General features: G+C 59.1%; 1 protein-coding gene and 2 long non-coding RNA genes across 6 annotated transcripts; 2 read left to right on the forward strand and 1 right to left on the reverse strand.

Annotated features, from left to right (window-relative positions):
- Positions 1–6,115: 6,115 nt before the first annotated feature.
- Positions 6,116–25,990, forward strand: LOC109493142. The gene is made up of 2 exons (XR_002147207.3): positions 6,116–7,155; positions 25,532–25,990. It is a non-coding gene; the product is annotated as an uncharacterized LOC109493142 (long non-coding RNA).
- LOC109493140 lies at positions 10,314–18,284 on the reverse strand. Of its 4 annotated transcripts, XR_002737158.2 has the most exons (5): positions 15,363–18,284; positions 14,667–14,838; positions 12,736–12,836; positions 12,262–12,499; positions 10,314–10,738 (listed from the first exon to the last, which is right to left on the reverse strand). XR_002737158.2 is itself a non-coding variant. In XM_019814443.3 (4 exons), the coding sequence occupies exons 1-4, from the start codon at positions 15,492–15,494 to the stop codon at positions 10,733–10,735; spliced, it is 411 nt and encodes a 136-aa protein (XP_019670002.1). In that variant the 5' UTR covers positions 15,495–16,098; the 3' UTR covers positions 10,314–10,732. The 4 variants fall into 4 exon arrangements, 3 of the variants coding, with proteins under 3 accessions (XP_019670002.1, XP_044897667.1, XP_019669999.2); XM_019814443.3 differs by lacking the exon at positions 12,262–12,499 and having other exon boundaries at positions 15,363–16,098; XM_045041732.1 differs by having other exon boundaries at positions 10,314–12,499; positions 15,363–16,096.
- Positions 25,991–29,700: 3,710 nt separating the features above from the next.
- On the forward strand, positions 29,701–39,254 carry LOC123381290. The gene is made up of 3 exons (XR_006588128.1): positions 29,701–31,253; positions 32,362–32,554; positions 33,684–39,254. It is a non-coding gene; the product is annotated as an uncharacterized LOC123381290 (long non-coding RNA).
- Positions 39,255–68,694: the final 29,440 nt, after the last annotated feature.

The raw sequence follows: 68,694 nt of genomic DNA on the forward strand, positions 1-68,694 counted from the left end.
GCTCACTGTGTAGGCAAGAGGAGAGACCAAGAGGTCATCGGAGCCGGGCAGTCAGGGAAGACTGCGTGGAGGAGGTGGCATTGGGATTAGCAGCCAGGGAAAGAGAGAATGTCCACTAACCGAGTATCTACTTATTTCGGGCACTGTGTATTGGCAGCCGCCAGTCTCATAGCTTCTCTGTGATGAAGGGATGCCCGCGAGGAAACGGCCTCAGAGAGGCGGAATGATTTGCTGATGTCACACAGCATCTTAGGGGTAGAGGCTCAACTCCGAACTGTGAGGAACCCGGTGAGCCGATCAGTATTATGGACGGCACTTCGCCAGGACACTGAGAGATGCCAGGGAGGGGACCCCCACCCCAGAGAGACCATAGCCTCTACTGCAGCCAATGGCTCAGAATCTAGCAGAGCCCTCCCAAGAGTTTTGCATCGTCCGTCTCTTCTAGAAGAGGAAACTGGTTCAGAGAGGTGAAGCCACTTTCCCAGGGTCGCATAGCTCGAGGAGCAGAGCCGGGGCTCAGACCTCGGCCCATGGGGCTCCAGGGGCTCTGAGTGCACTGGGGATCCCAGGAAGGCTTCATGGAGGAAGAGGGCTAGATTTCACCAATAAGGGAGTGGAGGGAAAGGCCAGGCAAAGGTGGCCTGGGTTCCAAAGAATCCGATGTTCATTGTGTCTTTCTTATGTACGCCATTCTGAACCCTTCGCACTTTGGTGTTATTTAGTTTTTATTACCCCTCACGCTCACGAATCCCCGTAATCTCTACAACCATGTGACGTTGGTGCTAGTTTTGACCCTATTTTATGGAAAGGGAAACTGAGGCAGGTTGTTGGTTAATCTCTCTGTTCTTTTCGCGCATTTCTCTCTTTCCCCATTCTGCAGGCAGCCCGGTGACCGGGGCAAGATTTCTATGCAATTCCAGGTGAGTGAGGCTTTGCTTTAGCCACCTAACCCCACTGACGGATCCTATCATGCAACTGTTCTCTTCTCCTCACGTCGTGGCCCCCACAGTGCACGTCTATGGCCTTCTCGCCCAGGCTCTCTCCTTCTGGAAGGAAATTCTCCCCTCCCCTGTCCCACTGGGGAACCACCCCTTCCTTGTTCTTCATCTATGTGGTTTGAGGGAGTGAAACTCCGCCCCATCACCACCGCCATTGGCTAGGGGGTGGTCATGTGACCTAGTCACGTGGCCCAGGCTGAGCCAATGAGAACCTTTCCTGGGACTTTTGCTGGAACCACTTGGAAAAAAACCTCTCTTTTCCCACTGAGTTGTTACACCAGTGGGATGTAATTGAACCCGCGGGAGAAAGAGACCCGCCTGGAGGAAAGTAGCACCAAGAAGGAGGGACCGATGACATTATTTGTGCCCCTGAGCCCAGCCATGTCTGAAATCTACCTGGGACTTTTCAGTTGCACGAAACAAGAAATCGGAGCGTTGGCCTTCTATCTCCGGCTAGTTAATTGTCCTGACTCACACAGCCTCCTTTCTAAGATTCCCCACCCACCCCCCCTCCCCAGCCCGGGTCATTTCTGGTCTCAGCAGACTTTGCGGAGACTTGGGAGCAAGGAAGGGGTTTTATAGACCATGCCGCTCAGACTCTGCCCCTTTCCTGTTTTCCAGTCCCCTTCCTCCCCTCCCCAAACTATATCTCCTGAACTTCCTACGCAGCCCTCCCCCCCCCCCAAAGTTTGGGCTCCCATCACCTTTCTGAGCCCTCGTCATTGTGTCTTACTGAGACAATGGCTGTCCACTCTTTCCCCGCACCCTGGCCTCATAGAAGAACGGGCTCTGGGCTTCGGCAACGTCCGCTTTCCCCTTCCCCTCTGTGAAGAGGCTAAAGGCACCAGAAGGTCTAAGTTCAAGTCCCAGCCCAGCCCCTCTCTCCGGCAGCCGTGTGGCCTTGGGCAGGTGACTTAACCCTCTCTGTGCCTCAGAACCTGGCCTGGAAAATGGGAATGCAGACGATGCCTTTTTCTCAGGTTTGCCGTGAGGATTCATTGAGTTGACTCTGTGCTGAGCGAAAACACTCAGAGGCGAGCCTGGTGCATAGGGATGGCTCCGAAGCATTTCGGTTATTAAGAGGAGGCAATGCAGGAATTCATATCCCCGCTGGAATGGATTCCGCTCCCTCCCGGAGAAGGCAGAAGCAGTGACCATCCCTTCGACCCACTGCGTCGGGGGTTTCTTCTGCCCAAACAGGAGAGCCCTGAGAGGAGACGGGCTGGGGGAGGGTGGCGAAGGGGAACCCACGGCATGGGGGGGGGGAGGCTCTGGACTTGAGTCCTGGGAATGAGGCGTTGTTACTGGTCTTTGAGTAGGGAGAGGAGGTGTCTCACATGTGCTGTCTGGGGTGTATGCAGTGGCGCCGCATTCTTGCCATAACCGATAACCGAGGGGCTCCGGCCCTCCCGCCCCCGAGCTGGTAATAAAGGATCAGTGGCTCCTCTGCGAGCTGAGAGCGCCTAGCAGCCTAACAGCTGAGACGTGCAGAAGAAAAAAGGAGTCAATCAAGCTAACAGCCCTTCCCGGCTGCCCCGCGGTGATCGTGCTTTGTGCTGAGCTGGGGAAAATACCGGCCCTTAAGTGTTCTCGCTCTCTGGGGAGCAGCGGTGAGGGGAGCGCGACAACCCACAACGGCCGGGTCAGCCTTGAGACAGGGTGAGACGCTGTGCGCCGCGGAGAGGGGAGGTCTGTTCCGCGCCAGCCCCGCGCCCTTCCCTGCCTGAAGTGACCACATACTCACGTTCACGGAGACGGCGTGCTCTTTGTGTATGCTGGGCTCAGTTTACCCCCCCCCCCCGGGACAGATGGGGAAACTGAGGCTCGGCACGGGAGAGCGGCCCCCTCAAGGTCATATGCCTGGAAAGTTCCAAACGGGGACCAAAGTCCACGTAATGTTTGCTGGGCTGGCGGCCTCGCGGGTCTGCGAGGGATAGTGGGGTAGGGAAGCTGGCCTGGGAAGCAAGTTAGGGAAGGCTGGGGCTTTGCAGTCAGATAAGGGTGCCCGCAGGCTGGGACTGGGCGAGCCCTCCTCTGACACCCTTCACCTTCACCTGGAGGGAGAGAGATGGGACAGAAACCCTTCAGAGGGACCGCGACCGCAGCTGACGTCCCGAGAGCAACTTCCGGGGAGACCCGGAGCCAGAACCACCCACTGGGTCCCTCCCGGGTACCCCGACCCACAGAAACTGAGATAATACTTAATTTTCATTTAAAGCTGCAAAGTTTGGGGGCGTCTCGTTACGCGGCAACAGGCAACTGCCACATGGGCCATGGTGGGTGGAGAGTGTCTGTTTGAGAGTGCGCAGATCTTGCCTGGAAACCTGCCAAGAGTCGAACACGTTGTGGCCCCTGGTGGCCACCGGCTACCGATCCCTGGTTAGGGGCCTGGTCCTCTCGAACCAATCAGAACACACGCCCTGGGGCTGGCTCTCCGGGCCTGGAGGATCCCGAAGGACCAGGAAAGAGGGTGTATACACAAGCCCTTCCTCCTGACCTTCAAAGCCTCCCACGGTTTAACCCCCGTGCATCCTTTGATGTCAACAACGACCGTTTATTGAGCACTAACTGTATGCCTGGGTTTTCACCCCCGGGGGAGCTCTGGCTCCATGGTTTTCTCATATCGACTCGCCCTCGCCCTGGTCTTTGCACGAGCTGGTCCCACCACTTGGCGTGTCTTTTCTGCCCCCGATGCCAGTTAAAGTCCCATCCATCCTTCCCCTCAGTCTCTACCTCATCTCAGAAGCCTTCCAAGCCGCCCCCCCCAACAGAGAGTCCCCGACAGGCGGAGTGATTTAATCACCATCACTGCCCCCGGTGACTCATCACATGCACTTGTTGGTTTGTTTACAGCCGGTCTCTCCTCTGCCAGCCCCGTTAGAACGAAAACTCGAAGAGGGCACGGATAGGGTGCGTGTTGTCACCCCTGTATTGCTCAGAGGGGGTCTGGCCACTTGGGTTCAGATCCTGCTCCTCTGGTTATTGGCTGCGTGACCTTGGGCAAGCCGCTGAACCTCCCCGTGCCTCAGTTTCCCCATCTGCAAGATAGAGATGGTAATGCCAGTTCCCTCAAAGGGGCCGTGATGCTTCCGCGAAACTCGCGTATCCCAGTGCTCGGCATTCGCTGTGTTCTCACAAATGAATTAACGAGTTAGAGCCCCTCTCCTCCACTGTTGGAGGGCCACTCCCTTTGCTGTGGCCTTGGGCTCATGAGGGACGCGTCCTCGCTCTCTCTGGCAGCCACCCTGGCTTTGATGCAGAGGGTGAGCTCGAGTCTCGTGGGCTGGCCAACCTCGACCACGAGGCCGATCGCTGGCTCCTGAGCCCCCGAGTCCCCGGCAAGGGCCAGCCCTTCTCGAATGGGCGCTGCTTTCCAGACAAGGCGTGGGGCAGGAGCGTCCTTCCTCGGGCAGCCCCGCACGGCAGGCTTTCCGCCACCCGAGGGTGCACCTGTGCCCGCGCCCGGGGAGCGCGAAAGCAGGCCAGGCTCAAAAGAAATCAGACCCCAGGGGCGCCTGGGTGGCGCAGTCGGTTAAGCGTCCGACTTTGGCTCAGGTCATGATCTCTCGGTCCATGAGTTTGAGCCCCGCGTCGGGCTCTGGGTTGACAGCTCAGAGCCTGGAGCCTGTTTCCGATTCTGTGTCTCCCTCTCTCTCTGCCCCTCCCCCGTTCATGCTCTGTCTCTCTCTGTCCCAAAAATAAATAAACGTTGGAAAAAAAAAAAAAAAGAAATCAGACCCCGGTTTCCCTTGGCTTCTCCTTTCCACCCTGGCTGCCCCGGGGAATCAGTCGCTCTCGGGACGGGACTCTGGCTCCTTAGCAATAACGATAGAAATAACAATGACGTGGTCACTTGCAGGGAACTCCCCACAGGCCAGGCTCTGTGCGGAACAGACGGGGTTCCAGAACAGGCGCAGCGGCCCTGCGAGCGGGCTGTAGCATCGTCCCCACATCGTGATGAGGATGGTGAGGCCCCGGCCCTGAGGGGACTCGAGGGAACCCAGGCCTGGAGTCTGAGGAGTGGGAGACATTTTTGAGGGCTGTGCCGTGGGCTCGAGTGACTGCGACTGAAAACAGTAAGACCCCGGGCTTGGGGTCAGGCTGGCCTGGGTGAATCTGGCTCCTCCCCCACCAGGCAAATTCTTTTTTTTTTTTTTTTTTTTTAATGTTATTTATCTTTGAGAGACAGAGACAGAGCGTGAGCGGGCGAGGGTCAGAGAGGGAGACGCAGAATCCGAAGCGGGCTCCAGGCTCCGAGCTGTCAGCACAGAGCCCGACGCGGGGCTCGAACCCACGAACCGCGAGATCATGGCCTGAGCCGAAGTCGGAGGCTCGACCGACTGAGCCCCCCAGGCGCCGACCCCTCCCCACGCCCCAGGCAAATTCTTAAGGCCCCAGCACCTCGGTGTCCTTCTCAGTAAGACGCAGGGAGATGTGGCCGCCCTTCCAGGCCGTTAAGAGCACTGCAGGAAGGATAGATACGGAGCCCACGGTATACATGCTGTACCCAGCATCCACCTGGCAGAGAGCGGATGCTTAGAAAATGATAGCTGGGAAGACAGCAGGAGGATGAGATACCAGCAAATCCTTGGAAGGCAGGCCTCTCCCTGTCCCTCACTTTTGACAAGGTACAGACTTTGAAGGACCAGTTACTTTCCCGTGGGAAAAGGAAAGAGGAAGAGGGAAAAGGAAAACATCAGGTATGAGTTTGGGTTGCGGATAAGAGAAAGCCTAAGCCAGCGTTGCAAATGGAGTCGCATTTTCCCATATAAAAAGACGTCTGGGAGGCGGGAGAGTTGGTTCCAAAGCTCAGGTCTTCCCAGGTCACCGCCTGTGCTTCTCACAGCCTTTCCCTCAGATCACAAGGCGGCTGCCATGACTCCAGGCATCACATGCACACTCAAGGGAGGAGAAAAGGGCGCAGGGGACATCAGCTACCTTTGATTTTTTTTTTTTTTTTTTTTTTTTAATCAAGAGAAGCAGAACTTTTGCCACAACCTCCCGGTTGCCTTCTGCCTGCGTTTCATTGGCCAGAACTGCCAGGCGAGCCCGGGAAAGCAGAAAAGGCTGGGGGAGAAAAGGCTGGGAACAGGTGATGGGTCAGTCACAGTGTCTGTCACAGAGAGCCCACTCGTGGCCAATATTTTTGGCTTCGGGACGATCCCACAATACTCAAGAGAGTCAAGAGCACCCGCCCGAGTTCAGACCCCCCCTCAGCCATTTCCCAGGTGCTTGTGGTAGTGACTCGACTGCTCTGTGCCTCGGGTTCCTTATCGGTGGAGGTGGCAGTCACTGCAGCCTGTCCCTTGGTGGGTCGTTATCTGAGTGTGATGTTCACGCACGCGATGTCCTCCGACCGGGCCCGGCGCACACAGAGCTGTCTCCGGCTGTTAGCGGCAGCTTTCCCCACTGTCTCGCCTCCCAGTGCCCCTCGTGGCTGAAAACGGACACAGGCCACCCGCCCCGGCTTTTATGGGACGCGTGACGGACGATCCCGACCTAGCAGGACGGCGGTGACCCGGCTCAGCCCGCGAGGCCCAGCGTGGCATCTCAGGCTTGCCCTGCGGATTCCCTCACGTCAACACGCAGCTCAGCCCTTTCTCCACCCACAAACCGGGCAACTTCCTCCTCCTCTATGGAGGGCACGGGGCTGCGCAGAATCTTCCTGAAAAGAATGGACAAGGTGTTCCGGAACCTGGTGCTAACAAAACTGCTCGGGAAGCATCTCTCCCCTGTGGGAAGTCAACCCGCTCCCGATGGCGAGAAAGTCCCCCTGCTGCAGCCTGGCCCTCCCGGTGGCCAGGAGGCCGGCGGTCCTCCGACGGAGGACGTTTCGGCCGCCCGCCGGGGGTCCTGGTCCGCTACGTGCTCGGAGGCAGCCTGGAGTGTGGTCATGGGCAGGAGGCACGTGCTGGGAGGCATTTGGGAGCTGGCCGACTGCCGTCCCGGGGAAGGAAGTGGGCGGCCGGCTGTCTCCTGACCTGCCGGGTTCCTCTTTATGAGCTTTCAAAAACAAAGGCTGTGTTTGGAGAAGACAGTACAGTATTCACAGGTACCTGAGGAAGATGCTGGAATGTTTGGCTCAGGGAAGCCGGACAAGGCCCAAGGCCTGGAGCCTGTTGTGCAGATTTGCTTGGAACAATCCGGTTTTCACGGGGTGAGTCACTCTCGGGAGGCCGAGGGCCCTTCCTCACCCCCTTTGTGTCAGCTGAGGAAAGCATTCGATACCCGCCGTGGACCGAGGCCTGGGTTCTGTTCCTCCGCTCCCGGGACACTCCTAGTTGGCCTTTGTTTGGAGGTGTGGACGAACCGTGGTGTTCCTCGGGCTGCTCTGTGAGTTACCGGGCACGACGACGGGGATGAGTCGCGGGGCTTTGAAGGGTTGACACTCTGGGGCCCTTAGATGTGCAGCCGACCGGTAGGACGAATGTTCCACCCCCAGAGCCTTTTTCGGAACCGGGGACGTTTCAGACCACGGCGCTGGGGCCCGCATTTCCCCTCCTGACAAGCTCGGATGTGGAGTCTGTGGGTGACAGGGCAGCTCAGACCTCCTGCCCAATAAGCCCAGATCTCACTGGCTTCCCCCAGAGTGCCTGCCGTGTGTCACATGCGAACTACAGTGCGCATCCCAACGAATTACGTCCTAAGGATTCAAGGGGGTCACCCGTGGGCCGTTTGGACCCAGACGGGCACAGTGATCGTTCCGGGCTGCATGTCGAGGGCGGTGGAACACGACATGGGCTCACGAGCAGTGGAGTGACCTCTGTGTGCTTGGCATGAAATTATCTTCTAAGCAAGCGGTGATACGAAAAAAGCAAGTCGTGGAACAGTACGGAACGGAAAAGGGGGTGGGGGAGGGAAGAAAAAAGAGTGAAAAACGAAATCAAGAGCTTTTCTGTTGAGAGGGGGCGCTGGCATAGCGGTCACAGGTGACGGTCAGAGCCAGACCGTCTGAGTTCGGCCCTGTTCTACCACTGGCTAGCCCTGTCCCTCTCTGAGCCTCAGTTTCTCTGTCTGTAAAAGGGGTGTGATGACAGTGACACCCTCAGGGGATCGCTGGGGGCCCTATGGCAGCATCTGTCAGACAGACGAATCTGGCCCTTCCGAAGGGTGCCCAGCACCCCTGCCTGTGGCTGTCTGTCACCTCTGCACTGGGGGCTGGAATCGGGAAGGCGAGGATCTGCTTCCCATCACAGTCTAGAGATTTTGGAGCTTCTTAGTGTCAGCGCATGTGGGTTACATGTATACATTTTAATAATAATAATAATAATTAATAATAAAGAAAATTAGTAATGCTATTGTAAAGGGTTAATACGCAGGGCGTGTCCCTACCCACCGAGGGGCCGTCCTGCAGCTTGGGGGGCGGGCGGGGGACTGACACAGGGACCTGGTGGAGGCAGGCCACCGGCCGCTGGACGTCTATCAGCGTTGGGTGGGGAGACACGCTTTCTCCCGAGGGGCCCCTCTCACGTTACCTGATGGCTCTAGGACAGAAGCGATGAGCTGAGATTAAAGGCTCTGTTGACGCACAAAGGAATAGTTTTATCTGGAAAATTCCACGGCATGGTGAGGCTTGCCAGGCCTCTAATGCAGGGGCCTGGGGATTCCCGAGCGTTCCCGAAGAGCCCAGAGGGGTGGGCAGGAAAGCGGCCTGTTCAGTCATGTAGTTAATTTTTACTGAGCGCCTGCTATGAGCCAGGCCCCGGTCCGGGCACCGGCAGCCAATAGGTATGCGATTGAATGTGACAATTCCAGCCAGTTGTGAATTCCATGAAGACAGTCACAGGTTTGACGGGATCGAATGTGACTGAGTGTCGGGCCTGGCGGGGGTGGGTCCACTTCTAGCCGTGGGGTCAGGCCGTCCTCTCCGCGGAGGCAACGTCTGCACGGAGATGCGCATAAGACAAGGGAGTGAGCTGGAGTCTCTATGGGAACAGCATTCCAGCAGAGGGCACAGCAAGGCCCCGAGGCTTTGGTGGGCTTGGCATGTTCTGGAAGGAGCAAGGAGGTCCGTGTAGCTGGAACCTGATGGTTTGGGATCGGGGTGGGGCGGCTGGGGGGAGGGGGGGAAGCAAACTTGCTTGGAAATGGGGACCGTGCAGATGTAACCGAGTTAAGATGAGGTCGTTAGGGTGGGCGTTAATCCAGTAGGACTGGTGTCCTTACAAGCAGGGGAGGTGGGGCGCCTGGGTGGCGCAGTCGGTGAAGCGTCCGACTCTTGATCTCGGCTCAGGTCACGATCCCACGGTTTGGGAGTTCGAGCCCCTCATCGGGCTCTGTGCTGACGGTGCGGAGCCTGCTTGGGGTTCTCTGTCTCCCTCTGTCTCTGTCCCTCCCCCACTCACCCTCTCTGTCTCTCTCTCAAGATAAATAAACTTAAAAAATAAAGAAGGGGCCACCTGGGGCCACCCCAGTCTGGAAGAGGTAAGGAAGGACCCTCCCCTGCAGCCTCGGAGGGAGCATGGCCTTGCCCACACCTTGACTTTAGACTTCGGACCTCCCGAACTGGGCTCTAAGCCACCCAGCTTGGCGGGGTGGGGGTGGGGTGGGGGAGGGGTTGTTAACTCAGCCCGAGGATGTGAACACACGACGTCCAGCAGGTGAGGGCACCAAGGGCCTCGAGGGGGGCCATGACCTGCCACAGCCACACAGCTGGTCAAGGTCACCGTCAGGGCTTGAGCTCGGCCACACCTTCCCCTGTCTGCAGGGCAAGGGCTTGTCACAGAGTCCTGGGGACCTTGTCAAGTGCGGGCTCTGGTTCAGGAGCGCGGCGGTGGGGTTTGAGCCTGGCTCCCCGCCGCTGGTCTAGGGACCGTGCATCAAGTAGCAAAGTACTTGAGGCCGACTTAACGGTGACCCGGCCGCCATCCACTTCTGTCTCACTCACAGACTATTGTTTTGTTCAGTGTTCATCCCTCAGGGACAGTGACTCAGCCCAGCACAGGGGTGAATCCCAATTAATGTAGCCAGGAGTCAGCAAACTGATTTTCCGTGGAGTCAGACAGTGAATCTTCTGGGCTTTGCGGACCAGATGCAACCGCTCAGCTCTGTCGTTGTAGCGCGAACTCAGTCATATGTGAAAAAAATGGGTGTGTGGGCGCCTGGGTGGCTCAGTCAGTTAAGCCTCTGAGTTCACTTCTGGCCACGATCTCGCGGTTCGTGGGTTCGAGCCCCGCGTCGGGCTCTGTGCCGACAGCTCGGAGCCCGGAACCTGCTTCGGATTCTGCGTCTCCCTCTCTCTCCGCCCCTCCCCCGCTCACGCTCTGTCTCTCTTTCTCTTAAAAATAAATAAACGTTAAAAAAAAATGGTGTGGCTGCGTACCAATAAATCTTTATTTACACAGGCGGACTTGGGGCCAGATTTGCTGACCCTTGGTCTGAGCCAGTCAATGGCTGTCCTGTGCCCCTCGCGTGTGACCCAACTGAAACCAGTGAGGTGTGAAAGGGGCTCCAGTGGGGGGTTATGGGGAATCTTGGTTTGCTCTTGAAAAAGAGAGAAACACGAGGAAGATATGGCTGGCTCATCTTGGGCTGCAGTTTGTCCTGGTGGGATGTGATGACTGGATCTGCTGCAGCCATTTTGGGGCATGAGGGGAGTGATCCGTACTGAGGGTGACAGAGGACATACAGGGAGAGACCCTGGTCCGGACGCCACCACTGGGCTGCCGAACCAGCCTGCTCAGAAGTTCCTCCACCGCAGGACTTCTTATGGAAAACATAAACCTTCATCATTATCAGGGCTGTTGGAATTGAGGTTTTTCTGTTATTTGCTGCCCAAGACATCCCGACTGACACAACCTCCCCCGAGTTCCCTCCCCGAGTTAACACCCTCTTCTTTAGGCCCTGCAGGCAGCGACTGAATCAGGAGTCAGACAGGTTTGCTGTGAGGTCCTAGCAGGTAAAGTCTCAAGAGCTATAGGGCAGTGATCACCCAGTCGGGTTCCGCCCACACATCCTGGGTGTCAGGGCTCCGACCCACCTCTTCCGGGTGCCTGGCCCCTGACTGCCGGCACTTTCCTCAAGCTTCTGCCTCGGCACCGCCTGCCGGAAGTGCTTTGGCCCCAGGCCAGAAAGCCTGACCTGCCTGGGGGTTGTCATCACTCAGGGACAGCCCTTAGGTGGCAGCTGACAGTGCGTGGGTCCGGGGCCCCCTGCCTCGGCAAGAACCCTGGGGCGTAGCTCACACTCCAGAGCCCTCCACAATCAGGGGTTGGGGCCAGGGGACTGGAGGTGGTACCTCCGGTGACCCTCCTTCCCCCTGCTGGCTTCCCCTGGAGCAGCTGTCCACACGTCCTCAGCTCAGAATCTGTTGCCGGGGGAAACTGAGGTAAGCCCCCAGGCCTTACTCTGCCCGTTCCTGCTCTAAGTGCTTTGTGCGCATGAACGGAGCTGATCCTCCCAAGGCCTCTCTGAAGCGGGCGCTATTATCCCATATCGCAGAAGGGGAAACTGAAGACCAGAGGGGCCGAGTTACTTGCCCAGGGTCACACAGCTTATCTCACTCCTGAGTTCGTGTCTCCACCGCTGTCCTGCCCTAGGCAATGGAGTTCTACGGGCTAGAAATCCCGGGTTTGAACACTAACCGTGACCCCGGACGAGTAATTTTGCCCCTGTGGACCTCAGTCTTTCATCTATTGAATGGGCTGCGTGAAAATTAAGTGATTGACAGCCGGTATTAGTTATTATTCAGAGACGGGTGTCTCCGAGCTGGCTTCGCCCTGCTGGGGTTGAGTGGGTGAGGGGTTCTCAGGACCGCCGGGGGACCCCTGTGGGAGAAGGGCGAGGTGGCCGGCCGGGCCCCGCCCCGCCAGGAGCAGGTGGGGCCTGAACCCAGCTCCCTCACGGTCTAGCTGGGCGGCCTTGGGCACCTTACTTGATCTCTCTGGGCCTCCGTTTCAGGATCTAAAATAAATAACCGTAATGCAACCCGCCCAACGGGACCCGCCACAGAGGGCTGCTTGTGGGGACCACCTGTCTGCCGGGGGGCTCTGCGGGGATGGGTCCTGAAGAGCAGCTCTGACTTACTGAACCCCGCACGCGGATCCTGTTCTAAGCACTTTGGGGACAAGCCCTGAATCCTCCCCGGTCCTCAGCGTCCCTCTATCATGTTTGCTCCCGACGTACAAATAGGGAAACTGAGGCACAAGGAGATTAAGCCACCCACCCCGGCACGGCCTCGGCTTCCCAGGGTCCTCTGTTGCATGGAAGGGGGGCCCTCAGATACCAGCCAGCGCACACGAGCAGGCATTTATTGGGTACCTACTGAATGCAGGCGCGGTTCTGGCCGCCGGGGCGAGTGGGGATGCTTGAGGCAGGGCTGGGACCCTCGGAAAGAGGCATTCAGACGGCCCAGGGGCCCCGAGGTCTCTGCCTCCTCCGGGATTTCTCGATTCTGGCTCAGAGGGGGGTCGAGTGAGCCCCACAACCTTTCTCCCTCTGAAGCAGAAGCTCTAGCAGCCCCCGTGTTCTGGCCTCCAGCTGTGCCTTCTGCCTCGTGGCTTCTTTTGGGCGCATATTAGGTCGAATCAACCCCAGATCTGCGTCCCCCGCCCCCACCTCCCTCCCCACTCCGGGAACATCTCCCCTCCCGGCCTCCTTCCCAGGGACGCGTGGATCCCCAGGGTGGCGCGAGGGAGAGGCTCACGTCCCAGGGCCGCCCTCGGGGTCCCTGCTGGGCCCTGCTGGGGGGTGGCCGGTGTCTGTGCCCAGGGAACCCCGAGGCCCCAGGGGCTGGAACCTTGGGCAAGGTCCTCCTCTCTGAGCCTCGGTTTCCTTGTCTGTAGAACGGGGCTGGTGACACCTGCACCGCTGAGAAACCCCCCATCCTGTTTTGTGGATCTGAAATAAGGTAGAGAAGGCGCTTTATAAACCAGAACCCTGTCCTTGTGACTCATCGCTGCCCTATCTTCCCAGCTCACCCAGTGTGGGGTGGCCGAAAAACCCGTGAGTGGGAAACTCTCCTTCTCCTCCTCCTCTCTCCCTCCCCACTCCCCTCCATTCTTTCCATTCCCTCCCCCTCCCCCTCCCTCCCCCTCCCTCCCTCCCTTCCAGCCCCCTCCCTCTCCCTCTCTCCCCTGTCCCTCCCCCTCCCTCCCCCCTCCCTCTCTCCCCTGTCCCTCCTCCTCCCTCCCCCTTCCCTCTCTCCTCTGTCCCTCTCCCTCCCTCCCCCCTCCTCTCCTCTCCCTCCCCCTCCCTCTCTCCACCTTCATTCCCTCCCCCTCCCTCCTCCCCTCTCCTCTGTCTCTCCCCCTCCCTCCCCCCTCCTCTCCTCTCCCTCCTGTCTCCCTCTCTCCACCTTCATTCCTTCCCCCTCCCTCCCCCTCCCTCTCTCCCTGTCCCTCCCCCTCCCTCCCCCCTCTCTCTCTCCTCTGTCCCTCCCCCTCCCTCCCCCTCCCTCCCCCTTCCCTCTCTCCTCTGTCCCTCTCCCTCCCTCCCCCCTCCTCTCCTCTCCCTCCTGTCTCCCTCTCTCCACCTTCATTCCCTCCCCCTCCCTCCCCCTCCCTCCTGTCTCCCTCTCTCCACCTTCATTCCCTCCCCCTCCCTCCCCCCTCCCTCTCTCCTCTGTCTCTCCCCCTCCCTCCCCCTCCCTCCCCCTCCCTCTCTCCCCTGTCCCTCCTCCTCCCTCCCCCTTTCCTCTCTCCTCTGTCCCCCTCCCCCTCCCTCCCCCTCCTCTCCCTCCCCCTCCCTCTCTCCCCTGTCCCTCCCCCTCCCTCTCCCCTCCTCTCCTTTCCCTCCTGTCTCCCTCTCTCCACCTTCATTCCCTCCCCCTCCCTCCCTCCCCCCTCCTCTCCTCTCCCTCCTGTCTCCCTCTCTCCACCTTCATTCCTTCCCCCTCCCTCCCCCTCCCTCTCTCCCCGTCCCTCCCCCTCCCTCCCCCCTCCCTCTCTCCCCTGTCCCTCCCCCTCCCTCCCCCTCCCTCCCCCTTCCCTCTCTCCTCTGTCCCTCTCCCTCCCTCCCCCCTCCTCTCCTCTCCCTCCTGTCTCCCTCTCTCCACCTTCATTCCCTCCCCCTCCCTCCCCCTCCCTCCCCCTCCCTCCTGTCTCCCTCCCTCCCCCCTCCTTCCCTCCCCCTCCCTCCCCTTCCCTCCCCGCCTTCCTCTTCACTCTCTTCCTTAGGCTTTTACAGAAAAGAAATCCTGAGCTCGGAGCAGCGTTCCCGTCGTCGCCGCGTCGTGGGCGGTGGGGACCCTGGAAGACAGGCTCAACCCTCCCAGCTGCAGGCAGGCGCGAGGAGGGAGCACTGTTCTCTGTAATGTCACGGTCATACTCAGCACTTTTCATGTTCAAAGTGCTTCCTTGGCACGAAATAATTAATTCTCGCCACGCTCCCGTGTGAGGGAATAAATAAATGTCACTTGTACGGGGTGACTAAGCCCGGGGGACATCGAGGCCGACAGCCTCAGGATGCGCGGAGGGGCCGACTGGGGACGGTGCGCAGAGGCTCCGCCAGCCCCGGGCCCCAGGCTCAGGTGACCCCGGCCCCTCCTGGGCCTCCACCTTCCCGACTGTGAAATGGGAATCATCCCGGCGCTCAGGTCCCAGACTCACTGGGACCAGCCCGAATACAGCCTCCCAAACACAGGTGGGGGTGGGGCCCCCACCCCCACAACGCCTGGGGTCTCCCTCCCCACACTCGTCCCCTCTTCCCCCCTGCCCCTGCCCAGCTCACCTGTGCCAGCCCAGGGGCCTGGACTCCCCGGGGTGTTGGACACACCAAGCCTGTCCACCTCGGGTCTTTCCGGGCCGGTCCCTTCCCCTGGGGGCCTCAGTGCTGGCTCTTTACTCCAACCGGGTCTCTCTCCGTGCCCCTTCCTCTGAGAAGCCTTCCCCGATTGCCCCATCTAGAAAGATCAAATGGATAAGAACGCCACCGTCCCTCCCTCAGCCTTGTTTTCCTTGTGGCATCACGGCAGGTGTGCGCTGTCGCTCATCTGAGGACTGTGGGCTCTGTGAGGGCAGGGACCACATCCTTTCCGTCACCCCCCTGCCCCCAGTGCCTGGCACACGAGGTGTTTAACAGATGGCTGACTGCTGTGTCCCCAGGGCCCAGAGCGGCTCCCGGCACACAGTGGGTGCCCAAGAAACGCTTGTTTGATCATGGTTGCCCTCAGCTGACGCACAGTGGATGTCTAATGTCTACTTGTCTTGTTCTGTGGCTGTAACCCCAAGGGCTACGACAGTGCCTGGCACACAGTAGGTGCTCAGCAAATACTTGTTTTGTTCGTTGTTCTATCTCCAGTGCCGAGCAGTTAGTAGGCACCCGGTGTTGAGTGAATGAGAGAACGAACGAGTGCTTGGATCAAGAGCTGTTCTCCCCCCCCCCCCCGCCCCAAACCCTGGAATCTTCCAGAACAGAGGCGCCTACCTTAGGAGGCGAGAGGCGGGGCCGCAGAAGGGGCCGCAGCAGCTGGGCCCGGCGGGCCTGCCTCTGCCCGGCTGTCCGCGCGTCCGGTCGCCTCTCCCCGGGGCGCAGCCCCCAGCCTGCCAGGCAGCACATGGCCCTAACACGCTCTGCCAGCTTTGAGGAGGCTCGCCCGGGCACCCGGTCTGGCCACGCCGCGAGGAGGAGGGGACCGCAGATGGCCGGCCATCTGGCTGCACAGGAGGCTGTCTGGGCCGGCGCCCCCACACAGGCCCACGCTGTACTTCCTCTTCCTCTCTGTTCGGTGGGGCCGCGGGGGTGGGGCCCTGGCCCGTCCCCACGCTTCTGGGTCTCACCTGGGCACCGCGGGACGCGTCGGCTCTGCGTCCGGCCCCGGAGGGTCCCGGAGGCCCTGGGCCGGCGGGCGGCAAGAGGAGCGCGAGCAGGGCGTCGAGGGCTGGGCCCGGGGGGTTTCCCATCCCCCGCCCTAGACGAGGCCAGACGGCCGGCCGGCCGAGTTTTCCTCCTCCCCGTGGTCGACCGAGACCGGAAGGAGCCGGTGTCAGCCCTCCGGGCCCCACCGCCGCAGCCGTGGAGCAGAGAGTGAGGCCCCGGGGACGCAGGACAGGAGCGCGTCCGTGGGTGTGCACGTGTGTGCGTGCGTGTGCCTCTGGGTGTCTGTGGGTGTGTGGGGGGACAGGGAAGTCCTAGACGTCCCGGTTCGCAGGCAGGAGCTCCGTACTTTTCTGTCTGCGACTGTGTTCACGGTCCGTGGCAACGTTTCTGCGGACGTCCGTGTGCGAGGACACACGCCCTGGTGTTTGTGTGTGCCCCCTGCACCGTCCCGGGGACGTGTGTGCAGAGCTGGTGCGTGGGTGCAGGCCTCGGTGTGGGAGCGTGTGCGTGCACGGCCCCCACGGAGGTCCATGTGCACTCGTGCGCGGGCCCGCAGACGGTACGCCTGGTATACCCTCGTGTGTGTGTGTGTGTGTGTGTGTTTGTGCTCCGGGACGCGCGTGTGTGCGGGCAGGTGTGCGCGCGAGTGGTGAGCGCGTGTGGATGGCCGCATCAGAGCGTCGACGTTCGGGCCAGGGGACTTGGATCCACACCCCAGAGGAAACATCGAAAAAAAAAAAAGAAGGAAACATTCGAACTGGGTCTTGAAGGATGAGTAGAAGTTCGACGCGCAGAGGAAGTTTAGGAGAACTTATCCAGGCAGATGGCACAGCGTTGAAGAAGTCACCGATTCCGGCCCCGGGGGCAGGCTGCCGTCTTCTCTTCCGCAAATGGTGCGGGGACCCTCCCTGCTCGTCTCTCACACCCTTTCTGAAGTCTCACACCAGTCTCCACTTGGGACGGCGGCTTCCCCTTCTTCGAGACCTGGCCCTCGGGCCAGCCCCTTGGCTTCTGTGCGTCCATTTTCCTCGCCCTCCTGAGGCTGCTGGGAGCTATTCTACGGCTCCTCCCTGCCCCTCATCATACAGATGGGGAAGGTGACGCCCAACGAGGCACAGAGGCCTGCTTGAAGGCGCACAGTAGGGCTCGGGACAGCACGGTTTCCCTCGGTGAGAGGCACCCCACCATGTGGGTCTCCGTTTTGCAAAGTTTGGCTCGGACCCCGAGGTGGAACCCAGCGCGTCCTTCGACCCACGTGCTGTAGAAGCAGTACTCGAATGTCGCTAACTGAACACGCTCGTTGGGGACCGTGTGCCTGGCTCAGGGGACCCGGCAGCGACCCAAGCAGAAGCAGGTCTTTTGGGAAGCATCGGTCGGCACCTGCCCTGTCCAGTACGGCAGCCACCGGCCTTGCGGGTCCTCGTCAGAGGGAGGCGGGAGGGTCAGAGTCGGGGAAGGCTCGACGAGGAGGCGGAGGGCACAGCGATGTGGGGCCACGAGCCGAGGAATGCAGGCGGCCTCTCGAAGCTGAAGAGGCAAGAAAAGGTCCTCGTCCAGAGCCTCCAGGAGGGACACAGCCCCGCAGACGCCGTGCTGTCGGACCAGTGAGGCCCGTTTCAGACTTCGGACCTCCAGAACCGTAAGATTAATTCGCGCTGTGTTAAGCCGGTATGTGTGTGATCGTTGTGCAGCAGTGGGAGGAAACTCTTACCTGCGGCTCTTTAAGTTGAAATGTAATTAAATTTCAAGTTCGGTTCTTTATCACAGCAGCCCAAGAACACAGCGTTCCAAGGACTCAGTAGTGTTGTTTTTTGGGGGGGGCTGGGGGGCGGGGAGACACTATTGAACACAGCAGAGGCCCTCTGCAACTTTCCAGGACCCTGGTGGGTACCGATCTGTGTTTCCCAGGAGGCGTGCTGGGTAATTAGGACTTAAGCGGGAGGTCGGGGTTCAAACCCCAGCTTCACCGCCACTTGGCTGTGTGACCTTTGGAAGGTTGCTTAACCTGTCTGGGTCCCACGTGGGGATGATGACAGCACCTACCTCACCCTCGTAGGGCTGTTGAGCGTTACAGGAACCTTCTGGAATTGCCTGCAACACGCAGCGAGCCCTGCTGGGGCGTTTGCGATCGTCCTCATTTAGGATCTTTCCCAAATGGTTACAGAGACCTGGGCCGGATGCAGACACAGCAGCAAATGATCCTCGACAGCAAGAAAGTCAGTCCCTTTCTTCTTTCCATTCTCCTGCCTGCTTCGAGGAGAAGGTCTCTGCGGGGTGCTGAGGTGTCTCGGATGTGTCTGGGTTAGCTACCTTTGCCAAAGAACGGGAGAGAGTTACCATCTTGAAAACCATCAGGCAGCAGGATGGTGATCGCCTTTGCTCATGTTCATGGTCACCTTCTGTTTAGAGCAAGTGCTGTTGGGGTTCTGGTTGTGGGGCGATCTACGCTTTCTTTTCTTTCCTTTTTTAATTTTGATGTTTATTTATTTTTGAGAGAGTGCGAGAGACAGACAGAGCATGAGCAGGGGAGGGGCAGAGAGAGAGAGGGAGACACAAATTCCGAAGCAGGCTCCAGGCTCCGAGCTGTCGGCACAGTGCCCGACGCGGGGCTCGAACCCACAAACCGCGAGATCATGACCCGAGCTGAAGTCGGACGCTTAACCAGCGCAGCCACCCAGGCGCCCCTCTACGCTCTCTAAGTTCGTTTATTTGCCTAAAGAGAGAGCAAGTGGTTGACATTTTGCAGCATTGAGCAAATCCCAGGTCTGGCACAAGGGAGCAGGACCTGTTCCCCAGGGTGCACAGAGTGGGTGGGCGGAGCCATGTGCTGATGCCCCAAGGCCCCCGGAGGGCAGCCCCCGCTTTGAGGTCCAGGGCGGAATGTTTCCTCGTCTGCATCAATGATTTGATTATCTGGATTATCTTCTGATCCGTGTAGACTCCCCCCGGGGACAATTCACATCCAACACCATCTCCCTTCTTTTGAGGAGACCCCCCCCGCCGGGGTAACTGGACCAAATCGGCAGCAGGAAGCCCCAGGAGCCTGGAGTTAGGAGACCCAGGGCTGAAGGGGGCCGAGAAATGGGGGACCCCACCGTGACTCAGCCTCCTAATCTCAGCGAAAGGAGATTCTCTGGCCAGGTTGATGCGAAGCACTTAGCAAGTTCACCATCACAGATTTAATTTGCTCCCTCCCTTCAGAAGGTGACAAGTTCCATTCACAAGTCAGCGAGAGTGGGCAGGACCTGAGCCTCTAGGAGGGCAAGTCGGTCCCCACAGCACCTCATCCTGGGAAATTCATAGCAAGTGCCCAGTGGCATGGCTGGGCCAGCTTCTGCCAGCGGTGGGGGTCACTCGGGGACTCAGGCGTGGCCCCCTGCCTCTCTCTGTCTCTCTCGGACAGACTAGCATCGCCCAGGCCTGGGAGCGCCTGGTAGTGTCGTGTAGTCAGGCCACGGTGGCCCCTGTGGCACCCTCTTGCCCTCAATCCCCCCACTAGCCCCCTCTTCCAAGTGTCTGTGGCTGTGTGACGAATCGCCCCGCACTTAGTGGCACAACCGAACAGGCATGACTGTACTGTTATGTCACAGTTCTGGTGCTGACTGGGCTCAGCTAGGGTCTCCGCCAGGGTCTCCCGGGCAGGCGGCGGGGACCCAGGTCAGCTCCGTTCTTGGCTGAGCTCCTACGGTCGATGCCGGCTGTCGGCGGGGACCTCAGCCAGGGCCGTGGCCTCCACGGGTGGCTCGGGCTTCCTGACAACATGGGGTCTCCACGGAACAGCATCCCACGAAGGTCAGGAAGGAGCCGTGTCACCCTCTGTGATGTAGCCTCAGAAATCACACACTGTCACTTGCGCCTTACCCACGACGCGGGCCAAGGGAGGGACCTAGACCCCACCTCTCGATGGCTGGAGAGACGAGCACGTGGAGTCGTGTAGAGAGCTTGTGAAATGGGCGAGCCGGGGGCCCCCTTGAAGAACACACGGCCGCCCCCACCTTTCCTGCCATACTTCCAGCCCCGGGTCCTTGCTGGCCTCCGATTCCGGGGACCTTCCCCAGGCACCTGCCGAAGGCCAGCTGTTTTCACGGACATCAGCACCTCCCCTGCCCACACCTCCCCTTTGGGGTGGATCTGGAACGTTCCCACTCTGCAGAAGTGGGATCTGAGAGTCAGAACGTCTGAGGCACCTGCCCCAGCTCCCACAGCCGCTCGGCGGGTTTGGGGGAACATCAGATCCCAGGGGTGCTTCCTCCGGCCGCAGCCTTGCACACCCTGGGAGACCACGCCTCCCTCACTACAGACCACGTGGTCTGGGTTCGACTACTTCTGCCCTCTGGCCCGGAGATGGGCATCTGGCTACCACCAGGCCAGTCTGAATTTTCCAAGCCTGTGGCCTCAGTGATTGATTCAGGGAACGGTAGGTGACCCGACTTGGTCCAGTCAGAGGTAATCCCGGAAGGGTGGCAGGAACAGTTGGGAAGAGAGAATTGGGGATGGCTAACCACAGAATTCAGCCGGCTCTGTTGGGATGCCTTTTCCATCTTGAGGGCCAGGCCTGCCCGAAAATGAAGCCAACAGAAACAGAAACAACCATGAGACAGAAAGAAAAGGCACTGGAGGTTAGTGCTTGAGCCCCTGGATCCAGCCATACCTGAGGCTGGCCTATCTTTGGACTTTGTTGTTATAAAAGCCAATGGCTTTTTGTTTTTTTCTTTTTTTAAAATGTATTCACTTATTTTGAAAGAGAGAGAGAGAGAGCACGGGAGGGGCAGAGAGAGAGAGAGAGAGAGAGAGAGAGAGAGAGATGCAATCCCAAGCAGACTCTGCACTGTTAGCATGGAACCCAGTGCAGGGTTTGAACTCATAACCAAGAGATCATGACCTGGGCCAAAATCAAGAGTCAGATGCTTAACAGACTGAGCCACCCAGGTGCCCCTGGATCACTTAAAAAAAATTTTTTTTTAAATGTTTATTTACTTTTGAGAGAAAGAGGGGAGGGGAGGGGCAGAGAGAGGGAGACACAGACTCCGAAGGAGGCTCCAGGCTCCGAGCTGTCAGCACAGAGCCCGACGTGGGGCTCGAACTCACAAACCATGAGATCATGACCTGAGCTGAAGTCGGACTGAGCCACCCAGGCGCCCCTCAAACCGATTGTTCTAAAATCTGAATCCCTTGGGAGCAGAGCTCGGTCACAGAAAGCCGGATGGGGGCGTTCACGGTGGAGACCCGGCAACGAGGAAGGAGCAGGTGTCGGAGGAAGGAGTGTCGCTGCGGCCGAGGCGGGTTGACGGGGACGTGGGAAAGGGCATCCGGGCTGGAAGGGGCAGACCCAGACGTGGGCACTCGCGGGCATGTTCGGGGGACACAGAAGTAGCTGCCGTGGGTGGGACACGGCGGACGAGGCTGCTCGATGGTCCCGGGATCGTGAGATGCCAGGTGAGGGTTTCGCTGTTGGCTTTCCAGGTGATGGGGTGGCCCTGAGGGTGCTGCGGCGGGGGACAGCCTCCTTCAGACCGCACTTTGGCAAGACGGATTCGTGCAGGGCGGGGCGTGGTTTGAAGAGGTCGGAGGCCGGAGGCAGGGCTGGGGTCAGGGGTCCGGGGGAACCAAGGGGGAAACGCAGTCACCCAGATCAGGGTCAGTGCCGTCGGCAAGGAGTGATCAGGGACATCCTCGGGGACAGTTGGCTCGATGTAGAGACAGACGGGGGGGGGGCGGGCTCAGGGTGGGCCGGCGCCTTGGTGCAGCCCCAGTATCGGCCCCTGTGCTGAGCAAGGCACATGCCTAGCGTCCCCTCCCTTGGGGACGGGCGTCTGTCTCTGGCCTGTCACATATACTGGGGGATCCACGCTGGGAGGACAGACTTACTCTCCCCTGCCGTGTGGCCGGCCTCTGCATGGACGTACCACGAGTTACTTATCCGCTCTCCTGCCCAGGGACATTCTGGTAGTTTCCAGTAAGCCCCCGTTTCAAATGCGAAGCAGTAAAGTCTGAGAGAGCACTGGGGGGGGGGGGGGGGAAGCTGGCTATATTTTGTGTATTTTGTACACATCAACATAAATGCACACATATTTAAAGTCAAAGCTGCTCGTTCAGGACCACTGTTCTGCATGGGGCTCCCTCCGGCAAAGGCCGCGGGCATCCGGGCCGCGGTCGCCTCGTCCTTCTCGGTGAGAACCGGCTCCAGGCCTGGAAGTGGGCCTCCTCAACCCCGGACAGCAGGCCTTCTGGAAGCTGCCTCGGCCCCCGCCCGCCCTCAGCTGGAGGGAGACATTGAGCCCGATTCATCCTGCCTTCAAAGGGCTCCTGTCTGAACCGGGCTCCCGGGTGAAGCCCCTGCCAAACCCTCGCCGCGGAAAGCACACTGGGCCCTTGTGTCGCCCTTGGCCGCCCGCAGGAGGTCAGGGCGGCTGCCAGCGCAGGAGCCCCGACGCGGTGGCCCCCCTGCCCCCCACCCCAGCTCCAGGCCCCGGGCCCCCGGGGAAGGAGGGAGGCCTCACACGGGGACCCACGTGCCTCTGCGCCCCGCAGCGGGGGCGGGGCCCCTCGGGAACCTCACTCTCTTCCTCTTGTGTTTTGAGAGAGAGACAGAGACAGAGCGCGAGCAGGGGAGGGGCAGGGAGAGAGGGAGACGCAGCATGCAAAGCAGGCTCCAGGCTCCGAGCTGTCTGCACAGAGCCAGACGCGGGGCTCGAACTCATGGGGCTCGAGTTCATGGGGCTCGAGCTCATGGGGCTCGAGCTCATGGGGCTCGAGCTCATGGGGCTCGAACTCACAGACTGAGAGATCAGCCGCTCAACCCACTGAGCCACCCAGGCGCCCCAGCCACCTGGATGTCTTAAGGGGACCTCGACACGTCCCAAACCCTTCTCCGCCGCCTGAACCCCAGACCTCAGTCTCCGCTGGGCTGCGGGGACTGGCATCCTCGGAGGCCCCCAGTTGGGGTTAGAACTGCCCTGTCTGGCGGGGGGGGGGGCTTCATGGGGAGCTGTGCCAGCAGCCCCCCCCCCCCAACACGCCCCACACCCACCAGGACACGTTCCTGAAAACAGACTGCCATCTGGTGGTCCGGTCCCAGACCTGGGAGCTCAGATCTCTCCACCTGCGCCTGTCTCCCCAGGTGGCAACATGCTGTCCCTGGAGGTGGGGGGAGGGGAGGGGGGAGGCATTTAAGGACAGACTGCCCCAGGCGATTCACACTTTCACCCCCGGCCCCGGAGGAAGCCGCGGACCCTTGTGCTCAGCCGCCTGCGTTTATTTCAGACTTTCCTGGGTGGAGGCCTGGGGGAGGACTCCAGGGGTGGGGAGGAGGGACGACACGGGCTGGGAGTCCGGGAAACTGCCCTGGAGGGAGGGAGCGATGGGAAGCGGGTTCCGCTCTCTGGTTTCCAAAAGGAGGCAGGAAAAGAAAATTATTCTGCAAATGAGTAGTCCTCTCCGCCCTGGGCGCTTTTCTCCCCTCTGCAGCGCGGAGGACGCGGTCCCCGTGTCTCGCTGCGGCGCGAGGGGCTCGTTAATTAAACGGATGGGCAGATGTCCCCGTTCATTAGGCCGCGAGTGTAGCGCGACCCCGTGGCTCCTTCTCCAGACCCCGCCCGGCCTCGGCGCCCCCCGCTTAATTACGGGACCCCTTGTGGCCCCAGCGCTGGCCGAGGAGCGTGGAGGCGCCCCCGCGTCCTTGTCGGCAGGGGCGGCAGGTGATGGAGACTTTTAATTTCCATCACGCTCGTCCGTCGGAGCCGTGTTTTAAATCACTTTAACAGCGGATTAAAAATATATAAGCTGATATTAGAGGACATTCTCAGTGCCTTTATAAACACCTTAAATCAGAAGTTTGGCTTCATTGCACTTGGGTGGTTAGGGGAGGCTGGGGGGGAGGGGGGGCCGGGTGAGCCCTGGGGGGGGGGGGCGGGGAGCTGAGTGGGTGAGGGATCCAAGGCCCCGGGGCCCGGGGTTCAAAACATCCCTCCAGTCAGCGCGTGATGACCGACCGAGTGGCGCCCACCGGCCCCCACCCCGGGTCCAGACCCCCGGGGAGCACTACGGCCTGGCAGGGATGATGCCCGGTGAGCAAGGAATTGCGCACAGTGGCAAGAGCCGCCATTGATCGCATGCTGCGCGTCAGGCGCGGTTCCAGGCCCTCGGCGAGGAGCGTCTCGTGGGACCCTCACAACCCTGTGGGGTTCGTCCGTGAGGGAGCCCGGATCTGGCCCCAGGGCCTGTGATCTACCCACCGCGCCTTCTGCCTGCGTCTCTAAAAGTCACCACGGCCCAGAGAGGAAAGTTTCCAGGGAGAGATGCGGGGGGTGGGGTAGCATGACTGGAGCTTGACCTCATCCCAGGGGCACAGAGGAGGCTTCCCGAAGCAGGGATGTCTAGCTGGGACCTGATGGTGAGTAGGAGAGAGAGGCGAGGCGAACTAGGAAGTAGGTGGCAAGGGAGCGAGAACAGCAAGTGCAAAGGCCCTGAGGTAGGTGCTTGTTTGGCACGTTTAGGGAACGGAAAGGTCACTGCAGCCGGAGCCGGACGGAGACCTAAGGGCAGATGGGGCGGAAGGCATCTGGAGGACTTCTGTACGAACCCGTCCCCCCAAGAGGCCCGTAGGCCGTCGGTGCCCGGAGCGTCACAAGTAGACTCAGTCCGTGGTACAGGGTGGGAAAAGACGGCGGGGGGGGGGTCGGCGGGGAGATCCCAGGCTCCCCAAAGTTCTGCTTCCGCAGGACGGGGCTCAGCCAGGTGAATTCTGGAAGCCTCCAGAGAATTCTGTTTCTTACCCACCTGAGCCTGCCGAGGCACCAGGCACGGCAATGATGAGGAGTATGGATAATGTGCATCGGTCCAGACGAGCTGCCGGTCTGAGGGAGGAGGAGAGACGGATTGTGGCCTGGGAGGCTCAGCCAAAGAGAGAGGAAATGCAGACCCTGAAACGCTGGGAGGCTGGGGGTGGGTTCCGGAGCCGAGGTCGCGCCGTGCAAAGTCTCAGAATCCCAGGGGGTCAGAGGGACAGCCTGTTGGTCGCCCAGGCCAGGGAGAGGCAGGAACCTAGACGCCCTGGGGGCTGTGGAGTCCCCTGGCTTTGTCACACCTGCATCTGCTCCGTGGGCTAATCCTGCCGGCCAAACCCAAGAGATCCACGGAGGCCGTGACCGCTCCTCTCCGCCCCTGCCCTCAGCAAGCCTCCGGTTACCGTCATCACTGGGCTGGGACTCACAGCTCTCTCCCTGCGGCCACCCTCGCCCCTGCAGTCTTTTCTCCACAGAGCAGCCAAAGGGATCCTCCTAAATCGGCATCAGGGTTTGTCATTCCCGATGGAGTAAAAGTCAGCCTTCGCTTGGGCCCCGGAGGCCACACGCAATCTGACCCCATATCGTCCCCAGGCCTCGAGCTGAGCTGCTCCTACTCTCCCCTTCCCTCCCCCTCTCTGTTCTTCCTGGCTGCCTGGCTGTGCCTGGGACGCACCAAGTATGTATGCCTACCCCAGGGCCTTTGTATCGGCGGTTCCTGTTTCCTGGAGTGCACCTGGATGCTTGCCTAGTTAGCTCCTTTACCTACTTCTTGCTTGAATGTCACCTTCTCTGGGAGGCCCGGGCGCCCTATCTGAAATGACACCCACCTCCCACGCTCCCTCCCACCCTCCCCGCCGTATTTCTCTTGATAGCGTTTATCACCGTGTGACGTATCTTTTCTTTCGCGTGTTTATTTTGTGCCGCGGCTTCTATGGAGAGTGGAAGTGTCATGAAGCTGAAGGTTTTTTGTTTTTGTTTTTTTGTCTCCAGGGCCAAGGACAGTGCCTGGCACCGTGCAGACGCAGAGGGTGTATTTACCGACTGAACGAGGAGAGGAGGTACCCCTTCCAGGGCACATGTCGGCCACCACGGCTGTGGTCGGGTTGGCCAACCGACGTAGCGCATTCCCTTGATCACAGTGATTGGCTCGGGGACGGCCATGTGACCTGGACGGACCAGTGAAACTCAGCCCTGCAACTTTTGCCCAAATTGCCGGGGCAGAGAAGCTTCGTCTCTCTGGAGCGTGCTGCTCTGGGAGCTTTGAAGCGAGGTTCTCCCCGGGGTGCGTCGGTCATCTGGGGAGAGTTTGCGAAGGCAAACCGGACTGAGAGACGACGAGAAAGTGACTTGGGAATCTTTGAGTCCCTAGATCCAGCCATTCCTGAAGCCACCCTTCCCTAAAGCTTTCCAGTTACCTGGCCCGATAAATTCTCTTCTCTGTTCATAGCAGGGGGTGTTGGGGTTTCTGGCACTTGTCACCCAGAGTCATGACCGGGCACCGGCTCAAAAGATTGTCATCCGTTGTTCAATCTCGTCGTCACACGTGAGGCCGACACACATTTTCCCAGGTCTCCCCAGAACCTGCCACGGAGCCCAGGCTGACTCTCTCTGCCTTGAGACTAGCGGATTCTCTTGCAGATTAGCTGGTGAACTTGGGGTAGTCACTTGTCCTCTCGGGGGGGGGGGTCCCAGCTTCAGCACTGCAGCGCAGGGTAATAACTGTGTTCGGTGTCCAGTGACATTGGCAGATGACGGCCCTTCTGGAAAACCCAGCACCGCCTCGGGTCCTTCACGGGACGTGACTCTTCCCTTGCAGCGGTCACGCTGGCTTTTCGTTTGGTTTCTGGGACACAAAAAGCTCATCTCCACCTCAGGGCCTTTGCACTCGTTGTTCCCCCTGCCTGGAACACTCTCTCCTGAGCTTCAGGCATAGCCAGATCCTCCTTCTTCTCCAAGCCTCCGCCCAAATGTTGCCGCCTCCGAGAAGTCCTCCCTGACCTTCGCCTAAGGTCCTTGCTTACCCCACCTTCCCATCTCATTCCCTTCCCAGCCCCTATCATCCGAACCAGCTCCTTTGTGAATCACAAGCCGTGAGCACAGAAGCTTGCCCATCCCGGCAGGCATATATGGGTGTGCCGTGAATCTTAACGGACCCACCGCAAGTCCTCAGGCTGGTCACTTGCCCTCTCAGAGGCCGCCTTCTTTTTCTCATCTGTAATTTGGCATCTCCACTCATGCCTGGCCCTCTGGGGCTCCGTGAGCCCTCAAATTATGTTGCAATCATATGAAAAAGTGAGGGCTGCTTATTAGGTTGGGGACAGGTCCTTCCACCCTCCCTACAAAGCCCCTAGCACTCCCCATCCCCAATCCGGCCCTAAAGGAGGAATTCTCCCTGCCACACTGGCTTCAATCCCAGCGGACTTCCTGGAGGGGGGGGGGCATTCTCTCCCCAGCTTCATCCGCCCCTGAGGCTCAAGGGTAGGCTCCCTCCTTTCAAAGCCTCTTCCTCCAACCCCTCCTCCCCTGTTCCCTTCTCCTCTGTAAGCCCTCATCATCGTCACAGCCACGGCCCCACCCCCCAATCCTGAACATTTTCTTCAAGAATGCAAGCCAGCAAGCGGTCAAGGGCACGGCCTCCTCCTCCCCCCCCCCCTCCACCCCCGGTGTCCCCCGCCCTCTAGCCTGGGGAATTAGACTCTGGGCCACGCCATCTGTCTGAAAACAATTAGCAATAAACGCCAGCACACTAGGGCTCCGGGTCACCGGGGGATGGAGCGGTGGGGGTTATAAATCCAGAAGGTTCCCAGCTGAATCAGCCTTCCTGTCCGCGGGCCAAGAAAAATCCTCCCCGGCCCCGGGGAGAAAGCTTCCCGGCTGCCTCTTGCTGGGCTGCAGGCCGCAGGATGGCAAGGAGCCTCCGAGCGAGCCTCACAAAGCCCCGGCCCCGGCTGGGGAGGCGGCGGGGACCATCTGGCAGAGTGCGGGACGCGTCCGGGCCAGACGGAGAGCAGCCTTATTTGCTGTGTATTGTGTGTTCCGCTTCTGAAAACAATCCCGCGTAGGCTTCAAGTGCATGGCTCGCGGCCAGCTGGGGCCCGGGGTGGGGGTGGGGGTGGGGTGGAGTGCTTCCGAAGTGGGGGGGGGGGGGCGGGCCCGTCCGCAGGGTGGGGGGGTGGCAGCTCGCCGTCCCCACCCGCCCCACTGGCCCCAGTCCCTCTTCCCCTCCCCCACCCCGGCTTGGCCCGTGGCTAACGTTCCCCGATTAAGGCTCTCCAGCCTCTCGCTCAAATGTCACCTCCCCTTACGAGCGAAGGGGAACCCACTTTGCCAAACTCGGCTGAGTTTATCTACACGAGGGTTGGCTCACGGAGCTGTGTTTTAATTTGGGTGATTTGAATAAGTTGCTAGCGGATAAAAGCCAGGAGATTCTACATAAAAGTCTGGATGTTCAGCATCTTTTGAAAAATCAAGAGATCTGGCAAGCCAGAGCTCGCCACATCAGCATGGCCACGCTCAGCCGGGGGGGGGGGGGGGCAGCTGGGGAGAGAGTGGCTGGCCCTTTGGTCTGGTCAGACTTTTCTGTTCCAGTCACTTGCTCGTACACTCACCCGTCCAAAAGCCCTGGGACCTGTCACCGCGCCGGAGTCTTTAAGGCATTGAGATCCTCACAGGGGAGACAGACGCTAAACCCTAGACCGGTGCATATATAATAGAGTGTCACATGGTGACAAGTGTTACTAAGGAAATACACAGCAGAGGAAGAGAATGGGTGTGGTCTCACACAAGAGGCCAGGGAAGGCAGACCCATCAGGCCTGGGTAAGATGGCGGGGCCCCAAGACAAAGAAAGGTGTTCTTGCGGACACCACGGCAGGTGCAAAGGCCCTGAGGTTGCACGCCGGCGTGTCTGAAGAGCAGCAAAGAGGCCGGTGTGGCCGGAGAGGAGGGAGTGAGGCCTCCTTTGGAATAGGTAATCCGGACAGGCCAGGGCTTGGGGTACCCCAGGTGGAGTCCTTCTACTGCGTCAGACTCCGGGTAATCCAGACAGTGAATCCTGGGAGATGTCCCAAGTGGGGCCCAACTTTGAGGACTCCAGGTGGTTTCGCCAGGGTTCTCGGCCTCCTCTGGATCAGCCTCGGGTGGTCCTGGTTCGGCAAGGCGAAGGCGGGGCTTCGCCAGAGGGAGTACCCCCGGGTGGTTAAGGCTCCCGCTGCCCAGGCTTCCAATCCCCACCACCCCTGCCCCCACCCCCCATCTGGGCCAAACGCTTCACCTCTCAGAGCCCGGGTTTCCCCAACTGCAAAAGGCAGTAACCAGCGCCCACATCGGGGGGGGGGGGTTGTTCTACTCAATTAATACCCGCGTGCACATCTGCGTAAAAAATATCTACGCAAAATGTTTAGACGGATGCCAGGCACGTACAGAGTGCTACGTAACTCAGCTATTTCAATTTCAGGAGCTGAGGAAAATTAGTGTTCAAAGGAGCGCCGTCCTCCAACTTTTCGGTCTCGGGCCCCTGCGAGGCTGAAGAGCCATCGAGGTCCCCAAAGAGGTCTTGGCTTACGTGGGCTTATTATCCGGCATTAACCGGACTAGAGATCGACGTTGGGAAAGCCTTAAAACGTGCGTTCATTCATTCACCGGGAGAGAAGGAGGATATGCCCATTGCCTGTTTACGGCGACAGTGTGTTTTTAGGAACGAGGTACCTGCTTTTGAGAGGAGTGGCATTGTTTGGCTTGTGCAAACCTCTTTCACGCTCCACGTGGGAAGGGAGCTGGGTCTCAGTGTTCGCAGCCTCGGCGTCCGGCCCCTAGGGACCTGTCATCTCTGCCGAAGAACGGGAAGGAAAACCCACTTAGCTACATGGGGCTGCAAAAGGAAAACCCGTGCCCCCCCCCCAAAAAGGGCCTCAGACCCCCGGGGTCCTTGGTCCACATTTTGAGACGGCGGGTCTAGCGGGGCCTTTCTGGCCGGCGAATGAGCATATAGTTTGGTGTTTCCCTGGTGCGGGCGGGGGACGGGGCTCCAGGAGGTGCTGGGACCCGGCAGGGTGGGTGGGGGGAGACAAAGCGCAGCCCGCGTCCCGCACCAGACCCGTAGGTGAGGTGGCCAGTGAAGGGGGAGGTGCAGCCCGGACCGCCGGGTGCCGAAATGGGGGGGTGTGCGGGCCTTTGGGGAGCGTGGCATCCTGCCCCGCTAGCGGAAGGATCTGGAATCTGCCCGGGGCCTGGGTCGCTCGGCGCTGGCTATGGCTGGGTCACTGAGCGTTACCTTCCCCGGCTGTCGGTGGCTTCCTCATCCCCACTCTACAGAGGAGGAAACTGAGGCTCCTGCCTCCCAGCACCGAGTCGTGGTTGTGGACGGCAGAGCCCGGGAGGGCATCCGAGGCCTGGGGTGCGGGGACCGTAGCAGGCAGAGTTGGGATGGTCCTGCCTCCCCAGCCTGAGGCCGGTGGGGCTCCAGGGGGGCACTGGGCTGGGGGCCGGGAGACCCCAGGGGCTCAGAAAAGAAGAGCTGCCACGGAGAGGTGGGGGAGCATCTGCGGCTTGCCCGCGGCCCTCACGGCCTCAGCTTCCTCGTCTGTACAATGGGGGCGATAAGCCCCTGGTTCTGCGGCCAAATCGGGCGCTTGCTCCCCATGGGCGCCGCCCCCGTGGGCACGTGACCCACCTCCCCCACTTGCAGGGATGTCCCCACGGCTCAGCTGGCCCGGTCCCCCCGGGGCCCCTCTGTGTGATGATGACTTACGAACGTGCTCCCCGTACGGCCCCGGGATCCCTGCCGGGTCCCCTAAGGCCTTTACCCCCTTTACCCCCTTTACGCCTCTTGGAAGCTCTGGCTGGACTGTAGGGCCCTCGTGCGCGTCCCACCGAGGCCAAAAGGGAGCCGGGGCGCCGAACACCTGCGCCGAGACCCACACGGTTCCCGGCTCTGCCATCTGACGACAAGGGGACAAGGCAGTGGGGCAGGAACGCGTCCAGGAATAGAAAAGAAAGTCGACACCCCAGTGTGGGCGCCGGGGCTCCAGGGGCCATTCCTGGGACAGTCCTGAGGAAATCGGGGCCACGCTACCCTCATGGCACCCCTGTTTCCCACCCCAGGCCTGGGAGGGCAGAGGAAAAGGGGGTTTTGAACCGTGCCCCAGAGTGCTCGGTCCTGGGGGCGGCTCCAGCCTTCCCTCCTGGAACCCCGCGAATGGACCCTCTGGCCACATGGGGGCTGCGGGGTGGGCAGGCAGCCCCGGGGGGCCACCAAGGAGGCAGGGCCCTCAGGCCTTCCAGAACGACCTCATTTGCTCAGCCCAGGAGTTTGATAAGATGATCCTACCGGCCCGGCCCACGGGGGAGGCAGCCCGGGCCAAGAGGAAGGGGGCATTTCACGCCTGTCCACACACCGCGGGGTTCACAGCTGGACCCGGGTAACCTGGGGCACTCAGCCTCCTAACTGAGATCAATCCTTACACAACCACACAGTACGGAACCCTGCCTTGTTGAGCCCAAGACCCGCCGGGGGCTGATGGCAAAGAAGTGACCATCGACTCCAATTTCCACCCGGAAATTCCCGGAAACGCTGACCTTATTCACCCCGATCACAACCGTGTGCTGAGGAAACCAAAGCGGTTGGTCTGGAGTCAGATCTGCTCCTTCCTGGCTGTGCATCCTTGGGCAAGCTGCCTAACCTCTCTGAACCTGTTTCCTCGTCTGCCCATAAGGGTGTGTTTGCTCAATACTCCTGTCACTTGATTCATTCTTTCTCTCCTGGTCTAAGGAACGGGTTGTTGTTTTCCATTTTTAAATTTTTTTTTTCAACATTTATTTATTTTTGGGACAGAGAGAGACAGAGCGTGAACGGGGGAGGGGCAGAGAGAGAGGGAGACACAGAATCGGAAACAGGCTCCAGGCTCTGAGCCATCAGCCCAGAGCCTGACGCAGGGCTCGAACTCATGGACCGCGAGATCGTGACCTGGCTGAAGTCGGACGCTTAACCGACTGCGCCACCCAGGCGCCCCTCCATTTTTAAAATGTATTTATTTTTCATTAAAATAATTTTTCACTCAGCGTAGAGTGAAATAAGTCAGCCAGAGAAGGACAGATACCGTATGCGGATCTTGAGAAACTTAACAGAAGACCACGGGGGAGGGGAAGGGGGGAAAAAAGTGAGAGAGAGGGAGGGAGGCAAAGCATAAAGAGACTCTTAGATACAGAGAACAGACTGAGGGTGGATGGGGGGGCGGGGGGGGAGAGGGGAACATGGGGGATGGGCACCGAGGAGGGCACCGGTGGGGAGGAGCACTGGGAGGAGCACATAAACGATGAACCACGGGAATCTGCCCCCAAAACCAGGAGCACACTTCACACGCTGTATGTTAGCCAACTTGACACGAAATTCTATTTTAAGAAAAGAAACAAAGAAACATTATTTTTAATGTTTTATTTATTTTTGAGAGACAGCAACCCTCACGAGTGATTTTCTTTTTTAATGTCTATTTTTGAGAGAGTGCGCGAGTGAGCAGGGGAGGGGCAGAGAGAGAGAGAGAGAGAGAGAGAGAAGGGGACAGAGGATCCAGAAGGGGCTCCACACTGACAGCAAAGCAGACAGCCCGATGCAGGACTCGAACTCATGAGCCCTGAGATCACGACCTGAGCCAAAGTCAGCCGCTCACCCACTGAGCCGCCCAGGTGTCCCTGGAGAGCCTCGCTGTTTACATCAGAATGGAGGTTCAGGGAGGCAGAGCCAGACTTGTTCGGAGTCCCAGAGCTCTAGGGTGAGGCCAGGATTTGAACGTGACTTTGCCAGGCTGATGCCCGTCTCCCCACCTAGCACGCCCGGGCTGCCTGCAAAGGCGAGTGAAGAGGACACCCGCCATCGGAGAGGATGCTGCTCCAACGGTGGCGTCTGGGCCAGTGGCGGCCAGCTCGCCGGCTGTTTGCCAGGAATGCAGAATCTCAGGCCCCACCAGAGACCAGCTGAATCTCGTCTTTCAACAGTGTCCCCAGGATGACTGGTGTGCACGGTAAGGTTTGAGAAGCAAGGGCCTAGATCAGGGTTTCCTGGCGTGTGTTTAGGGAAATTAGAGTAAATGTGATTAAAAGAGAAGGTACCGAGGGGAGGAGGGTCAGTGCCCAAGTCAGTCCGGGAAGGGCAAGATTAAACAAAGAGGGAGTACAGAACTTATCAGGGCTTTTAATTTGGAAATGTACATTGTCTGTCTGGACGACAGATTATATCACAGGACCCATGCTTTTTTAGAATCTCCTTGTGTTCTACTGAATATATTAGGAGGGAAACCTGGGTCCTGGAGGTCTTTTTTTTTTTTTAATTTTTAATTTATTATTATTTTTAAAAATTTAAAAAAATTTTAATTTAAAGCATACGTATATTTTCAAAGTTTATTTATTTATTTTGAGAGAGAGAGAGAGGGAGCAAGCTCACACAGGGGAGGGGCAGAGAGAGAGGCAAAGGGAGAATTCCAAGCTGACCTTGAAGAGCCCGACCTGGGTCTCAATTACACGAACCGGGAGATCACGACCTGGGCCGAAATCAAGAGTGGGATGCTGAACCGATTGAGCCACCCAGGTGCCCCTGGGTCCTGGAGATCTTAATGATAAAATCGCAGCACTTATTATGCACCAGGCCCTGGGCTCCTCTACACATTAGCGTGTGGCTTCCCTCCCCAAAGTAACCTCATCATTCAAGATGGCTCCTGGAGCTCCAGCCATCATGTCTGCATTCCAGCAGCAGGAAGGAGGAAAGAGACCACTGTCCACCTGAGTCATCCTCCTTTAAGGAGCCTTCCCGGAAGTTCCACTAAATCCGTCTGCCTTCATCTCACCAGCCAGATTTAGCCACACAGCCATATTTTTAACCACTGGGAAAGGTCACCCAGCTCAAAATCGAGATGTCGTGGCTCAAGACCGTGGGCAGGTGGATATCTAGAAGGTAGTTATCAGTCAGTGTCCTGGGGGAGGGTAGTTATCAGCCTTTCCCATGGGGGAGGGTGCTCGTCCAAGGTCACACTGCTGGTCGGTAAGGGAACATTTTTGAACCTGCCTCCTGCCCTGCCAGGGGTCTCAGCTTTTGCTGCGTTTGCGAATTGTCTTCTGAGGGAAATCAAAAGGTCTTATTTAAAATGTTCCTTTTAGGTTTTTCTGCTCAGAGAAGCCTGAGAAATGTTGGGAAACACAAAGAGAAGCATGCTTCCTTACTCCAGCACTCGTCCAAGTGAATCAAGGAGCCACTGATAACAGAAATGGCTTCCTCAGGGAAAGTTGTATTATCTCACTGCAGAGAGAGAGAGAGAGAGAGAGAGAGAGAGAGAGAGAGATGGTGTCGGGACTGGTTGATTCAGCAACTCACCATTGTCACTGACGACTTGGTTCTGTTTCTGTTTCTCCATCTTCAGGCTAGCCCCCTCATGGTGCACGATGGCTGCTGTTGAGCCAGGCATCAAGTCCCAAAGCCCAGGGGGCAGCAGAGCGAATACCCTTTCCTCACGGCTATGTGTAAAGGCAAGGCAAGCTTCCCACAGCCTCCGGACACACTCCCCCTCTTGCTGGCATTTCTTGGGGACCTCTCCTAGGCCAATCGTGCACAAGGGAGGCCCCGGGACCCCTGTGATTGACCGAAATCGTCACCGTCCACTGTGGGGCAGGGATGGGACCGAGTCAGCACCCGGACAAAATCAAGGTCCCGCCGGCAGGCAGGGGGGATGGCTGACGAGGCAAACCCAGTGGGGCTGGTCGTGGTGGCTCCGGAGGTGCAGACACACCGTGCGGTCCCCCCGCCGGTGGGCGGAAGGCGCCCGGCCCCTGCCCGGAGGGCCGGCTCGTTGTGGGGGGCGGGTGCTGGATGGGGTGGGGGCCCCGGCATTTGCGCACTAAGTGGACCGGAGAGGGGATTGCGTGAGATTAGCGTTTTCCCCAAGCTGCATGTTGGAAACGCGGTATTTTATTTACCTCCATTAAGTACTTTTCTGATACCAAATGGAACACTCACTAGGGTGGCCGCGAAGGTCTCTCGGACCCCCGCTCTCCAAGGAAGGGGCCTGTCGCCCCAGTCTGGGGGGCCTCGGCTGTCTGCCCCTCCAGGAGTCCCTGCTGCGGGGCCACTTCTGGGCCATGACCCTCCGGGCGCTCTCCTCATCCGATGACCCAGCGGTTTTCAACAGGGGGTCTTGCCCCCCAGGGGACATTTGGACACATTTCTGGTCGTCGCGGCTGGCAAGGCAGTGACGCTGGCATCGGGTGGGTTGAGGTCAGGGCTGCTGGTGAGCACGCTGTGGTGCACAGACATCCCCCCGAAGCACAGGGTGATCCGGCCCCAGATGTCAGTGGGGGCCGAGCTCCAGATGCCCTGACGGCTGATGACACCAGGTATCAGACCCTGGCCGGCCCGGCCCCCCGTGGGACCCCCTCACAGAGCCCATTCCAGCTGCAGAGCCCCCACAGGGGGCCCCCTCCTGCCCTCCCGCGTCCACAGACTGTGCATCTCAACCGCCTTCTCCGAGCCTGCACCCCTGGGAAGGCAAACGGAGACAGTCGCTCTTCCAGAAAATTCTAGCAAGGTCAGAGTCGGCTGTGCAATCCGTAGGCAGCGAGAGCTGCGGATCTCCGACTCCCGAGGTAACTACTGTTCGCCCGGGTGCACGTTCATCCTGAGGTTTCGTGTTTTGTTTTTTTTCCCCGGGCATCTGGTGGGCACCTGTTCTCTGTCCTGGCCAGCTTCCAAGTGCCCTGCTTCTGGTAACCACGCCCGGCCCTCCCCTGGGGACCCATCTTCTAGGCTCAGGCCGGGAGGTCTGCCGCGACCTGACTCCTTGCCCGCCCCTCCCCCTAGAGAGGGTCATGTGACCTAGGCCTGACTAATCACCCTAGTCCCGCCTGCTGACCTCTGTGACGGGTGGAGCAGTGGGCGTATGTTCTCAGCAAGGCCTGAGGAATCCGTTGGAAGTCGCGAGAAAGAAGAATACTTTCTGCTGTGGTTGCTCAGCTGGTGGAGCAGGAACCTGGAACTGCCTGGAGCCCCCACGTGGAGAGAGACTGCTTGAGAATAAAGCTGGAACAGAATCGGGCTGAGCAGAGAGATGGGGAGCCCGAGGTGGAATCGCGAAGACAGCGGGTCCTGGATCAAGCCACACCTGAAGTCACACTCTTGGTTGTTTTCTTACAACAATAATTTCCTTTTTTTTTTTTTTTTTGTAACTGAGTGTCTGTTTATGAGTTGAATTGTGTTCCTTCCCCCCAAAAAGACATGTTGAAGCCCTCACCCCCAGGATCTCAGAATGTGACTTTACTTGAGAATGGAGTCTTTGCATAGGTAATCAGCGTAGGGCGCGGTTGTTAGGGTGGGCTCTTATCCCGTCTGACTGGGGCCCCTATAGAAAAGTGGAATTTGGACACAGAGACAAACATGCACGGAGGGACGATAATGCGAAGACACACGGGGACGATGCTGGGCATGCTGTGTGACTGGAATGGTGTGTCTACAAGCCACGGAATGCCTGTCATTGCCGGCAAGCACCGAAGCTGGAAGAGGCAAGGGAGGATTCTCCCCCTAGAGCCATCAGAGGGAGCACGGCCTTGCTGCCACCTTGACTGTAGACTTCTGGCCTCCAGATCTGTGAATTGGGAGAGTTTACGAAGGGACAGTTGACAGAGGTGGGAGCAGGATGTGTTTGGGAAATCAGGAAGGAACGGCGCCGTGCCCAGGGCGTCTGGGTGGCTCAGTCAGTTAAGCGTCCGACTTGGGCTCAGGTCACGATCTCACGGTTTGTGAGTTCCAGCCCCGCGTGGGGCTCTGCGCCGACAGGTCAGAGTCTGGAACCTGCTTCGGATTCTGCACTCCCTCCTTCCCACTGTGCCCCTCCCCTGCTCGTGCTGTCTCGCTCTCTCAAAAACAAAATGTTTAAAAATAAATAAGTCAAGAGATAAATAAAAAGAAGAACACAGCCCCTGTTATGATCACAGCGAGGCAGGAAGGGAGGTGGGGGAAATACCCCAACCTCTCTCTCTCCTCCTGCCTGCCAGTCTTCCATCGGTGCCTCCCGTTGGCTGAACCCAGCAGAGTGCAAGGGAGCCTGGGTAATGTAGTCCCCAGGGTCGGCTCCCTGGTGCACAGAGCGGGGAGGGTCTGGAGAGGCAATGAAAAGTACCCGGAGGGGCGCCTTGCTGGCTCGGTTGGTAGAGCATGCCACTTGTGAGCTCCTGGTCACGAGTTCGAGCCCCATGCTGAGAGTAGACCTTACTCGAAGAGAGGAAAAGAAAGATCACCAGAATACTTAAAACGAGGCTACGCAAAAGTAAAATTTAAGGAAACTGTTCAATCCTCCCGCTTCTCTCTCCCCCTGCCCTTGTGATCTGTTCTGATGCTCCTCACTGGTCAGTCTCACCCAGGGGCCAGAAGGGAGGAGGTCGGGTGATGCAGGTCACATGGGCCAGCCCCAGCAGGAACAGAGCAAAGAAGAATATAGCGCGAGATCGTTACAAAGATCCGGTGTCATTTTTCGGCCGGGGGAACAGGAGAAGGTCAAGTGCTTTGCTTCGGGACCCTAAGCTAACCAACGGCAGAGCTGGGATTCGAACCCAGGACCGTGTGGCTCCTGAATCCCCGCTCTGCTCATCCCACAGGAAGCCCAGCCACGTGAGCACGCAGCGCGTGTGCAGGGGCACTTGCTCTTTGCACGCCCACCCGGTGCGCCTCGTCCTGGGCGTGTGTTTCAGGAGGCGTTCTCTTTTTTCCGATCTCTGTTACCACCAGCAAGTTTCAAAAGCAGCGAGAGGGAGAGAGGGAGGTGAAATGACACTTACTAAACAGGAACCCTCTCCCACCATCTCCGCGCTCACGGTGCCTCTGCGTCTAAGTAGGGGACGTGGCGTTCGGGGTGCGAACGTGAAATCACTGTCCCCTCGGCGGGCAGGCGGGCGTGGGTGAGGCAGACGCCTGACTCCCGGGAAGCAGGGGCTCTTCCGTGGACTCGGGCGAGGCTGTCTGCTCCCGGGGGACGATGCAAACGCCCGGCGCAATGCACCCGCAGGGCCATGTGCGCACCAGTGGGTCCTCCGGAACGCGGGAGGTACCACGGCCTCTTTCATCAGCGTTAGTACAACTGATCCTTGGACGTGAGCGAGTGGGGGGAAGGATCCGATGCAGGTGAGGACCGGCCACCTATGATTTCATTTCAGCCTTGCAGCAACCAGGGAGCTCTCGCCCAGCGGAGCAAGAGAATCTCCCTCAGTGGAGCGGGGGTCAAGGACAGACAGAAGCGAAACTCTGCACTGAGAGTCACGGGGACGGCATCAGACCCGGGTGGAAACCTGGGGTTCTGGAGCCCAGGTGCCTGGGGTGGAGCCCCACCCCTGCAGTTCCTTTGCCTGAGGACAGGTGACTTGTCCCCTCTGTGCCTCGGATTCATCGTTTGTAAAGTGGGAGTGACCGTAGTACCCCTCTCCGGGAGTGACAAGCGTACCCTCTCTAGGGTTCAGGGAGTCGGTGCCCGGAAGGGGCCCGGGGCAGTGCCGGGCACGTGGTGGGCAGGCCAGCAGCAACTCGTTATTTTTAAATTCTGTCGCTCCAGCCTGGGATGGGCCATTTTCTTCTCTGTCCCACCTGCAGAACCTCCCTGGCATTCTCCTCGGGCACATCAGAGCAGGAATGTTCGTGGAATGAATTATTGATTGACTTGGGCCGGATGCTGTGTGAAAAGCATTCTGATCCAAAGGCCGGGAGGAGAATATTTAACCCTGAGGGGGCTGGAGGCCTCCCACTGGGAGGCAAGGGGGTGCCGGGACCCCCCAACCGTGCAGAGCTGGGAGCAAGGAACTGACGCCTCCCGCCCACAGCCAGTGAGGAGCTGAGGTCTGCTGTTCTAGGCTGGATCGCGTACCCCCGAATTCCTGTGTGGAACCCTTGAGCCCCAGTACCTTGGAATGGGACTGGATTTGGAAATAAGGCCTTTAAAGGGATGGTGAAGTTAAAATAAGGCTGTTGAGGTGGCCCTCATCCAACCTAACTTCTGTTCCTGCGAGAAGAGGAAGCGGTACGAGGGATGCCGGTGCAGAAGAAAGGCCATATGAGGACACAGTGAGAAGACAGCCATCTGCAAGCCAGGGAGGGAGGCCAGGAGAGATCAGACCTGGTGGCCCTTGATCCTGGACTTCCAGCCTCTAATACCGTGAAACCCAAAAGTCCTGTCATTTGAGCCACCCGGTCTGCGTTTGCTACGGCAGCCCGGGCCGACTGGGACACCTGCCAACGGCCATTGAGCAGACCATCTTAGAAGCAACTCCTCCAGCCCCGGTCAAGCCTTCGGATGAGGCAACCCCAGCCAAGACAAGCCTCAGATAACCCCAACCCTCGGATAAGCCTCTCTCGAATTCCTGACCCACAGAAACCACGTGAGATTAATACTTCTTGTTGGCTTAAATGGGTATTTTGCTCTTCGGCCACGGAAGGGGCCGTATCTAGCTCCCAGGCTCGGTTTGGCCCCCACGGAGCAAGGTCCCTGACGGACATAGAGACACAGCCTCTAGCTGTTACTTTTGCTTTTTAGTTCGGCAACTGTTTTCCGCTTGGCATATAGTTAATGCTCAACAAATACTTGTCGATGGATGCGTAATAAACCCTGAGGTCTCCCGGGCAGATGGGTACTTAATCAGAGCTCTTTTTTTTTTCTCCCCCAGGACAATTTTTTTTAATGTTTATTTGTTTTTTGAGAGACAGACAGAGCACGAGAGGGGGAGGAGCAGTGAGGGAGGGAGACACAGACTCCGAAGCAGGTTCCAGGCTCCGAGCTGTCAGCACGGAGCCCGACGCGGGGCTCGAACGCACGAACCGCGAGATCGTGACCTGAGCCGAAGTCAGACGCTTAACTAAGTCACCCAGGCCCCCCTTTTCAGGACTATTTTTAAAGTCCAGCAAGGAAAGGCACTCTCAAATTTCCCTTAGCAACTTTTCTAGCTGTCTAGCAACCCTTGATGTCATGAATTTTCCCCTCACACGCAGCCCGGTTTTCATCGACTGCAGCTAGAACTCTCCCTGTTTTATTTCTTTCTTTCTTTCTTTCTTTCTTTCTTTCTTTCTTTCTTTCTTTCTTTCTTAATTCCTGTTATTGGTCAAGCAAATATTTACTGGCCACATCCTGCAGGGAGGTCATCAATGACAGACATCCCCTTGCCTGCGATGAATGAGGACGTGCGCTGGGAGTCAGGGGGCCTGAGTTCCACTTGCTTCCCCGTCTGGGGACTCAATTTTCCCGTTTCTAAAAATGGGGGCTCTGTGCTCGACTGGGGGCAGCCAGGAGTTTTTTTATCACGCGCCAGCTCCTCGAAACTGAGAGGGGCCGCCTCCAGGTGCAGGTTGAGGATCCCGAGGTGACGTTCAGACTCAGAGGGAAGGCAAGCTGGGATCCATGAGTGATGTCTGCCCGGGCCTGGCACAGGAAGGTGCTGGGCGTTGGCCAACCCTGAGCTTGGCCGACTCAGAATTTCCTGCAAGGCTCTGACGGTCCCTGACTTGGGGAGTCTCGACGGACCCAGGGGGCATATCAACCCGCGGACGCAAAGCTGTGGCGGCCGGGATCCGTGGAGAATTCTGCGCAGGGAAGTGTAGCTGGGGCCTTCCAGGTGCTGAGGGAGGAAGGGGTGGGCTGAACGGGGCTGTTGGCTCAGCTGGTCCTGGACATTCCAAGCTGTGAAAAGAGACCCCCCACTCCCACCCCTTCTCCTGGGGTCCTAGAGCCTTGTTTGGGGCTGAGGCTGGGGGTCCCTGACTCAAAGCAGTTAACGTGTATGCCGACATCTTCCCAGACAGATTCTGAGTTTGGGGGGGATTGGATTACGTCGGGACAGAGGCCGTGTGGAAAGGCAATCTTGACAATAAATAGAATGACAGTATCCACGTCGGTCACCGATAATCGGGCGCGTTCTATATGTCTGCGGTGGTGAAAGCGGTTGGTATGGGTTTTCCACGTGACCTTCAGGACGCCCTATGAGGTGGGGCTGCCCTCAACCCCTGCTGTCCACAGCAGCCAGGGCGGCCTTTGGGACGTCAGCCAGACCATGCCAACCCCAGGGGCTCCCGCTGCTCCCAGAAGACCCGCCCTCATGACGACCTTCAAGGCCCCTGCCTGTCTCTCCATCTGGTCGCCCGCCCCCTTCCCTTCCATTCACTCAGCTCCATTCTCAAGGACCTTTCTTCTGCTCGTCCCGCATGCTGACTCGTTCCTGCCCCAGGACATTTGCACGTGCTGTTCCCCCTGCCCGGAACGCCTTTCCCTCAGAGTCCACGTGTCCCCCTTCACCTCTCACGTCAATGGCCTTGCCTGACCTCCTTCTCTAACGAGCGCGGACCCTCCCCAGGGCTCGCTGGGAGGCCTCGTTCTGTCGTGTCTCCCCGACGCTATCAGGGGGCGTCTCTTGTCCCTCTGCTTGCTGCCTGTCTTGCCCTGTCCTAGAAGGTAATGTCCAGGGAGAACCCTCCCGAGCGAGGAGGCCTCGCTGCCTTAGGGCCACCTCGGTGCCCTTCATCGTAGCAGAGAGGACAATGATGTCACCATGGGGCGGGCCACCTGGCCACCTGAAGGCGGAGGACAAAACACCACGACCCCAGCCTCAGAGGTGGCCTCTGGGAGGACAAAATCTCCCCCACGAACGTCAGGACGGGGCGGGGGGGGGGGTGCAGAGATCGACTCTCCTTTGGGACGCTGGCACCGCTTTCCCCGCCCCCACCCCCCCACCCCCGCCGCAAAAAGAGGAGAAAGTCCGAGCCCGACGGTCCAGCCGACAGCACGCAGCAGTTTCGAGAGGCCCGTGTCACTGACAGCAAGCATTCGCGACCCCCAGGGGCTGGTCAGAGTTTAGGTGGCCGTGGGTGTTCTCAGCGGCGCGTCACATTACGGTGCAGCCGACACGGACAGTGGCTTCGCGGGGATGAAATACGGTACGACGCCCACTTTCCAGGTGGGGCCCACGGAGGCCGGCCTTGCCCGAGACCACGGCGTGGGGCGTGGGGGAGCCCAAGCGCTGGTCTCGGAGGAGCTGGCTCCTGCCGCCTGGGAGCGCGCCTACCAGACGCCAGCCCCCGCCCCCCCGGCGGACACCCGGGAAGGGCCGCGTCCCCGTCCGCGGCCGAGCATGCGCTGGAGAGCCCGCAGCCCTGGGCGGCAGGACTGGCTTTCTACTTCTTGCCCGGGTGAAGCACGTCTGGGCATTTTCCAGCGATCCGTCCGGCAGCCGACGGGTCTTTGTCTGCAGAGGCGGGCGTGACAGGCACCCAGCTAGTTCCCCAGCACGACTGCCTTCCGCAGAGGCCCTGGGGCTGGGGAAACGGGGGCCAGGCTGGCTCCCCACGAGCACTGTCCGGACGCTGGACGCCCCTCCGCCCCCAGTCGGGCGGGCGAGCCGAGCACAGCAGGTGCCGTGGCCTGACCCCAGGGGGCCGGAAGTTGGGACTCTGGAGTCCACGACCACGCCCACGCCGCACCCCTGCGACCCCCGGTGCATAAGGTGAAAGCAGAAGCCGGCCCAGAGAGCCGCGTTCGGGTCTTCGCTTTGCCACGTGACAGCCGCGTGGCCTTGGGCAAGTCACTTCGCCCCTCTGGGCTTCGATTTCCTCATCTGGAAAGTGAGGACAGTGGCAGTAGCCGCTTGAACGGATTGTTGGGGAAATTAAGCGAGTTGATATATGGGAGATGCTTGAAACACAGTGCTTGGCATTTAGTAAGTAGGTTATGAAATTAGCCACGATCCTAGGTCCATATAAATGTATAGGGGAAAAATGAAACCTGGAAAGAAATACACTAACATAGGGGCGCCTGCGTGGCTCGGTCGGTTCAGCGTCCGACTTCGGCTCAGGTCGTGATCTCACGGTCTGTGGGTTCGAGCCCGGTGTCGGGCTCTGGGCTGACGGCTCAGAGCCTGGAGCCCGCTTCGGATTCTGTGTCTCCCTCTCTCTCTGCCCCTCCCCCGTTCATGCTCTGTCTCTCTCTGTCTCAAAAATAAATAAACGTTAAAAAAAATTTTTTAAAAAAAAGAAATACACTAAAATAGCACTGGAGGGGCGCTTGGGGGGCTCAGCTGGTGAAGCGTCCGACTCTTGATTTTACGTCAAGTCATGGTCTCGCGGTTTGTGGGTTTGAGCCCCTCGCCGGGCTCTGCGCCGCCAGCACAGACCCTGCTTGGGGTTCTCTCTCTCTCTCTCTCTCTCTCTCTCTCTCGCACCTCCCCTGCTCTCTGTCTCTCAAAATTAATAAACTTAAAAAGAAACAGCGGTGGAGAAGGCCGCCCTACCACCGGGTGACAGAAGCCTTTTTTTTTCTTCTTTAGAGTTGCAAGTTTGCGTCCAAACATTTTCACAACAAGCACCCTTTCTGTTGTCCTAAAAACGAAGCCCCCTTGAGACCTGCAAGGCGGAGGCTCCTTTAATGAGCTGTCACTTGAAGTCCTGTTGTCTCCGAAGGTGACAAGGTCCTGTGTGTATGGCCCACCTTGGAGTTCATGGCTCTGGACCCCAGAAGGCAGAAAAGGGTGACGAAGGCCTGGACGACGGTGGAGCAGGACCCTGCGCATAACGGGTCACTCGGTGTGGGGTGCCAGGACTTCCGAACTTGGCACCCGGGACATTGCGGGCCGCTCTGGGGACAGTTTGGAAATTTCTGCTACAACCTAACTTCACCAGCACGGGCCCTGGGTGCGTGCATGGGCTCTGGGTGGGGCCCCACCCCTCTCACCATCTTATCTGCTCAGACAAGAGGGGCTGGGCTCTCAGAGCATTTCTTATCAGGAGGTTACCAGCTCCCCCCCCTCCTCCTTGCTGACTCCGGAATCTCCGGGAGCCTTCGAGCTGGACACTTGGCCAGGCAGGCAGGCAGGCAGGAGCATAAGAACCTTTCCCAAAGGGGGAGCTGAGAGCTAAAGCCAGGGGTGTGCGTGAAAGAAAAGGAAGAACAGAGGTGCGTGGCGGGGTGCCCTCCCTCCGCACCCCTCCCCTCCCGCCTCCGCAGGTCCGGATCAATGATCAGGTAGGGAGGGCTTCCGGTGCACAGAGTGCGGTGCTCGGTGTTTACAAACCTGCCGCGTCGGGGAGAACTCCCAGAGGTGGACATTCCTCTTAGCTCCGTGGAAGAGGAAATGGGCAGACAGAGAGGGGAAGTAACTGTCCCCAGGACACACAGCAGGAAGCGTGATTCACCCAGGCTGGCGGCTCCCCACCCAGATGCGATGAGTGTTCAATCTGAGCCAGAAACCTGCTACAGAAAGATGTGCTCAGCCACATCCCGAGGCCAGGGGCACGTAGGGACATCAATCTCTGCCCGCCAGGGCCCGGCGCCTGGCCCTCCCTGGTGGCTCCCCCCGCGCCCCCGCCAGCCCTGCCCCAGGCCGGCAGGGGGCTGGTGTGGGCCACCTCCCTGTTCATCTTGTTTGTTCCTATTATGTCAAATAAGCCATTATAATTTTATGTTTTTTAGATTAACATTTTTGCTCAAGGGCATAGTAATTAGCAGATGGCTGGGAGTTTAGCTATTCCAGGCAATAGTGAGGGGAAATTTTCCTCAGTCGATTTTTGGAAAGGCCAGGAGGCTGCCGGACCGCCCACACAGACCCTCGACCCCAGGAAGAGGGGCTTTAGCGTGGGGCACACAGGCTGGGTGAGGACAGGGGGGGCATTGCTGCCCTGTGCACGACCCCAGGGCCAGCCACCGCTCCCGGGCTGTGCGGGTCCGTCCCTCTGTGTCTCTCCCCTCCTCTTTCCCCAGGCTGCACCTGGCACCACTGCTCAATAAATGCATATTAATTGAACGAAGGGACAGAGGCTGCAAACCAGTGGCCCATAGGTCACATCCAGCCCTTGACGCATTGAATCAAGCCGGCACAATATACTTAAACAGCTTTTCTAAGTTTATTTATTTTGAGAGAGAAAAAGTGAGTCCGGGAGGGGCGGAGAGAGGGCGACAGGATCCCAGGCAGGTTCTGCACCCTCCGCGCAGAGCCCCACGCGGGGCTCGAACTCACAAACCGTGAGATCATGCCCCGAGCCAAAATCTCGAGTGGGACGTGGAATGGACTGAGCCGCCCAGGCGCCCCTATTTTTATACAATTTAAATAAGTCACCGCCGTTTGACGACGAGGACCTTGCACCAGCATCTAAACTTCCAGCTTCTCTAGAAAAGTCAGGGTTTCTGGGTCCGTAGCCCCATGCAGCTGCACGTGGTGGACGTGAAGCGTGGCTCTCCTTGCCAGATGGGGTGGGGGCTCCAGCCTGCCGTGGTCTCCACCGCTCCCTATTGCCCCACAGCCAACCCCGCGGCTCTCCCATCAGCACTCGCGACTTAGAAAGCCTCCCCCTTGTGGCTTAACACGAGCAAGTCTCTCGCTCACGTTACAGTTCGGGGTTCGAGGTTCCGGGTGGCACATGCAGGTGGGGGGGGCCCCCTTCCTCATCCACATCCGGGTCTCGCTCTGCTGACGTTTCCACCACGGCCCTGAGCTGTATTGTGACAGCGGCTTCCAGTGGTGGAAAAAGAACGAGATCAGGGAGCCTGCGGGGCAGGGTCGAGGGTCACCTTCCATTGGCCACGGCTCACCGCAAAGGAGGCTGGGAAATGCCATCCCGCTGTATCCCCGTAGGGGAGAACAGGCGACGGAACAGCTAGTGGTGTCCCTCCCATCCCCCGGCTTCCTTCCCCAGCCCCTGAAGCCATCACCTCCCCCTGGGGGGGGGGGGCACAGGCTTATCATTATACATATTTCCCCCCAATCTATTGTTGGGGGGCATCAACCTGACGTCTGGACCCCTCACTCTCTCTGGCTTTGCAGCTCAAGAGCCCAGATTCTTGCAACTCAACAGCCCCGGCTTCTAAGCGGAACAGCCTGCTGGATACTCTTCGACTCTGTTTTTCCTTCCCTGCGCAGTGAAGTCCTCTGGAGGTCTAGTCTGGAGAGGGCAAAGGGCAAAGGGCAAAGGAGGAATCACTGGTATGGAAAAAGGGCACTGGTTAGAAACAGTGTCCTGTCCGAGGTAATACGTGAAAGACGGCCCAGCAGGTCCCGGTGATTCCACTCGCAGGCGGCCACCCGAGAGGAACGAAAACCTACGACCCGGTTAGTCTCCTGCACGAGTGTGCACGGCAGCTGTATTGGTAACAATCGGAGACCTGGCAAAGCCCGGTGTCCATCCAGAGGCGGACAGACGGACGACTCTGCGTGCACATGACGAAGGCCCCCTCGGGAAGTCTCGGCATCGCTGTGCCGAGGGGGACACAGCGATTTCTGGAAAGGGCCAGACAGAATGTTTTTGGCTTTGCGGGACTTAGCGTCTCTGTGCCGACGGCTGGACTCCACCCTCGTAGCGTCGAGGAGGCCAAGGGCGCTGCGGAAGTGAGTGGGCGTGGCTGCGTTCTAATCCATATTTATGAGCCCCGAAATGTCGATTTCGTATCACTTCCATGTATCATGAAATGTTGTTCTTCCTTTGATTTTTCTCAACCATTAACAGCGTCAAAACCCCAGATATTCTCATGCACTCGCGGTAGGGACGCCAAATGGTACAGTTACTTTGCAGACGGCACTGTGGGCGGCTTCTTAGGCTTTCTTTTCGATGTTTACGCATTTATTTTGAAAAAGACACAGAGAGCGCGAGCAGGGGAGGGGCAGAGAGAGAGAGAGAGAGAGAGAGAATCCCAAGCAGCCTCCGCAGGGTTGGCAAGCACAGAGCCCAAGGTGGGGCTCCAACTCACGAGACCGTGAGATCCCGACCTGAGCCGAAACCAAGAGTCCAATAAGGCTTAACCGACTGAGCCCCCCGGGTGCCCCTGTGGCAGCTTCATTCCTAATCTCCCAAATGGGAAGTAACCAAGAGGTCCTTCGGCGGGCGGATGGATAAACTGTGGTTTATCCAGACCGTAGACTATGATTCAGTGCTAAAAAGAGGGGCGCCTGCGTGGCTCCTGGGTTAAGCGTCCGACTTCGGCTCAGGTCACGATCTCGCGGTCCGTGGGTTCGAGCCCCTCGTCGGGCTCTGTGCCGACAGCTCGGAGCCCGGAGCCTGTTTCAGATTCTGTGTCTCCCTCTTTCTCTGCCCCTCCCCTGGGATTCTCTCTCTCTCTCTTCTCTCTTTCTCTCTCTCTCGCTCTGCCCCTCCCCTACTCGTGCTCTCTCTCTCTAGCTCTCGCTCTCGCTCTCAAAATAAATAAATAAACATTCAAAAAAAACAGCAGGCATTGGGCCCGATCTGGCCCTCGGGAGGCAGTTCCCCAAGCCCGTACTCAGGAGCTGGGCCTACAGACATGGAACACATGGGGGGGAGAGGCTACTGAGAGAGGAGCGCGAAGGACCTCTGGGGATGACGGAAACGTCCTCTGTGTCGGCTGGGGCGGTCGTCCCACAGCACAGTCCTCACACATCTTTGCCCCCCACACCCCAAGTGGCTGCGTTTTAGGAGAATACACCGCGGGACCCCCAGGTTGTCAGCTCACCGAGGTTCGGGCCGTGTGTCTGTCCTGCTCGCTGGCCGGTGAGACAGAGGACAAGCACAGACACATGTGACTGAATGATCCAGGAGGCCAGGGGGGGCCCCCGGGCAGGGGCGGGTGGGACAGGCTGCAGCCAGTGGAGGCGGGGAGATGTTCGAGGCAGGATTTGCGGATGAATCAGGCACGAGGGGAAACAGCCCGGGCAAGGGCAGGGAGGTGGGAAGGGCCTGGGGAGTTGGAGGAAGCAGGTCAGGAGGTCAGGCTGAAGGTTCAGGCATTTTGTCTCCGGGACGGAGAAAAATGGGTGGTTTGTGGTCACGTGCCCTGCGGACTTACTGCTCACCCCGCCAGGACAGCCCCCTCATCCCAGGTGGTGGCCCCAGGCCCTTGGGTCCCTCTGCCGGGAGGGCCTGCGATGTCTGGAGGCTGGAGGGAGAAATTTCTAGGTCCAGAGCCAGGCTTCGGGGCAAGCCGGTCCCAGGAAAGGGGTGATCCTGACCCATCCCCAAGGGAGGCAGAACTTTGCCAACCGAGGCAGGAGCAAGCTTGGGGGCGGTTTGCACAAACGCGGACGTTCGGAAGGTGGATGGGGTTCTTCTTGCTGCTGTAACAGACGGCCACAAACTCGGGGGCTTCGAGCCACGCAGACGTGCTGCCTGACGGTCCTGGGGGGCCGCAGACCACAGCAGAGCCCTCCGCTTACCTGTCCCAGCTTCCGGACATGCCTGCATTTTTTTGGCTCCCCTGACTCTGACGCTCCTGCCTCTCCCTCTCGCCGGCTGACATTTCGGTGACATCGGGCAGCCAGGACGACCGGGGAGAATCGCTCCGTCTCGAAGCCGCTTTCGCCCCGTGTGATGAGTTGTGTTTTCTCCCCCGAAACGCCTGCGTTGAAGCCCTGACCCCCTGCTCGTCGGCACGTGACCGTATCCGGAGACGGGGACTTTGAACAGCTAATTGGGTTAAAACGAGGGATGCGGCGGTAACCATCTCTCCGTTCTGCACAAAGCCGTCTGTCGCAAAGGGCTAGACCTGCTTCCGTCCCGGACCCCTCCTCCAGGCCTGGGTCCTCCTCGGCCCCCTCTGACCGCTTGGGAACTTCTGTCCCATCCCTCAGGCCCTGCGGCGGCTCTCGGTGGGTATCGGAGCAGCCCCGAGGCCTCACTGACAGGTGCACGGCCCGGGTCCCGGACGAGAGGCTGCCCTCGGCATTCTGGGAAAAAAAAAAGCTGCTTCCCCGGAGGGTTCTCTGACCGGAAACCAGAGCCCCGCTGCCCTGCAGTCCCCCTGCGCCTTGAGAAATGTCAGGCCGCTCCTGCCGGCCTCCCGGGCAGGGACGCCAGCCTCACGGCTGTGCAGAGGCTGGCGCTCGGGGCGGCGGTGCGTCCCCCACGCGGCCGTGCAGGGGCTGCTGTGCTCGGTGCCACAACCGGCCCCCCCAAACCCAGCTCCATCATTCGTTCACTCATCTGTGGTTCATCCTGATCCGTCCCGCTGCCCTAGAACTGGGGCCGCTGCAGGTCCAGAGAAAGACCACACACAAATAGGGTAATTTCTGGACTCTGGACACCAGGAAGGATAACTCCATACAATGAAATGACAAGAGAGAGGGACAGAACGGGGGCACGGCTGCTCTAGAAAGGCCTTTTGACCCCCGTTCCCCCCCCCCCATTTGAGGTGATCTTTGACCCGAGCCATGCCAAGATCTGGGGAAGAAGATGCCAGGCAGAGAGAATGGCAGGTACAAAGGCCCTGTGGCAGGACCGGCCAGGTGTGTCCAAGGGCCCTTAAGGAGGCCTGTGTGGCTGGAGCAGAAGCTCCAGGCCCGGTAAAGAGCCTCGCACAGCTCTCGGCTCCCTCCCCGTTGGGCCCAAAGCCATCCCTTTTGTTTTCCTTTCAGTGCCCTCCTGCCCGCCACACCTCCCGCCACACCTCCCGGTCCTCTGTGGCCTCCCCAGGTTTTTCTGCATCCTTGTTAGGACTGGAATGTTTTGTTTAAGCAAAGAAGCCGTGAGTCCGCATTCCTTAGGAGGGACACAGTTTTTGGAGTCAGTCCTCTGGAGGAGGGAGGTGAGCGAGCAGCAGGTCTGAGAAAGCCCTTCCAGAAGGCAGGCCGGCAGGAAATAGCTAGCGTGGGGCGGGGGTGGGAGAGACCGAGGGAGGCGGGGGCTGGGGGTGCCGCCGCCCAGAGCCCCCAAAGTCTCCGTGGGCTTCTGTCTCAGTTGACGCTATGTGGCCAAAGTGCCATAGACCGGGGGGGCTTAAACACAGCCCTCAGGGCTCTGGAGTCTGGCAACACCGGGCACATCCCTGTCGGGCCGAGGCCCTGGTCCACCCAGTCCTCTTGAGAAGGGCCAGGGCGCTCTTCCCAAGGGTGAAGGGTGGGGTGGGGCATCCCCACGACCAGTCACCTCCTGATAACATCACACTGGGGATCAGGTTCCCTTCAACATATGGATTTGGGAGGACACAAATATTCCGTCCGCGGCAGCCTCAGTGGGGGCGTCTGGAGAATGGGTATGAGACGGGTAAGCCGGTTTCTGGACGCGTGGAAGGTCGACTTGGCCCACCTGCCTCCCTCGTGGGGGTCACGGAAACTCGCCACCCTTGGCCGGTGGCCACCTGCAAGTCTGTGTTCGCTGCTCGGTCTCAAGGGCAGCGGGGACCTCCTCGGGTGACCTTGCCAGTCTCCACGTGTCCCTCCGGGAGGGCCGTGCTGTTCCCACTGACCGCTGATTTCCCGCAATGCTGCCCCTCCGTTCGTTCCAAGGGATCCGGAGGCCAGCGGAACAGGGGGGCCAACCTTGAACTCAGCGGAGAGGAACGCTTGACTCATTTCCAGCTGGAAGGCCGTGCAAGGGCTGGGGATTTATGAGCCTGCTCTAAGTGAATGCTCAGCGCTGTTTTCAAGGGGGGAGGGAGAGGAAAACCCGACTACCACCGGCTCGGTGTCCCTTCCCCAGACAGCAGCCCCAGGCCTCCGCGGCGGCCTCCGCAGCTCAGTCGGCCAGAAAAGGCACCACAGTCTGAGACCGCGGCCCGGCACCGCCCGCCTCTGCCCCCACGGAGTCCTGCAGTTGGGGAAGACCAGAAAGTTCTGGAGACGGGTGGGGGGTGGGATGGTTGCACAAATGTGAATATCCCCGTTCGACACGACAACAGCTGTCCTGCGCCACAGCTCTTCCGTGTTGTCATCCGTGTGTCTGAACCTTGCCTCCCCCTCCACCCCACCTCCTCCCCCTCCTCCCCCCCTCCCATCTCCCCCCTCCTCCCCCCTCCCATCTCCCCCCTCCTCCTTCCCCTCCCCCTCTGTCCTCTTCCCTCCCCCTCCTCTCCCTCTTGCTTCCTCCTTTTCCTCCTCCCGTCCGTCCCCCTTCCTCCCCCTCCTCCTCCTTCCCCTCCCCCTCTGTCTCCCTCCTCTCCCTCTTCCCCTTCTCCTCCTCCCCTCCTCCCCCTCCCCCTTCCTCCTCCCCTCCTCCCCCTCCTCCTCCTTTCCCTCCCCCTCCTCTCCCTCTTGCTTCCTCCTTTTCCTCCTCCCATGGGTCCTCTTCCTCCCCCTCCTCCTCCTTCCCCTCCCCCTCTGTCTCCCTCCTCTCCCTCTTCCCCTTCTCTTCCTCCCCTCCTCCCCCCTCCCTCCTCCTCCTTTCCCTCCCCTTCCATCCTTCTTCCCTCCCCCTCCTCTCCCTCTTGCTTCCTCCTTTTCCTCCTCCCCCTCCCCCTCCCTCCTCTCCCTCTTCCCCCTTTCTCTTCCCCCTCCCCCTCCCTCCCCCTTCCTCCCTCTCCCTCCTCTCCCTTCTCCCCCTTTCTCCTCCTCCTCCCCTTCCTCCTCCTTCTTCTGATACAGCGTGTGTGGGGGGGGAGGGGGGGGAAGGCCCAATGTTTGGGCATTTTATTTGTTTGGATTCCAGATCATCAGACATTATGTCAATGGTCATGCCAGCTGGGTATGTTATAAAAAATACTGATTTGATTCTTTCTGATGCCTTAATATCTCTGGGAGCGAGTCCATTTTTAGCTCACATATACAAGGACAGCACCAACAGCCTGCAGGGGCATTTGTCAGCCTGTTCGGCATACGACACCCACAGTAGGGGAGGGGACTTTTTAAGGTTGAATAGTACCCCACTGTCCGTCCGCACGTCCTTCTGTTCGCCTGCTCGTCCGCCGATGGCCTTGTGGGTTGCCCCCCCCCCCCACCGTTTGTGAGTAATTGTGAGTCATGGAGGGGCTCTTTTGTTTCCTTCAGCATCTTTAAAAGCACCTTGGCTGCCAATGTGACGGCGGGGTGCCACATGCTGGGGACGCGGGGCACCCGGCGTCACACGCGCTGCTGGTGGGGGCACAGAGAGGCGCGACCCTTTTGGAAAACAGCCCGGCGGTTTCTTACGAAGGCTGAGATGCGCCCGCCCCGGACCCAGTCGCTTCGGGCCGAGGTGGGCGCTCAGAGTCAGGCGGCCCGGCCCGCAAGCTGCTCCCAAGAGTCGAAAGACAGAAACAAGCCAAGTGCACGTCCGCGGGCCGCCGGATGCGCACCCCGCGGTCCCTCCGCGCAGTGGAAGCTCGTTCAGCCGCAAAAAGGGGGGAAGCCGGGACGCCTGGGTGGGAAGAAGCCGGAGGGCGGGCCGCGCCCTGGGGGACCCCACTGACACGACCCGTCCAGAAGTGGCGAATGTACAGAGACAGGGCGCAGGCTGGCGGTGGCCGGGGGCGCGGGAGGGGGAAAGGGAAGTGCCCGCCGAGGGTGTGGGCTCTCCTTCTGCGCCGAGGCAAGTGTTCTGGAATCAGGGAGTGGTGGCGGTTGCACAAGCGTGCGAGTGTGCGGAAACCACAGCGTCGCATCGCTTCCAAAGAGGAGTGGCGGTTCTGGAAGCCGTTATCGCTCCCATTTGACAGATGAGAACACTGAGGCTCAGAGACTCAGTCACTTGTCCGAGGAGATAGAGCTGGGGTGTGGGAAAGCAGGGATTGGAGCCCCGGCGGGGCCTGCCTCCAAAGCCCCGCAGGTGACCCCCACACCATCGGGGGCTCCCCAGGTCTGGGGCAAGCGTCCTTGCCTCCCCGTGCCTCAGTTTCCAAAGCCGTGCGGTGGGCACGATTCGAAGAGGCCTGAAGGTGGCGGGCACCGTGCCAGGCACCGAGCAGGTGCAGCCGGCAGCTCAACGCTCCTCCTTTTTCTACTTCAGCCTCGGTTCCGTGGAGGGCAGGCACGGGGGGCTGGGAGAGGCCGAGGCTGCTCGGAGAGGCTCGGCCACCTCCCGGGAGCTGTCCCCAGGCGGGGAGAGAGGCCACGGCGTCGGCCTCGTGTTCCCGCTGCCCGTGTGTGGGTGTTTCCCGACACCCCCTTTTGTGCAAACACATCCCTGTTGCCATGGCGAGGGGCACCCTCTTCTATCTGGAGTGACAGTCACCACCTTGCTGGGACTGGAGCCAGCACAGCCCAAGGGCAGATTAATTCTCCCATCGCAAAGTGAGACTCTGCGGGCTCCCAGCCTCCCGGGAAGGCCAGCTGCGGCGCCTTCTCTTCTCGCGCACTGCTCCCCCCAAGGGGGCGAAAGGAGGGCACCCGGGGCCCCTTCCAGAACTTCATCCTGTTTCCTGAGGAGCTCCGGGTGGGGGGCGGGCAGGCTGACGCAGGTTTCAGTCTGGCGCCTCTGTTTACAAGCTCTGTGACCTTGAGTTTCAGTTTCTTTATTTGAACAGGGTAGATACCAACAGCTCCCCGCAGCCTTGTTTCAGGGGGTCACTCATTCATTCAACCAACGTTCGCCGAACCCTGACTAAATGCCAGGCACTGGGGGGGGGAGGGGGGGGAGAGCAGGGGGGCAGAGGCAGAGTCCCTGTGTTGTCACAAAAGAACAAACACAGGAGTTTTATTTATGCGCGGTGCTATGCAGGCGTGAATCCCCGGCCATGGGACAGAGGATAACAGGGAGAGGCAATGTGACTTTAGCCTGGGGCAGGGGCTAGGGGAGATCTTTCTGAGGAGGTGGCCACGAGGAAACCTAGGGGACAAGCGTTCCAGGCAGAGGAACAGCACACGCAAAGGTCCTGGGGCAGGAACGGGCTTGGCATGTTTAAGGAACAAGAAAGTCGATGTGGTATGTCAGGGAGAGAGGGGGAGGAGGCGAGGCGGGAGGGGCGGGCAGAGGCCAGGCGCGCAGGGCTGTGTGGGGTGCCACAAAGAGTCCAGATTTTGCCTCGAGAGCCCAGGGAACAGATGAGAAGGATCGGAGCCAGGGAACGGCGAGATCTGCTTCCCATTCGGTAGGGCGTCTGCTCCTTGCCTCGGATGCGTGTGTCTCAGCCTCGCAAACTGGATTTCAGAAGACAAGACTGGGCTCAGCACGTCTCGTTTGAACAAATCACTGCCTTTCACGGAGCGGGCCAGCAGTCGTCCTGCAGAACTAAAGCGGGGGCGGAAGCAAAATCATTCTCCTTATTGACCTTCCCCTGGTGCCTGCTCTAGTCTGGCTGCGGCCTTGGGCCAAAACCCGACGGCGGCTCGGACTCCCACGGCTATTTGCACACCCACGTGCACGGCAGCATTACTCACGACAGCCACAGAGCGGAAGTAACGCGTATCCATCGACGGATGGACGGACGGATAAACAAGAGTGGTCTGTCCGTACAGTGGAGTGTTATTCTGCCTTTAAAAGGACGGGGCGGCTCACCCCTGCTCCAACACGGACGAGCCTGGCGGGCACGGTGCTCAGTAAACGAAGCCGGTCACGAAAGGACACGTGTTGTATGATGTCACCGATACGAGGCGCTGGAACAGTCAGATTCACAGGGACAGAAAGTAGGAGGGTGGGCGCCAGGAGCCGGGGAGGGGGCTGGGGAGGCAGCGTTTCTTGGGGACAGACTCGACAGACTCTCAGTTCAGGAAGAGGAAAAAGTTCTGGGGACGCATGGTGGCGATGGCCGGACGACAGTGTGAATGTACTTAATGTCACTGAACTCACTGGATGCTTAAACACGGTAAAATGGTAAATGTTACGTTATGTATATCTTTTCACACAAAAAAAGAAAAAGCAGCCCCCAAAGATGCGAACACGATGCAAATCACTGATGACGCGATTCTTGTGGGGAATATTCGGAACATTTGGTACGGAGAATTCTAAGACGACCCCAAGTAACCTTGTGTAACGCCCTCCCCTTGAGTGGCGAGAGGGGACTCGTTGTTTCTCACCAACACGCAGAATGTGAAGAAGGTAAGGGGTGGGGGGGTTCGCGGACGGAAATAAAGCCCCGATCAGTTGACCTCGCACTAATCAAAATGGCGGCTATCCTTGGTGGGCCCGACCTAATCAGGCAAAACGCTCTAAGAGAGCGTCCGGCAGTGAGAATCGGGAAACCGCAGACCCTTTCTCTCCGTGTCGCTGGCTTTGAAGAAGCCAGCTGTCGTGACCCCGCGACCCCCACAGCCACGGGGAAGTGAAGTCCGCCGGCAGCACGAGGCGGCTCGCCAGGGGCCCCACCGTCCCCCGGTTGGGATTTCAAGCAGGTATCGGGGCTGAACCCTGGCCACGGCTCTCCTGGGCCACGTGACCTCACACAGGTGTCACCGGGTGGTCCTCCTAGGCAGCCGGCCTGGTCCGAGCCTCGGAGGCGGCCCCTTCCCAGCGACCCCTCCGTGCCTCAGTTTCCACATCTACTAATGCGGGTGCGTCCTTGGGGGGGGGCGACGCGGGAAACAGGCCGGCCTCACGGTGAGACACCCATAGGGGGCAGGTGCCCAGCGCTTGCCTCCTACAGGGGTGTCCCGGGCCGAGCGGGCCTTCCCTGCCCCTGTGGAGGCCGGGGGAGGGGACAGGAGCATCGGGGGGTCTCCTGGGGGGCTGTCACTCCCTTCACTGCGAGACTCAGGCTTTGCTTCCCCCACCGCTCCCTACCAGCCCCCAGCGGCGGGGGATGGGGGGGTCCCTGAGGCTGTGCTGTCACTCCTCCAGCCTCCCTTCCCCCCCCCCCTCCAACAGGCACCCAGGAAGCAGGAAGCTTCAGTTTCTGGAACAACACCTGGTGGCGGGGGCGGTGGGGGGGGGGGGATGGCTTGGTGCTTTTCCTCTCTAGGCCCCTCCTCCCTCCGCGCCAGGCCTGGCCCTTGGCTGACTTCAGCTAAGTGGCAGGCGAGGAGGCTGTGGCTTGGGAGAATCGCTCTGAGAAGCCACTGGGTGGAGGCTCAAGCCCAAAGAATGTTCCAGAAACAAGAAATGCTACTCGTGGAATTGCACAGCTGGAGGAAAGAGAGCAATGCTGGTGGATTCGGGGGGGGGGGGGGAGACAGGCAGACAGACAGACGGATGGAGAGAGGAACTACCAAAGATTTGCTCCAGAATGGAACCCCTCCCCCCTCTGACCCCAACCTTCTGGAATGATGTTTATTATCCAAGTCACAAGGGCTCAGCGTCCTGGGGTCTCCGAGGGAGGCCCTGGCGGGACTGGGATGCACACAGCTAGGACACAGATGGATCGGCAAGGCCGGGCCGGACAGGGAAGGGGCCACAAGAGCCGGGCCCCTCCACGGCGGGGGGGGGGGGGGGGGGGGCGTCTCGGGAGCGTCTTTGGAAGCAGGACTCAGGCCAGGAGGACTGTGACTTAGTGACCCGACTCTGGCTGGGAGCCCGCTGGCTGCTCACCTGCCGTGAGCCCTGGGGCTCCTCACACAGCCAGTGCCTCAATTTCCTCTTCTGTTAAATGGGGACAAATGACAGTTTTACTGCGCCACGGGCTGAGACAAGCCCTGTAAAGTGCCTGGTGCACGGGGACCGGTTAGATGTTGTGTTATTGTGCTGGTGTTACCATTTGGGGTTTTTAAAAACACCCAAAAGCGGGGCGCCTTGCCAAGTAACGTCCCGCGGGGGACACAACAGAGAGGAGGTTGTAGACCAGCCAGGTCCCGTGGAAGAAGTGATCGGCACCAGCGTAGAAACCGCTCCTCTTACCCCTGTCGGACTCCACTGGGAACCGGCGCCCTGGAGGCCGGCTCCAGTGAAAACGGCCATGCTGCCTCCTCCAGGCAGCCCTCCGGTCTGCCCAACGGAGAGGCAGGCGATGGGGCGGCTTGGGCATGCCCACCCTCACGCGGACCCTCAGAGACACTTGCAGGGAGCTTCACACTCACGGGGACACACCCGGACACACCCCCAGGCCTGGAAAGCGAGAAGGACTCAGTGTCAACCTTTAGAGGCGAGCTCTGGTTTTTCTCGCATTTCCTGCAGAGGGAAACTGAGGCCAAAGAGCTTCCAGAGTTTCCCCGGGGGCCGCACAACAGGAAGTGGCAGGGCTGGGATTTGAACCCGGGAGGCTGGCACCAGTCTCGATCGGTGCCCCAGACAACCCCTCCGGTCACGTGTCCTCCCAGGGCGCGGCAGGTGGCGGCAGGGGAGGGGGGCAGCTGTGGCACCTCGTGTTGGTGGTGGCTCTGTTTTCTTTCTGGCTCTGCAGCAGCGTTAACCCAGCACCACTTCCAGATGTCAAGCAGCCCTGGGGGGTTGTTGTGACTGAGCAGGAAGGGGAGGGGACAACAGTCCTGGGCGCCCTTCCCCGGAAGCCACCGTGGACGCCGGGCCCCTGGAATTGTGCAGGGCTGCATTTGCACAACGTCCCACGGCCACCCTGGCTGAGGCCTGTTCTGGAAGGCAGCACCGGGCCTCCCTCAGTGGCCTCTTCCATGGCTTAGAAATAGCAGGGGCTCCCTTGCAAAGGACCATCTGGCCGTTTTCCGGAAGCTTCCTGGCCTTAGGGCTGTGTGCCTCACGCCTCCCCTTCTACCTCCAAGACGCCACCTCCTTCCGAAACTCTCATCCTCCTCGTAATGGAGTTTAAGGACTGAAGGAGCAGGGACTCACCCTCCCACCCCCAGAAATCTCTTCCAGGAAGGAAACAGTCTCCCTGGAGCCTCGGAGGCTGGACTCCCACACCCCTGAGCACACGTCTGCCTTCAAACTCGTTCAGGCTCCAGAAGGCAGGTGGCAAAATGTCCCATCCAGTGGTGCACAGCTGGCCCCAACCCAGCGGGGAGGACCTGTGGAGCCTTGGGGACACCTGCAGGGGTGGGGGGCGTTCTGGGCCGCGGATATGGCAAGGGCAAAGGCCCTGGGGTGGGAACAGCTCGGTGTGTTCGGGGGACAGCTGGGAAGCCAGTGTGGCTGGCGCTGGGGGAGCGACGGGGATGGGGTTTGACAGCTGGGAGGTCAGGGGCTGCTCCCCAGGACCTTGTTTGCTGTCGGGAGGGGGCTTGATTTTATTGTCAGCCCGAACATTACGTGTCAGAAGCTGGGCCGCGAGCTAAACCCTTGACGCTCACCGTCACAGAACCCTAGAGTTCAGGCGTCTCGGCATAACCCAATTCACAGACAAGCAAACCGAGGCACAGAGTGAGGAAGCTGCTTGCCCAGGTGGCCTGTCCCCGAGGCCCCTGGGGCTGACACTTCCTTCCCTCCCAGGAGGCTGATGGCCCCGCCCCAGGGGGACCTTCTTGGCAGTGGGGGTCCTTTGAAGTCCCAGCCCGCCAACCTGGCTGACCTGTTTCCTCCCGGACTCCTGCCTAGCCTCTCAGGGCTGCTGGGAGGGATGGAGGCACAGGGGAGGGCAGGCAGGTTTGCTTTATTCAACGTATCTTTCTAGATTTTTCAGTTGCATGTATATTTTTTCAAAGGGTGCCGTGAAAAACACGTCTCTCTCTCCGCCTGACTCTCAGGTGCCCTCCACTGTCCTGCCCCAGACGCACCTGCCGGTTACCGGTGTCCGTGTGACTTTCCAGGGCTGACCCGTGCTCGCACACCCACAAATGCACAAATTAAACATGAACATATTCCGTACAGTACCAGTGAGAGGCCCACACTGAACAAAATAGCTTAAAAAATTCATCCAGTCAGGGCGCCTGGGTGGCTCCGTTGGTTAAGCCTCTGACTTCGGCTCAGGTCATGATCTCACGGTTCGTGAGTTCGAGCCCCGCCATCGGGCTCTGTACCGACAGCTTGGAGCCTGGAGCCTGCTTCGGATTCTGTGTCTCTCTCTCTCTCTGCCCCTCCCCTGCTCATGCTCCGTCTCTCAAAAAATAAATAAACATTAAAAAAAAAAAAAAGTCCATCAACTCTGTCACCGGTCTCAGCACAAGAGAAACCTCAGCCCAGCCCCCACTGGGGAGCCTCCTGCACGATCCCTGACCAGGGCCTCCTCGGAAGCGTCCCGGGCCATCGAAAACAAGGAAAGTCTGCGACGCCATCACGGTCGAGGTGCCTAAGGAGATATGACGCCTGAATGTCACGTGGCGTCCTGGCCAGGGTCCCGGAGAGAAGGAGGACGTCAGGGAAAAGCAGAAACTCCGAGTGGAGTGTGGGCTTTAGTTAATAATAACGCACCCATACTGGTTTGTTCCTTGTGGCAAACGTCACCTGCCAGTGTAAGATGTTAATAAAGGGAAGCTGGGCCCCAGATGTCCTACCTTGGCAATTTGTCTGTAGCTCTGAAACCGTTCTGTGAAACGGTTTATTTTTTAAAAACCCGGCAAGCACACGCGAGGGTAATGCGGTGCGTGCCCTATTGTGCGTTTTATCTCTCGGCGAAAAAAATACGAAACAGAAACGACGCGGGAAGCATAGGTCTTCGAGGTGGCTCTGTGCCCCGGCTGTGGGACAGCCTCACCCTTTGTGATGGCCGCGTGGGGTCCCACCGGCTGGATGTCCCGTAACTGACGTACCAGGTCCCCTGTCGGTGGGCCCCGGGCTAGCTTTCAGGGTTTTGCTCCCATCGGCACCCGGCCACGCACATTTCTGTCCGTCCCTGGTTCCGTGCCTCGCTCCAGCATCTCTGCGGGGTCACCTCCCAGAAATGGAACAGTTGCTTCAAAGAGTGTCTGCATGAAGAGCTTGGGTTTTGATGCCTGGCAGGGGTCTTTCCCAAAAAGATGGGGACAGATAGGAGGAGGGGGCTTAGCTATATTGCAGAGGGTGGTCAGGGAAGCCCTGTCCGAGGAGGAGACACTTGAGCAAAGACAGGAACAAAAAGACAGGTGCAGCCGTGTATGTGTGCCGAGAAGAGGGTTCCGGGCAGGGGAAACAGCACACGCAAAGGCCCTGGGGTGGGACCATTTCTGGTGTGTTTCAGGAGCAGTGAGGAGGACAGTGAGGTGGGGCAAAGTGGGTGGGGGGACAGAAGATCACAGACACTGCAAGGAGCCAGCTCCTGGGGACCTGATTCAGCCACTGGCAGGAACTGGGATTGTATGGTGAGCCGGACGGGAACATTTGAAGGGAGGGTGACCGGCCTGATGTCGGTTTTACGAGGATCCCTCTGGCTGCTTGGAGGGAGAGGGGGCAGGGTGGATGTCAGGAGAGCAGGGAGGGGGCTACTGCAAGAGTCCAGGCTGGAGAACTTGGTGGACCAGGGTGTTCACTGTAGGTGGGGAGAGGGGGCAGATTTGGGGTGCATTTTGAAGGCAGAGCTGACGGTGCTTGCTGAAGTCCAAGGTTACTAGGTTAGGGCACAACATAGTATGTTAGTTTTTGTAGGGACGCTATCAGAGTGCCGCAAACTGGGCTGAAAGCAACAGAAATTTATTCTTTCAAGTTCTCAAGGGCAGAGAGAGAGAGAGGGAGACACAGAATCCGAAACAGGCTCCAGGCTCCGAGCTGTCAGCACAGAGCCCTAAGCGGGGCTCGAACCCGCAAACCGGGAGATCACGACCCGAGCTGAAGTTGGACGTTTAACCGACTGACACACCCAGGCGCCCCATGAATTCTGAGGTGGGGACAGTGGGGGAAGAAGCTCTGTGCCGCCCGCCCCAGTCCCGTCCATCGCCCCCTCGAAATTTGCCAACTCTCCCCCAGACTCTGTCTCCACCTCTGTTGCCTTCCTCCCTCCTTCCGGTTCAGGCAGCCAGACCCTCTTATCACCCACGCGCACAGCTTCCTTTTTAGGCGGAAGGTCGTTATTTTCACACCTGCTGGGAAAACAAGCAGGCGCTCTCCTGGGGAGGGGGGAAGTACTTGGGGAGCCACTGTTTGCAGGGCTGAGCCTCGGGACTCCTCAGGGTGCTGGCTGGGGCTGGACAATCCGCATGGCTTTACCCACAAGGGTGGGCCGGCAGCTACGCTGGCTGGAAGGGCTGGGGCAAGCGGGACCCATCTCTGCATTTGTCGTCTCTCCTTTCCTCAGGCTTCTCTCTGCCCATGGGCTTGCGCGCGTCCTTCCGGAAACTGGCCTGAGCTTCTATTCGCAGAGGAAGCTGGATCCCAAGTGAGGGAGAGCAGACGCTGCCGGGCCTCTTAAGGCTTAGTCCCAAACTGGCGTGAAATCACTCCCACTGCTTCCTATTGGCCAAAGCAGTCAAGGAGCCCACCCACTTTGGGGAGACTCCGCCCCCTGGTGGGAGGAGCTTCGGGGCACACGCAGACAGGAGAGGCTGAGATGTGCCGATGGCCGCCTTTGCGGAGAGCCCTCGCTCCCCTGCAGCCCGCTTCCAGCTGGCCTGCAAGGCCTCAGAGGCTTCGGAGGACAGCCCGTCTCCTCCGTGAGACGCTAGCGAGATGCAGGGGCGAGGAGTCTTGTTTTATAAAAAAAAAAAAAAACCAACAGGGAGGGGGGTATGATATCCCACCAGAGAGCAAACATCCGAGCCACTTGGCACTGGGCTCTGACAGGGAGGCTGAGCGCACGAATTAGAGGTTTGTGAGAATAAACAGTCATTAAAACTCGAGAACTAGAAGGGAAATAAACACCATCTCAAGATACTGGGCTGATTTGGCCCTGCATTCTGCCAGCCTGCGAATCGGCCGGTTTCTGGCTTGCTGAGGTGTGTGTGTGTGTGTGTGTGTGTGTGTGCGTGCGCGCGCACGCAGGTGGATGTGCATGCATGTTGCAAGCCCTCGCGTGTCTTCCCTCAGTGCCTCAGTCTCCTCAGCTGTAAAATGGGGACAAGAAAAGCAAAGCGCTAGGGGGCGCCCGGGGGGCTCAGCCGACTCAGGTCATGCTCTCACACTCCTGCGTTTGAGCCCCATGTCGGGCTCTGTGCTGACAGCTCGGAGCCTGGAGCCTGCTTCCGATTCTGTGTCTCCCTCTCTCTCTGCCCCTCCCCCGCTTGTGCTCTGTCTCTCAACAATAAAATAAAAACATAAAAAAAGAAAGAAAAGAAAAGCTCACTTCAGCGCTGTTAGGACAGTTAAATGAGGAAATACAGTGCCTCCCACCTAGTATGCATTCAGGAAATGCAAACTTTAATTTTCTCTCTTTCATCTGTGCATTCGTTTGTTCATTCACTCATTTAGCGAATACTTAGAAGGCCCCTACTGGTGGAAGCCCTTAGCATGGTGTTAAAAATCCAGGGGCGCCTGGGGGGCTCGGCGGGTTAAGCCTCCGACTCCTGGTATCGGCTCAGGTCATGATCACACGGTCCTCGAGATCAAGCCCCACGTCGGGCTCTGCCCCTCCCCCGCAAATAAACACACATAAAAAATTCCAAGGCGGTGCTGGAGTCCCTGTACCAGCCCGGGCTCCAACCAGAGAGGGGGCCAGGGAACAGCTTTCTTGAGGAATGAATGAACAGGGCACCGAATTTGTCCTTCAGGCTCCAGCCTGGAGAGGAGACAGACGGGTAAATAAATCAGTGCAAAACATTGCAACAGGAAATGCAAAACAGTTCAAGATGCGGGTTTCGCCCAAAGGGAGAAGGACTGGCTTTAGTGGAGTCGCAGACCCAGTGGCCAAGGGAGGGAAGGGCTCTGAGAGCAGGATGCCCTCCCGGACCCTTTTATTAAAAAAAAAAAAAAAATGTTTTTAAACCTTTTATTTTTGAGACAGAGAGAGACAGAGCATGAATGGGAGAGGGGCAGAGAGAGAGAGAGAGGGAGACACAGAATCGGAAGCAGGCTCCAGGCTCCGAGCCATCAGCCCAGAGCCCGACGCGGGGCTCGAACCCATGGACCGCGAGATCGTGACCCGAGCTGAAGTCAGACGCTTAACCGACGGAGCCACCCGGGCGCCCCACCCTGGACCCTTTTAAATACGGGTCAATGATGGCCTCTGACCCCAGTCAGGAGACAAGGGAGCCCTCCCACAATCGCTGCACTCCAGGCCATCCCCCTGCCTCCGTGTCTCAGCCCCTGAACCCCGGCCTCCTGGCTCCCGGCAGGAACTGTAGGAAGCAGGGGTGAGGCCCGCGGCCATGGTGAGGAGGGTTTTATATCGAGAGGACTTCCCAGTCCATCTGGGGGGCGAGTTAATGAGTGACTCTGGATATTTAATCAAAACCAGGCGCTGCCTCACAGACGTCTGCTGCGAGCAGCCCCGACCTCTGGAGAGGTTCTTCCACAGAGAGAAGGGCCCAGAAGTTTTCCAGCGGCTTCTGCCCAAGAGGTGGGGATCCGCAGGCCACAGCATTTGGAGCCTTGAGTCCAGGCTACGTGTCGGATCGCCACTGGCTGTCAGGGAGCCAGCCTTCTAGATCCCCGTCTGTGCCTCTAGAATGGGGTCCCTGTCCAGGCCGACCCTCTGATTTGTGGGGCCTGGGGCTAAATAAACACAGATGGTCCTTTGTTCAAACACGAGGAAGAAGTTCAAGATGGCGGCAGTGCAGTGTCAAACCAGTCACGAGATCTTCTGAGCGTGGGTCCCCCCCCCCCCGAGTGTACAAGCGGGACTCCCAGGAAGCTGTCCCCATCGGCCCCCAAAGGGTAGGAGCACACAGCAGAGTGTGGACAGTCAGATGCGCCTGGATCCTTCCACGTGTGAGTTGGCTAGACGTGGGCTGGGGACCAGGAGGGCTGGAGTCTGGGGCCTCAATTTCTCTGCCTCCCTTTCAGTTTTCTCATTTACCAGGTGGGTACTGTCGTCCCGTCTTCCTGCCCTCCCCCTCCCCCCCACCCCGCCCCAGGGGGATGCAGGCCTGGCTGGAGAACAAAGTAAACCCTCAAGGGCCCCAAAATACAAAGGGTGATTGTGCGGGCGCTTAGCTTTGCCCTCAATAGCGACTGTTGTTGAGTGCCCGAGCTGTACGTGGTGCCAAGCTGAGGTCAGCGCCTTGCATCCAACAGGTGCCAAATAAGTGCTGGCTCCCAGACTTGAGTTGCCTCCCACGGACGGAGCTGGGAAGCCCTTTCTTACCATCTCGTGTTTGCTGTGGCTCCTTCCTGCGTTTGGTGGCTCCATCTGGGAGGAGAGGCGGGTAGGAGGCAGATGGGGAAGTCGGCAGCATGAATACTTCCATCCTGGAGGCCCTGAGAATGCTGCGCAGGCACAGTGACCGGACCCATCTGTGGACAGAGACCCTAGATCTAGAAAGATGAGAAGTTCCGCCCCGTTCAGCCCCAAAGGAACCAGGCATCACAGACTCCCTCCATGGTCCACTGGGCCCTAGAAGATCTGGCCTGTCCACTCTCCCTGCTCCCACGATGCTCTGGCTGCCTACTGCTCCCTGAATATTGCAGGTGCAATGCCACCTCAGGGCCTTTGCACATGCAGTTCTGGCCGCCAGGTATTCTCCTCCCTCAGATATTTGCAAGGGTCAATTCCTCTTTGTTCTCTTTCTGTTCAAAGGTGGCAGCACCCCTCGCTGTCCCTCTTCCCCTTTCCAGCGGGGCACTCCTCAGAACATCGTATTTGTTTGTCGTCTCTCTCCTTCTGAAGTCCGCCTCCCCCTGGAAGCAGAGACTCTTCTGTCTTGCTAACCATCGTGCTGCAAAAAAAAAAAAAAAAAAAAAGCTAATATATGCACCAACGTAGGGCAGCTCCTCGTCCTCCCAGTGAGAGGGGCGCTTGTCCCAAATGTTTTTGACAAACTCCAGTATAAAAGTTTGGACGTGTAAATCGAGCAGGCAAATGTTCGCCTGCCCTTGCATACTAGTGAGAGAGCTGCACACGCCTATTTACGTCTACGAAGAGTCACGTGTTCTGTAAGCGGTATAATACGTTCGGAAAGACTTCTTTTTGTTCCGTGCTTGCATTCATGAAACGCTGTGATGTGCCCGTGCCTCTGACATGGTGGTTTGAGTCATCCAACGGGGCTTGGCTGATCACATCTGTTCTCCTTATGTCTAGAACTTTTCAGACGTGGTGTTTTTTTGAGACTGCCTGTGACGCAGCCCCTGGAAATGTTATCCCAGGCCACAAATACCCTTTTGCATAAATTAGGACATTGGTTGTTTCATTTGCTTCGTGGGTGTACATTATTGATGAGTCCCAGCAAGTAACTGCTTACGGTATTGCTTTTTAAAAGGGATCTTCAAAAGGTTTGTTTCTTGTGACATTCAGCGCCTACGAACGCCAAGTCCTGCCCCCAGAATAAGGGCGGGGTCTGATTCGATTTCTCGGGGCTCTCTCTGGAGAAAGGATTCGAGGATGCGGCGTGTAAGAATCCCAAGCAAGGGCACCCGGGTGGCTCAGTCGGTCGAGTGTCCGGCTGCGGCTCAGGTCACGATCTCGCGCTGCGTGAGTTCGAGCCCCGCGTCGGGCTCTGTGCTGACAGCTCGGAGCCCGTTTCAGATTCTGTGTCTCCCTCTCTCTCTGCCCCTCTCCTGCTCACACTCACTCTCTCTCTCTCTCTCTCTCTCTCAAAACTAAATAAAAACATTAAAAAAAAAAAAAGAATCCCAAGCAACACACACAGCCTGAGATGGTTTTGGGCTGAGGCTCTGGTTCTCACCTGACAGCTTGTTCGGAATCACCTCGGGGAGCATTTCACATACATGGGTGTTCCCGGGTTCTGGGTTCCGTCCCTGAACCAATGGAACCGAAATCCCGGGTCGGGGGAGAGGCACGTGCAGTTCCGAAAACTCCCCAGGTGACGCTAGTCTCTGGCCAGACGGAGACCCATGGGGCTCCTTTCGATACGACAGACCATCGGTTCCCCAGCGTCAGTACCTCCTGGGAACTTGCTAGAACGGCAGCTTCTTGGCCCCAACCCACACCTGCAGAATCAGCCGTTTGGGGGCGGGGCCCAGCAAGGTCTGTGTTTTCACGAGTCCTCCAGGGGATCCTGGTGCTTAAAACTGGGGAACTGCTGTTCCAGACCAGGCTTGGATGTAGAACAAGACAAAACAAAACAGAAGTTAATGAGACAGAAATCAAGAAGGGCCAGGACTCCGATATCAGGCCACTCCTGTTGTTTTGAAGGGTGGCTATTCTATTTGTTGAGGGATCAGAGGACTCAGTGTCCCTTCGACGTCCTGCGCATCCTCTGGGTGCCAGGCACGGGGGGAGATGCTTGGCATGATGCCCCAGCCTGACGGGTCTAATATTATGCCCATTTATAGACAAGGAAACTGAGGTTCAAGAGGAAATTCTTTGCCCGAAGTCCCATATTTGGGAAGTGGCTCCGTTGTAGTTCAAGTCCCCAAGCCCTTGCTGTTTGCATAACACCTGTCTACTGCAGGGGCTGAGGTCCTGGGGTCAGTTACCCTGGCCCCCCAGGCTGTGGCCTCCTCCATCTGGAAAAATGTACAGGATATCCTGGCCCAGGCCCCTGCTGCCTGAAGGGACCCTTGTCTGGCCCCAGGGGGCTTGCGGAATGGGAAGGCCTTGCCAGCCTAAGCCCAGGCAGGGGAGCCCAAGGTGGGCTGGGGGCTCCCTCAGAGCCTTACATTAAGAAGACATTGAGTGGCTGGGGCGCCTGGGTGGCTGAGTCGGTCGAGTGTCCGACTTCGGCTCGGGTCATAATCTTGCCGTTCCTGAGTTCGAGCCCCGCGTCGGGCTCTGTGTTGTTGACAGCTCAGAGCCTGGAGCCTGCTTCGGATTCCGTGTCTCTCTCTCTCTCTCTCTCTCTCTCTGCCCCTCCCCTGCTCCCCCTCTGTGTCTCTCTCAAAAATAAATAAATGTTAAAAAAAAAAAAAGACTCTTAAAAGTGTCTAGCGCATTTGTACTTCACAGAATGGTCCTCAATACATAAGTGCCTTGAAAAATGGCCCCATTCTGTGAGGTCCTGGAGTCCCGGCCCCGGCCCTGTGAGGGCCTGGTCGGTCTTGGCACGGGTCGGTGGTGAGTCCTGAGGAGTCAAAGCCCAGGATTCTTTCTGGCCCTTACGATGAACATCGGCCTCTCCCCGGGGCTCTGGAGAAACGTCCCAGGCCCCTGAATTTGCAGCCGGTGAATTTGAGCCAGAGTCGGACGCTCATCTGACTGAGCCACCCAGGCGCCCCAGAAATACGTATTATTTTAACAGGAACCACTTTCCTTGATATCTCAGACAGGGCGTGCTGCGCGTGTATATTTTATTTTCGGTAAGGAGCTCCTATCAGTCATGAGCCACGTTTCAGGATCGTGGAGGAGTCAGTCCAAACATTGGGTTTAAAGGGGCGCGCTGAGATCTAGAGGGTTCTTGAGCCTCCGGAAGCACGCGGACGATGGTTCGTCCCAGCCTTCTGTGTCACGGCGGTGGGGGGTTGGGCGGAGTGGGATCGAACACCACCGGCTCAGCCGCACAGCCGACCCTGGGGGGCTGGAAAAGTGAGTCGTAGCTGGCCTGTTAGCGGGGTAGGCCAAGGCCGTGGAAGCGAATGAACTCGACCCGACTGTGTCAACGCGGCTTACTGCAAAAACATAATAAGGGGTAGGAAATGGCAATCGCAAAATAATTCACGCGATCGTATGCCTTCCGGGCAAAGTTTTGGAATACGCGGCATCTTACCGTATCTTGCGCACGGCCGCGTTGGAGAGGAGGGAAGTACCGACAGCTGTTGGGTGGATTCACAGGGTACTGCAGGGGGGCGGTCACCCCTGGGGAGGGGCATACAGGCGGGAAAGCCCCCCCCCCCCCCCCCCCCCCCGAGCTTTGTCTGCTTCTGTAAGGTTTGATTGGCGTAGAAGCAATTCGGGCAAAGGCAGGCCTTCGGTAAATCTGGGCTGCGCACGCGGGGGTGTTCATGATAGAATTCTGCATTCTTAGGCCGTGGGTGTTTGAAATATTGATAATAATAAGCCAAATGGATCAAGCAGGGAAGGGATTGCTAAACCCTGGGGAAAACTGACAAGGCTGAGAAGGAGCCGGTCAGGGGCGCCTGGGCGGACCCCGTCGGTGGGGCGGCCGACTTGGGCTCAGGTCATGAGCTCGAGGTCCGTGGGTTCGAGCCCCGCGTCCGGCTCTGGAGCCCCGCTCAGAGCCTGGAGCCTGCTTTGGATTCCGTGTCTCCCTCTCTCTCTCTCTGCCCCTCCCCTGCTCACGCTCTGTCTCTCTCGGTCTCAAAAATAAATAAAAACATTTAAAAAAATTAAAAAAGAAAAGAAAAGTTTCCGTCATGCATGACAGGAAGTCTGCCCCCTCCCCACCGCGGGTCCCAGCGTGGCGGGCAGACTCTGGCTCCATCCCCTGGGGAGGCTGGGGGTGGCATTCTCTGGGGCCAGGCGGCCATCCCAGGTGTGGGTATTGCAGTCCGACCTTTTCCCTGGGAGGCCCCTAGGAGATGTCCCTTCCCCTGCCGTTGGTCAGAAGGAGGGCGAATGTGTCCCCAACAAGCCTGACTCGCTCACCCGGAAGGGGTCGCTCTCAGTGACCAGAACATTCCACAAGAAGGGGTTAGCGTGATCTCACAGAAACAGAGGCGGAGACAGAGGCAGCCGCGGGATTGGTTGCCAGCTCGATGGCCTCAGCAGGGACCCAAGACCTTTCCCTCCCTCCGTCCACCCCGCGGTCCTCGGAGTGTCAGCCCCGCTGCCCTCCTGAGCTCAAAACGGCTGCCACGGCCACACTTCTCCACGTGGTTGTGTCCAAAATGGGAGAAGGCTGGGAGCTCCCCCCCCACCCGGTCTCAGTCCTCACTGGGCAGGGAAAACCTTCCCCAGCCTTCCTGCAGGCCGGCTGGCCAAACTGGGTCACGGGGCCTCTCCCAGCTCGGCGCGGGTGTCTTGGGTCGGTCTCCTCAGAAGCAGACTCTGGGGTGACATTTCTGTCTGGGTGATTTATCGCCAAGGACTAGCTCCTGTGGGCAGCCGGGGAGGGAGTGGGGAAGCGAGACGGGAAAGGGGGCAGAAATCGGGCGAAGGGGCAGTTTCGGTTTAGGACTTGGCCTTGGCCTGGTCCCGCAGGGAGCTGGGGGGCTCCGGGGGCACCGCCTCGAGACGAGGGAGCCAGGCTTTTGTCCCCGTGCCAGCTGATGGTGCCAGACGGCTGCACCAGGGGACGTCAGCTCTGGCAGGGAGGTGAGGAGCTTCCGGCAGCCCAAAGTCAGCCCCCTGGAAACTTCGAGCCAGCCGTCAGCAGAACCTGGGGTGGGGGGAAAGGCACAGGTTCCATCAGCGTCTCTGAGGGTTCAGGGCAGGACACCAACAGGGTCCCCCCCCCCCCCGCCCCGGGGAAGCAGGGAGGGGAAGGTTCAGTCCCCCACTGGAGGCGGCGGCCGCTCCCACCGAGAACAAGTCAGGAGAGAATGGCCACTGGGTGGGGAGACACGACAGCACCCGCCGGACGACTGAGTCCCAGATGACCACCACGGGCCACCGCACTCGGGCCAAGGGGAGGCGGGGGGCCACAGCAGGCCGGGGGTCGGCCGGGTCCCCTTTCCCCACCCTTCCCATCCTCTGGGGGAGCCCCCCCCGCCCCCAGACCCCACCGCTGCCCACTCAGCGCCCTCGGTTCCTTCCAGCCCAACGGCCGGCAGAACCCGAGATGCGCCTACTGAAAAGGGAAACTCTGTAGTTATTACCACACCACGGAACCGTCCAAGAAGACGCAGGGCCCCGAGGGGGTGGGGGCGGAAATCCCC

The sequence above is a fragment of the Felis catus genome, chromosome D3 (assembly GCF_018350175.1).
Source record: "Felis catus isolate Fca126 chromosome D3, F.catus_Fca126_mat1.0, whole genome shotgun sequence".
Classification (NCBI taxonomy): domain Eukaryota; kingdom Metazoa; phylum Chordata; class Mammalia; order Carnivora; family Felidae; genus Felis; species Felis catus.

Excerpts from the sequence above, each read along its gene's own strand:
- LOC109493140 (XM_019814440.3), bottom strand. The coding sequence starts at position 15,494 with ATGTGCTGCCTGGCAGGCTGGGGGCTGCGCCCCGGGGAGAGGCGACCG. Across the intron at positions 14,839-15,362 it reads CCCGCCTCTCGCCTCCTAAG|ATGGGGCAATCGGGGAAGGC; the intron begins GTAGGCGCCTCT and ends TGATCTTTCTAG. Across the intron at positions 10,739-14,666 it reads AGGCCCCTGGGCTGGCACAG|CCCTGATAATGATGAAGGTT; the intron begins GTGAGCTGGGCA and ends CAATTCCAACAG.